The sequence below is a fragment of the Labeo rohita genome, unplaced genomic scaffold (assembly GCF_022985175.1).
Source record: "Labeo rohita strain BAU-BD-2019 unplaced genomic scaffold, IGBB_LRoh.1.0 scaffold_144, whole genome shotgun sequence".
NCBI lineage: Eukaryota > Metazoa > Chordata > Actinopteri > Cypriniformes > Cyprinidae > Labeo > Labeo rohita.
In genome coordinates, this window is record NW_026127604.1 from 98,448 (window position 1) to 170,536 (window position 72,089).

Here is a 72,089-nt window from a genome sequence, read left to right on the forward strand (position 1 = left end):
CACCATCTAGTGGATAAAGATGGAAAATGCAGTTAACATTCTATGTATTATGAGAAATATAAAACCCATGTACTAATTTTCTTGACTTATAATGCCTCAAATTCTGTTTAAAACAAGTGACATACTTTCAGGTTAATTCAGTGAATATCATTCAGTTCTCATCTCACAAATAATAATAATAATGCAATAATTTTTGCATTTTTTTGTGAATTTTAAATGTCAGAATTTCTAGCAATCAATCATCATCATCTTCTGCTGTAATGGACAGTGTTGTGTGTTTGTACAGTAGATGTACAGTGTAAAGTGCAGGATTGAGTGAGTCTTGAGCTCTTGTGTTTGTGTCATTAATGATCTGCTGATGTGAATCAGGTTTCATCACGCACATTTACATCTTCAGCTCTGTGTCGTGAATTTAACCTTTAGACTGAGATTTAAAACTCTGCAAACATATGACTGCGTCTGAAATCTGATATTCACTGAGTAGGTGCTACTTTTGAAAAAATATTTACTTTGCGAATATTAAACAGATATTCTATAAATGTTCTAACAAACACATCAGTACAAATAATTGCTTTATTTGACCCCTGTGGCTTTTAAATGAGGAAAACATTATGATGAAAACATGAAAACAGCAGAACTGATCGATTTTAGTTTAGTTTGACTCGCATTTATGTTTGACTTCAATAATATTGTGTCTGTGTTTAGTGATTTCTCAGAAACTCTTGTTATTTCATTAAATAAATACAGTCGATAACATTCAGTGTGTTTTCATTGCTGTTTCTGTCAAATACTTTCATATGTATATGCAGATGCTTTAACTCTACTGTAATTCTCATGATCACCTGTAGAGGTAATACATCATGTCACTGTATTACAGGGGTCAAAGGTCAAACCAGGCACTTTATCTGATTGCATAAAGAGGAATACTGAGTACATGTTTAATCTAAAGTTTGAATCTTGAAAACATATGACTACAATCAGACCTGTGTGGGATATTTCTACTTTTGTTCTCAATGAGAGGCGTGTGTAATCACGCTGTCGTCTCTCAGGTCAGAAATCTGACTAACGGCAAATCGACGGTTGATTGTGGTGCTGTTGAGTCACCAAACCAGTTCTGTGGATTTCCATTAGGAGAATCTCTGATCCCATTACATAACGGTGTCAGAGAGTCTGTGAGATGATGATCCTCATTCAGCTTCATGTCTGGTCTTTGATTTCTCATTTCTGTCATTTTCTTTCTCAAACTAAACACTAAACTAAAGGCTTTTGAGTTTCAAGTGATAATGTAGTTGTTAAATGTAATGGTCAAAGATGGTGACATTTCAACGCGTCACGATATTACAACTTGAAACACAGCAATATTATTGTGAGATTAGTTTGTGTTCATTTATTTTAGACAAGTTTGAATTCCATCACATGCAAGATACATGTCAATATTATGTCAAATAAATTTTATTTTATAGATATAAAATATATACATTTTCCCTTGCCAGACAACACATTTGAGCATTACTGTATACAAACAAGTCTTGCAAAACTGTACAGATGAAATATACTGAAGCATTATCATCTCCAGAGCTTGTTGCATAAATGTAGAATATGGTGAATAGAGGAATAATAAATGCATATAAAATAAATGGTATAGAAGAGTACAAATACTATAAAAAATTATACCCAATACATGAAATGTATGAGACAGTGCAAAATGGAAAATAAAAGTCTCTGTGTGATGCAGATGAAAATGTTGTCAGTAAAGTAGGCATCCGTGCAGAATTGAGACACATGTGAGAGACTGTCGTCTGGACGTATGTAGTCTGAGATGTTGTTGTTCTGGTTGTTTGTTCGTGAAGGGTTTTGATGTGAGAATCTCACCTCAGCTTTACAGTCAGACTGAAACTTTACTGGCCCGTCAGTGTGAGTAGAAAATATCGGTTTACATTTTCAAACATTCTGTTTGCCATTAACTGTAATAATCTAGTGAGATTTTTGTTTGCACAAGGAGTCTGACAACAGTCAGTGCTCCACACAAAAATCTCACTGGATTATTATGATTAATGGCAAAATAAATGTTTGGAAATGTAATCTGATATTTCCTACTGACACACTACGGCAAAAGACCGACTTTAACTGACTTTAAACCATTTTTTAGCTGATGAAAATACTAGTGGCCTAAGACTTTTGCACAGTACTGTATATAATATATAATCACAAAATGGTCACATATGAAAGTGTTTAATTACCTGTGATGAGCTGGAAAGAGAGAATCTCCACTTCTTGTTTGATTCTGAGGTTGAGATCTGAGTTACATAGGATACAAGGACATAAGTTTATCGTCTCAGTCTCCATAATCCACACCTTCTTCTGAAACTGGATTTAGTCAGACTGGTTGCATTGGCTGTGTTGTTTGCCCATTGATATCATGGGCTTATTTCACAAATAATTAAGTGATTACCTTACAGGTAGCCAGTGTAGAGATTATAGCATTGGGGTGATGTGAAGAACTCTAGCAGCCTTAAGATTGTCTCACGCAACCATCAGCGAATCGATCTCAAACTGAAAATTACATAGGTGTAGGTGTGAAAATAATGTGATTATGTGAGCAAGAGCAGCGGGGGCGGACATTTGGTGTGTCTGCATCTGGATCAAACTCATTACATTACATTAGTTATTTTGTAAACATAATCAGCTTCATGAGCATACAAATAATCCTCAATGAACAAACCCCAGTTTGTCCAAAACACAGCTGCTAGAGTTCTTCACATCACCCCAATGCTATAATCTCTACACTGGCTACCTGTAAGGTAATCACTTAATTATTTGTGAAATAAGCCCATGATATCAATGGGCAAACAACACAGCCAATGCAACCAGTCTGACTAAATCCAGTTTCAGAAGAAGGTGTGGATTATGGAGACTGAGACGATAAACTTATGTCCTTGTATCCTATGTAACTCAGATCTCAACCTCAGAATCAAACAAGAAGTGGAGATTCTCTCTTTCCAGCTCATCACAGGTAATTAAACACTTTCATATGTGACCATTTTGTGATTATATATTATATACAGTACTGTGCAAAAGTCTTAGGCCACTAGTATTTTCATCAGCTAAAAAATGGTTTAAAGTCAGTTAAAGTCGGTCTTTTGCCGTAGTGTGTCAGTAGGAAATATCAGATTACATTTCCAAACATTTATTTTGCCATTAATCGTAATAATCCAGTGAGATTTCTGTGTGGAGCACTGACTGTTGTCAGACTCCTTGTGCAAACAAAAATCTCACTAGATTATTACAGTTAATGGCAAACAGAATGTTTGAAAATGTAAACCGATATTTTCTACTCACACTGACGGGCCTGTAAAGTTTCAGTCTGACTGTAAAGCTGAGGTGAGATTCACACATCAAAACCCTTCACGAACAAACAACCAGAACAGCAACATCTCAGACTACATACGTCCAGACGACAGTCTCTCACATGTGTGTCTCAATTCTGCACGGATGCCTACTTTACTGGCAACGTTTTCATCTGCATCACACAGAGACTTTTATTTTCCATTTTGCACTGTCTCATACATTTCATGTATTGGGTATAATTTTTTATAGTATTTGTACTCTTCTATACCATTTATTTTATATGCATTTATTATTCCTCTATTCACCATATTCTACATTTATGCAACAAGCTCTGGAGATGATAATGCTTCAGTATATTTCATCTGTACAGTTTTGCAAGACTTGTTTGTATACAGTAATGCTCAAATGTGTTGTCTGGGAAGGGAAAATGTATATATTTTATATCTATAAAATAAAATTTATTTGACATAATATTGACATGTATCTTGCACGTGATGGAATTCAAACTTGTCTAAAATAAATAAACACAAACTAATCTCACAATAATATTGCTGTGTTTCAAGTTGTAATATCGTGACGCGTTGAAATGTGGAGGAAGGATTGAAAATGCCAGTACAATTAGTTTCTGGACACACGTTGTTTTGGCAGTTGTCACTATCTTTGACCATTACATTTAAAAAAACTACATTATCACTTGAAACTCAAAAGCCTTTAGTTTAGTGTTTAGTTTGAGAAAGAAAATGACAGAAATGAGAAATCAAAGACCAGACATGAAGCTGAATGAGGATCATCATCTCACAGACTCTCTGACACTGTTATGTAATGGGATCAGAGATTCTCCTAATGGAAATCCACAGAACTGGTTTGGTGACTCAACAGCACCACAATCAACCGTCGATTTGCCGTTAGTCAGATTTCTGACCTGAGAGACGACAGCGTAATTACACACGCCTCTCATTGAGAACAAAAGTAGAAATATCCCACACAGGTCTGATTGTAGTCATATGTTTTCAAGATTCAAACTTTAGATTAAACATGTACTCAGTATTCCTCTTTATGCAATCAGATAAAGTGCCTGGTTTGACCTTTGACCCCTGTAATACAGTGACATAATGTATTACCTCTACAGGCGATCATGAGAATTACAGTAGAGTTAAAGCATCTGCATGTACATATGACAGTATTTGACAGCAACAGCAATGAAAACACACTTAATGTTATCGACTGTATTTATTTAATGAAATAACAAGAGTTTCTGAGAAATCACTAAACACAGACACAATATTATTGAAGTCAAACATAAATGCGAGTCAAACTAAACTAAAATCGATCAGTTCGGCTGTTTTCATGTTTTCCTCATTTAAAAGCCACAGGGGTCAAATAAAGCAATTATTTGTACTGATGTGTTTGTTAGAACATTTATAGAATATCTGTTTAATAGTCGCAAAGTAAATATTTTTTCAAAAGTAGCACCTACTCAGTGTATATCAGATTTCAGACGCAGTCATATGTTTGTAGAGCTTTAAATCTCAGTCTAAAGGTTAAATTCACAACACAGAGCTGAAGATGTAAATGTGCGTGATGAAACCTGATTCACATCAGCAGATCATTAATGACACAAACACAAGAGCTCAAGACTCACTCAATCCTGCACTTTACACTGTACATCTACTGTACAAACACACAACACTGTCCATTACAGCAGAAGATGATGATGAAGATTGATTGCTAGAAATTCTGACATTTAAACTTAACAAAAAAATGCAAAAATTAGCATTATTATTATTATTTGTGAGATGAGAACTGAATGATATTCACTGAATTAACCTGAAAGTATGTCACTTGTATGAACCAGAATTTGAGTACATGGGTTTTATATTTCTCATAATACATAGAATGTTAACTGAATTTTCCATCTTTGTCCACTAGATGGTGGAATTTTTTAGTTTCAGGTTAAAGACTAAATGAGGATCATAATGTCGGACAGGAAGCATAAAGAGACTCTCATCATACACGCTATGATTGGGGATAAAATACATGAGACATTATGTGATCGTCTAAATCACTGATCATGTTCACATAAATATGATGTCACGGTTTATTTACTCCGGGTGAATGTAAATTTGAGCAGCAGGCATGACAAATGTTACTGCAGTTGCAGTTACGTGTGCAGATGCATGAAATCATGTGTGTGCTTTAAAATACCTTATTTATTTACCTCTCACTTACATTTTTTGCTTTTGCCTTTCTCAAAAACATTCACACAATTTTAATGTAACTGTCTGTATAAATAGAAATATAGTTCTTCCTTTCTGTCTATTTGGACCAATGTACAAATCAAAAGATCAATATATTTGACTATGGAGGTAATTACTGACGAATGACAGGACACCAGAATCAAGTATTTAGAATGGGTTGTTTTAATAATTGTTTCCTTAACTGTAGGCCTTCCCCCTTTAAAAAACAAAACTAAACACTTGCAATCAAATGAAATCTAACCAAACACTTCAAAGTAAAGTAATTCAGTAAAAAAATCACTGCAATCACTGTCAGTTTCACACAACAGAAAAATACATTTACCATGTAAGATATCAGATTTAACCAACTAAAATCACAGTCTTTAAATGCTGAATATGTTTGTGATGATATGTTTAATTTCCAGTTGTTCAATCACTGATATCAGTTTCTTCTTTACCTGTTTCAGTTCCATATGGAAAACAGTCTGTATGCAAGAAGTTTTATTATTTTGTTAGAAGCAAGAAGAGTTGCAAAAAGAATTTTAGGATTATTTAAAACAAACAAAATGATGCACTAGCAAACTTATCTGCACCATCAGCTCCCTCTTGTGGTCTCGAGCTGTGATTACAGATTGATCACATTTACCCTCTTCACCTGTAGATGGGGCACAAACATTTACCAAAATTAATGAGTTTTACTACTATTTCTGTATATTGAATATTTTATTTCTTATTGAAACTGACCACTTAAGTGGACAATGTGTCATTTTAATCACTTTTACACTTTCAGAAGGTCTCCAAAGTTTTGCTTTCAGTAAAATGTGGTGTGGCTGTATATTGGCACATTTCAAGTGTCATTGGTCTTTAGCTTTTCATAGTTGGCCAAATTTGTTTCTAAACATGTATGAACATTGCTTCAATAATAACTAATAATCCAGTAAGAAGCTTATCTATTGTATCTTTACTTATTTCTTTGGTACCACTTTACAGTAAGGTTCAGTTAGTAAACTACATTTGTTAACATGAATGTACAATGAAAAAGACTTTATTAATCTTATTGTTAATGTTAATTTTAGGATTTACTAATATTTTATTCAAATCTAAAGTTGTATGTGTTATTGGTATTTAACGTGAATTAATCGTTTGTATTTTTATTAACTGTCACACCCCTGTGGACTGTTTTGTTGGTTTCATCCTTCTGTGCCCTTATTTGGTCTTTACTGTTCTATTTTTTGTTATGTCGTAATTGGTTAATTATCTACACCTGTCTTTGTCTCGTTGGCTACCCTTTATAAGTTTGATTCAGTTACTTTGTCCCTGTCCGATCTTAATGTCGTGTGAGTGTGTGTTCCCTTGTTTGGATTATTTCATTAAAGCCCGTTTGTTATATTTCCTTGTCCTCGGCTCCTTCCTACACACAGCCTGACACTAACATTAACAAAGGTTAATCAATTCTGCAGCAAATTCATTGCCCAATTAATGCTGATTTAAAATAAATAAATAAATAAATAAAAAATCAGTTAATTGAATTACTCATTTTAATGGTTCACATGCAAACCACTAATCCATCAACACAAAAAGACCATGTTTACAAGATTTCACTAGAAAATCAGGTTATTTTCCATTAGTGATTTCAAAACATAGGCATCCACATATTCACTCGGACTATTATATTTATTATGTGATTTGTTATATTGAAATTGTACATAATTAGTTTGCATTTTTACCTGCATGAGATGAGAACAAATTTTTTATATTTCTTGGGTCAAGAAAGAATCAGAATATATGATATATTTCATATATTTCATCTCCTACGGCAAAACACTTGCTCTGGTTGGATGCACTTAAATATCCAGTAAGGACAAGTTCCTGTTATCACATGTGTACAATACTTTAGATGTTTACATACATACAGACTATGATTAGTGTATATATGAGAAGTCTGTCTGTTGTGCGAGTAAGAAAAATCTTTATTTTGTAAGTCATCTCAAGACAGTTGTCTCACTGAATGTTTAATGTCTTAAATGTAAATATTAGCAGTTGTGGGTTATAGTCATATATTCTCTCTAAGTAGTTCAAACCTTTGATTGGTTAACCTTACAAGTTATAATATTTAACATAAAAAATAGTTTTGAACAATGTGTATGAAATTGATTTCCAAAAATCACTTGTGTGTGTGTATATATACTATATAATATATATATACACGCAGTATATGTCTGGATAGTGTTGGCTCAATCTTTGGCCAACTGTCCCATAACTCTAGACACAAACCACACACACAAATCTAGCAAAAGCAAACAATGCATTTAAAACGGTTTTATTCCTTTCTAATTTTTTTCATGCACACAAAACAACTGACGATGGTAATATATTTTCTCGGTTTATCTTACTGCTTAAAATTTGCTTCTTTCTTCTTATTTTGTTATTGATTGTTTACTTAATTAAGTAAACAATCAATAACAACAAAAAGCTCTGGGTGATACGCTTAGCACTGTTACTACTTTGGGGGACCTTCTGGGTGACCTTCTCGGGGACATTTTGAGTGATGTTCTGGGTGACATTGACGATCTGGGTGACATTTTGAGTGATGTTTTGAGTGCCATTGATGATCTGAGTGACGTTTTGAGAGCCATTGATGATCTGGGTGATGTTTTGAATGAAGTTTTTAGTGACACTGAAGATCTGGGTTATGTTTTGAACGAAGTTTTGAGTGACAGCGGTGTATTGAGTGATGTTCTGGGTGACATCATTACACAAGTTCCCCTTACAACATGAAATGTTACTAAATGATGCTAAAAAATCACAAATGGATTGAGAGGCACAGCCTTTTAGAATCAGTGATTCATTTAAATACTCTGCTGAAAAGAAAGAAAGCAGATGTTAGTCTAAGATGGCAATTAGTATGTGATCTGTATCAGATGTTTAAAATGAATAATGGAGAAACAAAATAACTACTTTAATCTTGATCCTTACTTTTTGTAATGCAGTGGTCTTCACTCCCTGAACAGTTCACTGTGTTTGAGCAGTTGTGTTCATCACAATAATAACATTTATTTCCATTGGGACTGCTGAGATCTACTGGAGAAAAACAAGTGTTCTTTTATTTTTAGCTCAAAATATGACATCTAATGAAACTCCTTTAGCTGCTCTATCAGTTGGTAGAAAAACAAGCAAAATTTTGCATTTATTTCCTTACTAAGGTAAATTTCTTATGGAAGGAAAATAATTATTGACCTTAATGGCCTTGTCATTTTCTATGGTCAGTATAAAGCACAATACCTGGAGCTTGGTCATTACAAAGATCAGTGTCACAGCAGGAATAAAACATCTGTTTAATGCCGTAGTTTATGGACCCACTTGTACAGTTATCAATGCATTCTTTTCGATTCTCTATAATACCTAAAATATGTGAATAATACAGAAAAGAGCAGTTCAACAGTCTTATTATTTTGATAGAAATATGTACATATTTTTAATACTTAAAAGCAGAAAGCAGCAGTGAAAGTTAAAGGCAAACAATCTTTGATAATGTATCATCTTAAAGAAAAAGAGGAGAACAGAAATGAAAAAAAATCAGATTTTAGTTTTTTATAATAAAAATTAAATAGCAGGAATCTATATAGAATATTTTGTGATTAAATTCTGACAGAAAAATGATTAGTGGTTCTGTTACATTATCACTGTTTCAGCAGTGTTAAATAATATCAGCATCTCCATCAGTCAAATATAACAGCATTTCAGTAAATCATACCAGACTTACCAGCTCTCGATACTGTTGTTAAACTTCTGCAGTTGGAATATGCACTGGCACAACCTGTTACATTTGGAACTACACAAGAACCTGTATTATTCCAGCACTGATAGCAGCTGAGAGAGTGTCCTTTAGTAATACAACAGAAAGAGAGAGAGACATCAATGATCTGTATTTGTACTCAATAACAGTAAAAGCATGATTTGTATTTGTACCTGCAGTAAAAAGAATGAAGAGAAGAAAAGCTGAGATTTGCAGATCCATCTTCAATCAGGAGGTGAATGGAATATTTCAGTTTCAGTGCTTATTTTATATCTTATCAGAAGGGGAGGATCTTGAGAAAATGAAAGTTAAACAGAAGTAAACAGAGAATTAATAAACCAAAATAACCCAGACAGCAATAATGACAAGACATAACACAATTAATCAAATGAAGTTATTATATATTAATAAAAAACTATGTAATTTTTACACAACTTTTTTTCTATGGTTCTCAGGAGAATATCATTTTATTTTACAAGTTAATGTAAACGATGAACATGAACCCACCCTCCTAAAAAAGTTTCTAAAATTACTTCTAGGGATGTAATGGTATGAAAATTTCCTATCACGATTATAGTGACCAAAATGATCACGGTTATCAGTATTATCACAGTATTGTTAAAATGTGCTGGAAGTGTTCAAAAAGTACTACCAAGTTTTACATTAAAAATCAACAAACAACAAATAAAATGACTGTTTGTTTACCTAATCAGTAAAACAATAACAGTACCAGTGATGTCAGGAGTTAAGTCAAAATAATAACTGATTAATAAATGATTATATGTTTTGTTTTTTTATCTGCTCCATAAATCTAGATAACTTGTTTAAATGTGCAGAATTCACATAAGCTTGTTTTTCATCAACTGGTCAAAATATATAAGCTACAGCAAGGGCATGACAATTCAGTCTGTTTTTTGGCCAGACAAAATCTGCACACAAGCTGAATATAAATGTAAGTCCCTGTAAATCCACTGTATGTCACTAGATGGCGCTTATGGAAAAGCTGAATTACAGCTGTTTCCGTGAACTTTGTGGATAAAGCAGCACCGCGTCAAGATCACTTCTTTAGATATTACATGAGTGAAGATGAAAACAAAACGCCATCGAATCTTTTCTGAAGACAATTAGAACCTTTAGAGGTACATTCATATAATTAATTAATTAATATATTCTTTTTATTTGTATAATTCCCGATTTATGTTTCTGAAGCTCAACCCCCAATTGCGAAGTGAAACGCACGGACTGCAAATACATTAGTTACCAAATACAAACATTCTGTCTATGAGGTTTGCGCTTAACTAAATAAAATGATTTAATAAATACCTGTTTACAATAAGCACTTATTCGCGCGTACACAGGACAAAGTTTGAGGGCGCATATGTAATATCTAAGGGTGCGAAGAGCCATTATCACTATATATTTGGGAGAACAAACCCACTGCAATCCGAGAGATTCGTCCTGGCACCCTGTCATATTACAGTAATGCAGTCTTTGCATTTGCTAATAAAATAACGCCAAAACTGCTCCAAACGAATGATGAAAATGAGAATTGAGTCGTAAAAGCTGCAGTCCATTTTTTATTGTTTAAAATGAACGGAGACTATCTCGTGTTTTTCCGTGCGTGCTCGATCATTTCCGTGCGGTTCGGCGTCTACGCAATTAGCAGCCTTTTAAAACATCTCGGTTTTAATGATAATTAAAATATGAAACGGTAATACTGTAAGAGTTTAAATTGAGTTTAACAGAATTGTATAATTACAGAGTTTATGTTGGAAAAATAAATACTGATGTTATATTTGAATATTCAATGTTAATTCAGCAGTATCCATTTTGTGTTGTTGGATATTGTTGTGAGGACTTTTATTTTGAAGAGGGAGAGAGAAGTTGAGAGAGAACGGAATAAAGGAGTGATGGCGTTAAGAAGAGCTCGTTCGCGTCTGAGGGTTTTATTTTATTAATCTTCTAACTTCCTCAGTCTTAAAGCCCCGAAAACACCCACAAACAAGTATTACAATACTAACCATGGGGAATTTTATCATGATTTATCGTCAAACCGGTAATCGTTACATCCCTGACGGTGTGTTTACACGGGGCGTCAGCGTCAACGCTTGACGGAAGGCGTGGCTGAAGTTTGGCACTGACGCCATGGTCATAGCAGCGTCAGCCAATGAAATTAGATAGGAACTCAACAACAAAAACTCGGATTCAGCTCCATTGTCATTCAACATGGACGCCAATTTGGTTGCATTAGCTATTACTGTGAACGTTCAACGCAAGTTGAAACGACGTGGTACTCGGCGCTTCTGGGTACATTCTATTCTCAGAAAGCGAAAACAACGGGGAGATACAATACAATACAATACACTACAATACACACCAGATTCACCAACGGCATCTGCCACCTCCTTCCACGCCTGGTCTCTCCGGTACATAAAAAGTGATTGGTCATAAAGGACCGGGTGATTGCCCACCGCAATAATTAGTTTCTCCTCCATTTTAAAATTTATCCTCAGTTTGCTGCTCTTGAACAGGATCAACGTGATTGGCTGCCGCCTGGCTACTGTATTTGCATAGAGCGATCCTGATTGGCTGACGCTTCCGTCGACGGCGCTTCACTGGCGTTGAAAAATTCTCAACTTCTGCCGCAAACAACGCCAGTGAAGCGCCGCCGACGGATCCACAATTCTTTTCGGCAACACTTGATGTCACCCATTCAAAGTCAATGGGAAGTGTTGACGCTGACGCCCCGTGTGAACACACCGTAATTACTTCCTTTTGAACAGGTAACACTCTACTAAAAGAACATCATACATACTGATCTGGAATGACATAAGGGTGAATACATGAACCATATATCCCTTTGCGCATAACGCGATGCTCAAATTTGATAACCAGCTATACCACATTAGTTTGTTTTACATTAGAACATGTTTATAGTATAAACCTCTGATTTCATATAAATTGTTTACATATAAATGCTCAATATATGATCTGTTTTGGGTGATGTGACAAGGTTATTGAAAAAAAAAAAGACAAGACCAGTTTACATTAGCTTTTGACTTAAATATTTTTTTTTTTTCGGTATTGTTACAACCACGTGGGGCTGTCCATTAAACATCTCTTTTGTACCTTATTGGAATCTAAATTAGGAATTGATATGAGCTGAAATCATAAATTCAAATGTTGCCCAACCTTACACATCTTTCAATTCGCACTCATTTCTTTGATCCCCACACTCTAGCTCAAGTTTTGTGCAGGGAAGCTTACTCCTGTTCGTAGACCCTCGGTCCACCTATGTGTCAGCGCGTACCTGTCAAGCCCTTGGTCAGGAACAAGCCAGCAGTAGGAGGATTGGTGGATTGGATTCAGTGGAAGCAAACAGGTTCACCTGATTATCGCTGAATCGACTCCAGGTGAGCTGGGACCCAGGGTTGGAGTCGCCATTCTTTGGAAGAGTTGCTTTTTTTTTTTTTTTTGCAACTTGACTCTCCGAAAAATGAACAGCATGCAGCAATATTAGCCGCAAGACTCCGCAAGATGGTGGGCGAGTTGCAAATTTACAACATGCATAGACCACCGCAGAGGTAGGTGTAAACTACCATGGCTATGGTGTCCAATGGACTAGCGTGCGCTTGTCCCGCAGCATCGGTAGACACCGGCGGAGGGTAAGCACTGCTAGCAACTCGAATCGACTAGTGTCGCTGCAGTCGAGGTCCTTTCCAGGAGCCCGAGGCTGCCTGCCTGTTGCAAATGGCACCTCAGCTTGTGACGGAGGTTTCCAAAACAGCTGCCTTGAGCCTCGACACCTGGACTAAGAGCATAGCTGCCCATAGGACACAGGGTCTGACCAGTGGCTGAGAAGGTGACAACACTGAGAGGTTTCCAACCCAGAGTGTGCCATAGTGCCATGCCCATCTCAGGAACAGGTCATATAGTCCGTGCTGCAGCAATCTCACACGGAACAGCCGAGCGGACAAACACGGCTACGGCTGTCATGTGCCTCAGGCCTCTGAACGTTTAGAGGGACCGCTGTCCTGTGACTGTACAATCAGGCAGTTCAGCACCAACTGTTTCAGCTGACATGTCTCGACCGGTATCCATACCGAGAAAAGAGGGAGCTCAGGGACCCGAAGTCCCTGTGGCTGAGGGAAGACCTGTACTGATACATCTGACCCTGAAGCAGTCCGGAAAATGATCTGCATCAGGGCAATCAGCACATAACAGCACACGTCCTTCAGGTCGAAGCTGTAACCCAATCCTGGCACTGAAGAAAAGAAACATGCTTTTCTGTATCAACCACCCGAATGGTAGCCCGATGTTAGAGGGGACCGATTCGGAACTCAAGAACCAGGACAGGGCAAAGCCCGCCACTTTTCTCGGATGGACCGCCTAGGTGAACGTGATTTCGCCAAGTACACCATGTTCCTGGATCAAAATCCTTGTTGATCCTGGAACAACATTTCAATCAGCCAATCAGAATTGAGGGATAACTTTTCAGGAAATATCAGTTTTAGACTTACAATAACAGTTTGATGCTTCTACACCTTTCTTAATTAGCTATCATTTCCTTCTGATTTTAGGAATAAATTGTGGTTATGGTTAGGTTTAGGGGTAGGGATTGGGTTAAGTCTATATTTTTGTACAGTAATGTTGATCCAGGAACATGTCTTTCTTGGCAAAATCACGTTGACCGTTGAGCCTAGGTGTGAGGAAGACTTGTGTCACTCACAGACAAACTCAACATCTTTAATGAAACCTACAGGACATAGAGAAAATTGCTATTTTATTGAAGGGGTGATTGAAGGGCTTTTATTGAATCACAGGTTCAGCCAAGATAGCACTTTTAGGCCATAAAATGGACATCGCCTGACCGAGGGACTGCCCCGAAACTTTTCAGTCACAGAATGCAGTTCCTGCATAAACCTCAAGTCAGAACTTCCCTTGTGCACGATCTTAGGCCGGAGGTGGCATGGCCTATAGGGCTGTGAGCCCCGCTATCAGGGGCGTCGTAGTTGGGTGGGACTAAATTACCAGGGCCCCAAGTGGGGGGAGGGGCCCTGAGGAGTGAAATTTTATTTTCCTTTAAATATAATTTTAAGATCACAATAAATGTTGTTAACGAATATAAATGTTAATATTTTGGGTAAATGCATCAGTTGATTGATGTATTAAATGGTGTCCAAGTACATATAGTGTCTGAGGACAGGCACCCTCTCCCTTGCACGAAATGGTTTAGTCCACCTTCACCGGGCTTTTTGACTAGGCCCATTTAAAATAATGTTCATTCTGCTGAAGCGGCAGACGGCAGTGCATAACTGTGCTGTGGAAGATGATGTCTAAGAAAGCTAAATCCGGTTCTCAGAAAAGAAAAGAGAGGCAAGAAAGGGATATAAAAAAAAAGAAATGAGGGAAAGCAACTGCTAACAGACTTCTTTCCCAAGAAATTTGAGCCCAAAATGTGAGAGCAAATAGTCTAAAATGAACTCCTGCTGTGGTTACAAAAGACTTCAATACCACCGCGATTATCAGTGCTAATAACACAACGGCATAACACAAAATTACACATACATACACATACTAACCCCCTACCCCCCCTACGTGATTTTTAGTTTTTTGGGGGGGCCCTTAGCTGAGTCAGTGCAGAGGGCCCAGAGTTCCCAGCGACGCCCCTGCCCGCTATACAGCCGAAGCTGACAGACTAAGCATAAGCACGGACAAATCCACCAGGTGGCGGCGCACGTGAGCACGAATGCACCGCAATCGCACACTCCACCAAAGGGTGTCAACATGTTCCCAAGCCACCACCACTTAGAATTATGGCCTAATGTAATGCAGGAGGGCCATAGCGTGCAAAGTGGAGGTGGCACGGCCTGCAGCGCTGTGAGCCCTGCTTTACAGCCAGGGCTGGCAGACGCTTACAGGCTAGAGAGAGACGCACAGACAGTCCACCCAGGTGGCGGCGCTCGCGAGCACGAATGCACCGCAATCGCACACTCCACCGGAGGACGTGAACATGTTCTCAAGTCGCCACCACCCGCAAGGGAAGTACGAGGGGAAGAGCCCAACACGTAGCTGAGTTCTTTATGATCTGTAATGATTTGTCGCAGTATATCAAAAGGAAAAAAAAAATATAATACTTGAAACATTTTCAATAAAGACAATTGTTTTTCCATGTTCAAGATTGGGGAGAATTCCTACAAAACAATATTTTCTCCAGGCTTAAAAAGATAAATAAAAAAACATTTTTTTTTTTGGTTTTCATAATTCACAATTTATGTATACAGTGCAACAGCAAACACTGTGAGGGAAAAAAAAAATTACATTTGTTTAGACCATTTTCTATACATGCATAAATAACTACAAGTAAAGTTGCAATACCACACAGAACCACAAGGAGATGCCAGGGACCACTATACCATTCACCTGAAAGGAGACGTCCAGAATAGGACACATGCTTTTTTGATAACAAATAAACACATGCTTATTTGTTAACCTCACAGTGATCTCAAAGTAAATAAGAGCTGTTAAGTCTGAATTTGGGGCGTTGGTGCCAATAGCCTTGTGGTTAGTTTTGAATCCCGTCTCGAGGTCCTTTGCTGATCCCGCTCCCCTCTCTCCTCCAGCTCTTTCCTGTCGTCTCTCTGCAGTCCTATCACAATAAAAGGCATAAAAAATAAGTAAAAAAAAAGTCTGAACTTGTGGTGTCTGTGCTTTAAGTTAAATTATTACACAGCTTTGTAGAATGCTTGATTCTGATTCAGTCATGACATTCCAAGGTATGTTATTCCCTGATAACTAGTAAAAACTCAGACTCATTCGGGGCAACTTAAGTCAGTGCTATATGCTTGATAGTTTTTCTTGGAGGAAGCTTTACGTTTGGGTTAGCTAATAAAATATTGAAGCTTAATTCAGTATTATGTAGACAATTTCTTAATTCTGTCATCCTGGTATTGTGGACTTGCTCTATTGTTTAATACAAACGCAGCTGCTGCCATTTGTTTTTGTTTTTTTTGTAATGGATTATAAGATAACTAACAAACTAGTACTACTACTTAATTATGTGGTGAAATGTTGTGCAAGAAAACTGGTGTGACTGCACTGTGTCCCTAAAATGTCTAGTTTGAATTTGCCATTTGCTAGCAACTGATTTCTTTATGGAAGCTTTGCGTTTAAATATTTCAACTCATATCAGTGTTTCATGTCTAATTATTTTGACACAAAACATCTAAATAATTTATCAAGCAGCTGTGTAATAAGTGAGATAATGTACATTTAGCCAGTTGTTATCACAAAATAAATATGTATATTATCCCTTACTTATTATAATGTGTAAGTAAGTGATGAAGGATGTTGAGAGTCTGACAGTAGTCAGTCTTGAGTGCTACTGTAAGGTTCACTCTGCCTTTAATTGTTTCAAAATGATTAACAGTTGAAAATATTAGAAATTTAGAAAAGTAATCAAAAAGTAATTAAAAGTAATGTTACATTACTATAATAAAGTAATTTAAAAGTTACACTACTTATTACATTTTAAATCAAGTAACTTATAATCTGTAACCTATTACATTTCCAATAGGTTTCATAGGTTTTCCATAGGTTATAGGTTTTGTCTGTATATTTGTGACCCTGGACCACAAAATCAGTCTAAAGGAGCACAGGTGTATTTGTACAATACAACAATACATTGTTTTGGTCAAAATTATAAATTTCTCATAAAATGATGCCAAAAATGATTAGGATATCAAGTAAAGATCATGTTCCATAAAGATGTTTTGTAAATTTTCTACAGTAAATATATCAAAACTTCATTTTTTTTTTCATTTTGATTTGACAACTTTAAAAGCAATTTTCTCAATATTCAAATATTTTTTTAATCTTTTTGTTGTTGTTGTTGTTGTTGCACTCTCAGATTCCAGATTTTCAAAGAGCTGTATCTCGAACAAATATTGTCCTATCCTATCCAAAACATACATCAATAAAAAGCTTAATTATTTAGCTTTCAGGTGATGTATGAATTTTGTGATTGGTTTTGTGGTCCAGGGTCACATTTATTTACATGCAAAACAAAATGCTGATCTAAAAAAATTAATTAATTAAATTAAAAATTAAAATAAATAAAAAAATCTGTTTTAACAGTTCACGTGCAAACCACTAAGCCAGCACGCAAAACGAAAAAAAGAAAAAACACATTTTTGTCATTTCTTGGGTCCAGAAAGAATCATGATATATTACATCTCTTACAGTGAAACACTTGCTCAGGTTGGATGCACTTAAATATGAAGTATGGATGAGTTCCTGTTATCTAACATGAAATACTTCAATAAGTCAGAGAATGCCCGTTGAGGTGTTTACATACATACAGACTATGTTTAGTCTATATATGTGAAGTCTGTCTGTATGTGGGTATCACTGAGTAAGAAAATTAGCCTTTATTTTCTGAGTCATCTCAGGACAGTTGTTTCACTGAATGCTTAATGTTTTATAAATATTGTAACGTAAATATTAGCAGTTGTGGGTTATAGTCAAATTGTCTCTAATCAATTTAAACCTTTCATTGTTTGACCTTACTAGATAAACAACCAAAAGCATATTTACATTATTAATGGATTGGCAGATTACCAAGTGGATTGGCAGATTATCTCAAGCAGAAGCAAACACTGCATTCAAAACTATTTGCATTCAAAGCTTACTCTTTCTAATATGTTTTGCACACACATCATGTAAAGTGGTGTGTCTGCTAACCAACAACAAATAATAATAATCTATTTATTCTACTGCTTGAAATGTGCTTCTTCATTCTTATTTTATTACTGATTGTTTGCTTAATTGCTTAAGACGTTATTTCTTGTATGAGGCTGTGCTATTGAAATGGGTTAGAAACTGTCTAGTCATTTATGCAGCACTTCATACAACACAGATTGTTTCAAGACAGCTTCATAGTGAACAGAAAAACAACAGGATTAATGTTGTAGAATTCTTCAATTATAAAGCAAGGTCGATTTCCGCAGTAAAACCGCTTAACAGAAGATTTCATATATATTTAATACAGCGTGTTTGATTGTAGAATGTGAAGAGCTGCTGGATTCAATGCAGCAGGATGAAGGAGAGCAGAGAACAGCAGAGGAACAGGAAGCTGTGAGTGACACTCTGAGCACCGTTAGGACTCTGAGTGATGTTCTGTGTGATACTATTATCACTGTTACACAGGTTTCCTGAACAACATGAGACATTCTTAATTTTAGAAACTTTTGATGCTGCGGCGTCACAAACAGATTTAGAGACACAGCCTTTTAGGAAAACTGATTCGTTGAAATCCACTGATAAAAAGAAAGAAACAGATGTTAGTGTAAGACGGCAATTGGTATGGAATGATGGAGCAACAAGATATCTCGAATGTTCTTCCTTAGATTCTCACTTATTATTGTAATGCAGTGGTCTTCCTTTCCTGAACAGTTCACTGTGTTTGAGCAGTTCTTTCCAACACAATAGTAACATTTCTTTCCATTGGAAGTGTCAGCGCTGGCATCTACAAGAGAAAAACAAGAGTTTTTTTTTTTTTCCTTTTTTTTTCATGCTAAATATGCCATCTAATGAAACATCACTACTTTATCTGCTCTATTAGTTCCTGGTAGAAAATCAAGCTGCACCCCACATTCCTTACTAAATATCATATGGAAGTAAAATAAGTGTTGACCTGCGACGTTACAAAAGTCAGTGTCACAGCAGGAATAAGATGCCTTTTCAGTGCCGAAGTTCATGAAGTCATTTTGACAGTCAACAGCACAATCTTTATCAGTCATTTTGGTTTCTCTAGATTGACCTAAAAATAAAACATGAATAATATGGAAAAGTTCAACTGCTCATTAATTTGATGGAAATATGTGCATATTATGTATGTACACATATATGTGTATTATATGTAAAGGTAGAAAGCAGCAGTGAGAGTTAAAAGCAAACAATCTTTATGATAATTTATCATCTCACAAAAAAAAGAGATAAACAGAAAAGGAAAATTTTTCTGATTATATTTTTTATAATAAGTAAAAAAACTAACTAGCATAAATCTATAAAGAATATTGTTACTGAAATTGTGATGAGGGGTTCTGTGAGGTTACATTTTCACTTTCAGCACCAATAAATAATACCAGCACTCCAGCAGTATTTCAATAAATCATACCAGACTTACCAAGATTTGATACTTTTGTTGTAAGCATGCACTTGGAATATCCAATGGGACATGTTTTTATCGCAGGATACAGACAGGAACCTGCCATATCATAGCACTGAAAACATCTGAGAGAGTGTCCTTTAGTAATACAACAGAAAGAGAGAGAGACATCAATGATCTGTATTTGTACTCAATAACAGTAAAAGCATGATTTGTATTTGTACCTGCAGCAAAAAGAATGAAGAGAAGAAAAGCTGAGATTTGCAGATCCATCTTCGACCGGGAGCTGAATGGAATATTTCAGTTTCAGTGCTCATTTTATATCTTATCAGAAGGGGAGGATCTTGAGAAAATGAAAGTTTAACAGAAGTAAACAGAGAATTAATAAACCAAAATAACCCAGACAGCAATAATGACAAGACATAACACAATTAATCAAATGAAGTTACTTCCAATCAGTTTAATATCTCACGAATAATCAATATTATTTTCTCTTAAAGGTCGCCAAGTAAGGTTTTGCCAAGTAAGAAATGTTCCTGGATCAACATTACTGTCCAAAAACATAAACTTAAAATATAAACTTAACCCAATCCCTACCCCTAAACAAGGTGTTTTTCCTATTTACATTTATTTGTATGAAAATACACCTTGTTTCAAACATCCATATGCAAAAATATACAGTTAGTTAACATCACATGATAAACACATTAAAGATCTGATTATATGACGTGATTCTGATGATGACAATATGAAGTGTATTGGTCAGTTTTATGCTGATTGAGACCTCTCAGGAGTCAGCATCATGTCTCAGTGTTGTGTTCATCTGAAGTGTTCATAAGAGGCTGATTCAATCTTTAGTCTGGTGTAATGTCTGGTTACTGATTCTGAACATGCAGATGAACATTCAGCAGCGCTTCAGTGTCATTGAGTTCATCAGCCTGCGGGTGGCGCTATCTGCTTAATTTTAATACTGGATATTCCATTCACTTAATAATCAGAAACACCTTAAAATATCTGTTGAGTTGCTGAACACATTTATGATTACTGATTGAGTTTATAGAGCTCTGTGTTTTATAATGGATGAATATTTTGACATCTGTCCAGATGAGCCGTGGTTGTTGTCCAGTGAACTGAAGACACTGAACTGCTTTATTATTGTACAAATGTTCACTTTCAGATGCAGGGAAACTGTGATGTGCAGAATGTATTGAGACACAGATCTGAGAAACAAACTGTTCAAGTCTGTTTGTTTGTGATCAGATGAGTCTGTAAAATCTGAACAGACTGTAGTCTGGATGATGATGATGATGATGATGATGATGATGTTTAGTCCGTATCTGAACGTCACTGATGTTGTGTGTTTTTGAGAACATCAGAATTCAACTTTACATGTCTGTCTGGATCACCTGAAACTACAAATCACAAAAAATCTGATTATTCTCATTGTTTTGGATTTTAATCTTTTCAGTTTGTATTACATTCTGTCAACACAAAATCACACGTGTAAACATTTATCTGTGACTGCAGAAAGTCTTGAATCTTAATGTGACACTTTATGACAGGAGTAAATAAACAGAAAATAACAGTAAATCTATAGCAAGACTAGAAGTTCCACAAGGAGCAAACACTCAAGGTTTGGCTTTTTCTCCATACTCTCTCGTCTAACAAGTCTCTGTCTGCTTTTCTCTTGTGATCCACTGGTTTGTGTTTCCTTTCTATCCTCCATTTTTCTCTCTGTCCTGCTTTTCTGTGGATTCTGATGCTCCAGCAGTTTACTGTGTGCATCCTTTCATTTCATTCTTTTATTTTTCATTTGTATCTGTTGAATCACACAAACAAAAAGAACAGTTTAGTTACAGCTAGTCATTTTAGTTCAAGGACAAGTTCAGAGAACAGCGTCAGTAACTGTTAAGAGTCCGTGTCATTAATCTGCAACCATTTCAACTAATTCAAGCCACATTTAGTATCACAGCACATCAAAATGCTCAGATGAATCAATGGCAGTACAGAGGACAATGAAAGTGCAGTAAACATTAAACCAAGCATCGGCTGCTCCTCGTGTCCTAGTTCATCCTCCAGAATTTGAACATTCAAAATGCAGTTTCAATGCAGTTTCAAAGGGCTCTAAACAATCTTATCTTAACAGTCATTTTCTGAAATGGCTTGCTCTAGTTCTGCGACGTGTCTCTTTATCGGGTGATGTTGAAAAAGTCACACGTGGTTCGTTCTTTGTCTTTGTACTCTGGTTAAAAACTCATAAAATCAAATTTTCTCCTCCAACTTTAAAATCACCGACATCATTTTTTTAACCTTTTTTGTAAATGGCATTTGACTTTTCTTGCATGTTTGCTTTTTAAACACTGGGTTGGTACTCCTGCCTACATCATGAGTGACCTTTCCAACAACACATACACTCCTGAACAAAATCTTAAGACCAGGGGAAACATTGCAAGTATTCGCATTTTGCGCTGGTGGATCGTAACCAGGTTGTAAGTACTGCTTTAAAATGGCAAAAGAAGAAACAGGAGCAGGCGCCAAAAAATAGAGAGCAGGCATTTTATAGAAAACTGAAGAAAACAGGCTGTTCATGAGCTGATCAAAAGTTTAAGACCATTGCCTAAAAAACCCCACAACAAAGCTAAAAGTTTTAAAAAAGGGCTCAGTAGTGAGTAGCTCCACCATTCTTGTTGATTACTTAAAACCTTTTCCTTTGGCATGCTTCAACTGTTGCCAGGAGGCTGGTGGGAATGTGTGCCCATGTGGTGAAGATGGCAGCCTCACAGTCTGGAACTGATGTAATTTTTTGTAAACTTTGCCAGTTTAGATCAGGGGAACACACAGAAAGGTCCAAAAGAGCGACGTTATTCTCCTTCATCAGGTGGGCGTTGTGAACTGCAGCATTGTCCTGTGGAAAGACCCAGTTATTACCTCAGTCAAGAGGGATGCCCACTGCAACACGTCCACATAGCCAGCGTTTCTGAAGACGTTTTTTGTTCTTGAAGCCCTTCTCATGCAGATGGTGTCTTGTGGTTATTGGGCTGCTGTCAGCATCAATAAGGGCCTTAATTTGGGTCGAGGATCGGTCTGTGTCTTCATGGACAGCCCGTCGGATCCTCCGGCTCAATACAGGTACATTTTCTTTGGGTCTACCACTTGACTTTTGTCTCATAACTCTTTTAGGATCTTTTGAGAAATGTAAAATGGCTGTCTTACTGCATCCAATCTCGGCAGCCATGGCGGTTTGTGCGAGGCGTTGGGCATGCAGATCAACAATCCTGCCACGTTCAAAGACAGAAAGCCTTTTTGCTTGTGCCATCAGGAGGTCATGACAGTGTGACTGCCTGAAGAACAATGACATAAAAGCCATATTTTGCACAGATTTTAACTTTTTAAGGCTATGGTCTTAAACTTTTGATCAGCTGATGAACAACCTGTTTGAGTTTTCTTCAGTTTTCTATAAAATGCCTGCTCTCTAGTTTTGGCGCCTTTTTTTTTTTTTTAACAAGGTCTGTTTATTTAAGCTTTACAATATGCAGAACAAAAAAAAAAAAAAAACATACCCCAACCCAGCCCTTTACCCATCAGACATAAAATATCAGTTACTTAAGAAATACATTAAATACATAAAGACACAATTAAAAGAAAAAAAGAAAAAAACTAACAAAAAACACATATTTTGGGATTTCATTCCTTACTTGAATTTTTCAACAAATGACAAGAAAGGTTGCCAGATTGCATAGAATTTCTGGATAGACCCTTGAAGAGAGTACCTAATTTTTTCCAGTTTAAGATATTGCATGATCTCTTTAATCCAATGAAGAAAAGTAGGGGGGAAGGGGTCTTTCCATTTGAGCAGTATTAATCTTCTGGCAAGATATGAAGGAAAGCAATCAGTATGCGAAACCAAAAAATTTCTGATTTGCAGATATCTAAAGAAATGGGACCTGGGAATCTTACTACTTTTGCCATTTTGAAGCAGTACTTACAACCTGGTTACGATCCACCATCGCAAAATGTGAATATTTGTAATGTTTCCCCTGGTCTTAAGATTTTGTTCAGGAGTGTAATAAAGATGTGCATCATAAAGCTTGCGCAAGCTAAGCATGTGTGGTTAAAAAGTGTATTAATATTTTTTTTTTTTTTTTCAGAAAAATGACCAATCCAGCTGGGATTGTGTTAGAGCCCTTTGAAGCTGTGTCCATGCCTTGTTGCTGAGGGTTAGAAATTTGTATTTTGAGATTTCAGCTTCATAGTATAATACACACCTCCTCAATGAATTAATGATTAAAAAAACTCACCAAAAAAAAAAAATCACCTTATGATGAGCTGAACCAATAATAATCCACTGCAGATCTGATATCTTTCAGGAAATTCCCATACACTAACAAAACAACACACCAGCAGTGGTTGATCAGTGCCAGGAAGCCGTGGGAAGGAAATGAGCTTAAAATACGTCACGTAAATATGCTTGTTACCTCATGACATAAGAAACGCTGTTTCCAGGTTCAAGCTTCTCCTCGTCTCGCTTGAATACGGTCTCAACAGATGTTTATAAGCACTGTTTATTCATATTCCACATTTAAGCTAAACATTTAAAAACCCTACAGTCTCTGTGCTCACAGCCTCCCAGACACAAACACAGGGCTCTCAAGTCCAGGGTCTCAATTTCTATCAAATGTGTGGAGTGAGATTAAAATAATTGAACACTTTTTCAATGTTTATATAGTTCTACACTAAAGAGACTTAAACTAACACTTTAAATAGTGTTACTTTTTTGACACTTGCATAGAGTTAAAACAAAACTGTTGTTCACCAATAACACTGTTACGGTGTTTTCCCCTCTCATTTACACCATTAATGTTGAAACTACACTGTGTCAAACAGCTTAACACCAAGGGATTTATTTTCACACTAATGTAGTGTTCATACAAACCCTGACTTGTCATTAAATGTAATCTGCATTCAGTTTAACTAAAATACATATTGTGTGCATTCAATAACAGCAAACACATTGCATCAGTTTAAACCTTTATTTTCAAGAATGAAGTGTTGTTAGAACACAAAAAAAAAGACACAAATTCACCATCATAACAACAATGTAAACTCTACAAATGAAAAGACATGTAGGGACTTCAAACTGTTGGCTGTTAGATGTACTCTCAACTTAAAATATCTTTGTACTTTAAATACTTGATGCTTTGAAAAATAATTTGTCAAAATATCGTCAATGCTTTGCGTGCAATTCCTTTACTCTTGGTAACTCACTGGTATGACCAACATCAGTGTAAACATAAAGACATTGACAAGGACCTGATATAACAGGTTGAGCACGTTCGATAGCACTCAGGGTGGTTGTTCCGTCAGAAGGAATGAGGTGCTTGTCCGACCACATAGAATAAGGTGATCGTGCCCTTGATCCTTCTCAGTACCAGTAGGTGTGGCTGGTGGTCCTTCATCTGACTGAGATGGCCTTTAATACTGGTACAGGTACAGAACCGTAAACAGCAAAAACAAAAATTAGATTAAATAAAGGAAAGAGAGGGGAAAAAATATTTACTATGTGCCTTGATGAACGCATAAAATCAGGCACTAGTAACTTTTGATGATGAAATGTGCTTTAGAGGGTTAATTCACCCAAAATTAAAATTCTGATATTTACTGACCCTCATGTTGTTCCATGTGCACTCAGAAGTCTGTTATCTTTGAAACACAAGTGAATATACTTTAATAAAAACGGAGAGATTTTTGTCCGTGCATTGAGTCCACACACCTACCACTTAAATGCTTAAAAAGTTTTCAAAGAGATTGTAAAACTAATTTAAATGAATTGAGCAGTTTAGTCCAGTTTTTTTGATGAGGCTTTTATTAAGGGAATCTGGTCAGGGGGACCCGGCAAGAGCCTTTGACACGATTCAAACACTGCTCATAACACATGTAATAACTAAACGTACTGTAATACCCCCCAAAGTCTAATAAGTATTTCATTCATTGTAATCATTTTCTCAAAACATAATATAATGTTGCTGGGCTCATAATGTAGTAAATGATGAAAACACTGTGGCAACTTACAATGTATTCAGAGTTCATAATGTCTACAATTTAATTATCTTTCGATATAATACATTTGAGAACAAAATGTGAGAACATTTTTATAAAAATCATACTGATTTTATGCTGATGTGCTCCATCATTTTGAGTCACTTTAACCCAAAAACTTATTTTAAGTTTTATGTGCTAAATAAAAAAAAATCTACTTCCTAATTAGTTAATTGTGTGTGGGTTTTTTTTTTTTTTTTTGATTTTTATTTAAATTGTTGTTATATAAACTGGTTAATATTCTAAGAGAAACCAAGACTGGCTTTTAGAAGAAAAACGTAAAGTTACAATGTAGTCATAAATGCAGTTGCATTGAATGTATTAGTGAATAATACATTTTGTAGGTACTGTAAGTAAACTATAGATAATGTGTGTAAATGCTACTGAATGAGCTGTGCAGACAATATTTTAATAAGTTGTTTGTAATACACATACACCGAGACATCTGATCATTTTATGGATTTTATTAAAAATGGCATGTCTGTATCTCCAGGATGCAGATTCACTTGTCTCAATATGTTCAGTTCAGTTCAGTTTTTAGTCCAGTTCTGTTACAGTAAATATTTCAAAGAAATGTAAAAACCAGGTAAACAAACAACCTTGGAAAGCAAAATCACAAATACTGAGAATAATTACAAAAAAATAGCAGGTACAAAATTCTACATCTTTAATTACAAACATCTTTCAAAGATGTTTGCTTCAAATCATGATATAAAGCAAACTGACATAAATAGAATGAGCAGAATATTACATTTACAACAGAAACTCATATAATAGAATGAAATGAGTGACTTGGTGTGACGCTATTTACATTTTATTCTCGTTCTTTTCACAAAGCCTAATACTGACAGTTTATTCAGCATTTTTCTTTTTCTCATAAGATTATTTATGGTCTGGTAAACCTAATAATGCATCCCACTTTGTGAGTGATGTTGTCGTCAGGTGTTGGAGAGTTCAGAAGAGACTTGTGTTCTGTAATTTGCAAAAGAGACAATGTAAAGAGTTTGAAGTAAAAGTATTTGATGGACGTATAATATGTGTCAGGAGCATTCACTCACTATCATTATCTCATTTTTGACCGAAATGGCTTTTAGCTGGTTTTGCATCTGAACTCTTTATATATTTTCTTGAAAATAAACTTGCTGATAAAAATTACTTGCTGACTACTGTATACTCAAATTCTCTGCCCAAACATTCTTACATTGAATTGATTATTTCAATCATCCACACATCATTTATTTTCATGTTGAAATCTCACCTCATGCTGATTCTGATAATTCAGACACTTCACGTCTCTGTCTGGATCACGAGAGACTGTAAATAAAGAAACACACATCTGATCATCTTCACAGTTTAATTAAGGATCAGATGATACAGATCAAATAAATGGGAAAATAACTAAATCAATAGTGTGAATTTCATCAAAAATGAAAAATTGTTTTCGTGGCTGTTGTTGTTGTTTTAACAGTAAATGCACTGCTATGTAGAATATGAGATTGTGTCTAGTGAAGGATCTGATGATCCTCAAATGCAAACTGTGTGTGTTTTGCCTCAGAGTAACCATACATTTGTGTTGTGTTTTGCTTTCTTTTATATATTCTTCATTCATTTATTATTTTATAATCATTAATCATTTAATCATTTTATTATTCCATTTAATCATTTAATAATTTATAATAATCATTATAGTCATTTATATATTCATTTTATTGATTCATTAATTGATTAGACATTTATATTATATTATAGTTTTTTATTTATTTTTTTTTTTTTCATTGTTGTTTAGATTTATGACTGTGTGGTTTCAAGGGCTGTTTGTCTTCATGAATAAGAGATACAAGGGAATGTTTATAGAAACTCAAGGTTTATGGGATGTTTGGTATAACAATACTTGTTGGATTTGTGTTCTCCAGACAAAGTCTGAGCATTGAGACATACGCAACTAAGACTATTCAATAAACTCTGCTCCTTTTAACCATCATTACTTCGTCTCCTGCTTCTGTTCTTCACTTTTACTGGCTTTTTCTTCAGTCAACTGATATTGGCTGATAGAAGCCAATGGGTATTTGGGTATTTTTGGGTACAAGACTACTCTATTTTCTGACAGGATCTGATGACTGGGGCTGGATCTTGATTGGCATGGAGACAGTGATATGAAAGTGAAAGTGAAAGTGACAATGTACTGTCAACTATGGTGAACCATAGTCGAAATTGGTCCTCTGCATTTAACCCATTCACTCCCCCCACCTTCAATCCCTGCCGGACCTGGGACCTTTCGGTTACAAGCCCGACTCCCTAACCATTAGGCCACGGCTGCCCCACTAGTTTTAACACTAGTTAAAAAGTGTTTTAACTAGTATTTAACACTAGTATGAGATTGTCATGAGTAGGAAATACCGTAGTAGTCATATAAAGGAAGCAGAAAGTGCAAAGATGAAAATGACATTTTGAGAACTGTAATGTCACACGGGAATGCACACCAGTACACCGCCTTGCAGTATTAGTAATGGACTGATTTACATGTTTCATTTATTTGAGTTGTTTAAATATATGTGGAGATCACACAGTTGAATCAGAGCTATGAACTGACTGTCCTAAACTCAGTGTTTTTTCCCCTCACTGCACCTGCACAAAAATAAAACTTTAACCATTTAATCATTTATTCACACTAGGACAATGTTTTTGCCCAGAGAAAACTTATGGTTGTTCCAGCACTGTTGTTTTATATTATGACAGAAATTGTATTTGCAATTTCTGTCATTATGGCAATTATGTATTAGACCCACATGGGGATATTTAAGTTTATTTTTAATATCATTTTTTATTTAATATTTATTGTTTTTCGTTATTTATATCTTATCTTATGACACTCAACATAACCCTAACAAAAACCGCTGCAGACCACTAGATTGAAATAGAAACATGATTTGGAGGCTCAGACACTTTGATCTTCTGAGACGGACAAAACAAACACCATGTATTAAGATCCAGACATTTGTTTCTACATCTCACTGAGAGAAGATGTGAGGAAAGTCCCTTTTCACTTATTACTTTCCTTCCACTTCCTCTCACTCAGCTCACTTAGAATGGTCAATAACATAATATAATGTTCTACATGAATACAAGTGATATCCATAGTCATGTTTGGTATCATTTGTCTGTCACTGTGTGTCTGGTACAATGGTCTCATTCTCACAAGAAGTAACTAAAAGGTAAACAGATCCTAAGAGTTCAGAGATATTTTACACACTATTTCCCAGTGTCTTTCATGCAAATCACCATCTGTCCCCAAAAGGTGTAAATGATCAAGTCTAGGACAAATTGTTAGGTCAACTGAAAGTTGTTCAACCAACCTAAATAGGGTAAACCTAAGCTCTGTTTATTGTAATATTACTCTAGCTAAGTGAACATGGGAGACCATGGCATGACCAAACCAAAGCTACAACAGGGAAGTAATGTTGGTCAGCTTATAAATATAGCAGTGGTCATGACGTCTGACTGAAGATAATGTTGCTTTATTTAAGTGTATACAGAGCCAAGGGGACTAAACAAAGGCATAGGGGCTGCTCTCTAAAGCAGTGGTTTTCAAACAGGTCCTGTGAGCACCGCCAACGCTACACATTGTCTGTGTCTCCCTCATCCATCACACCTGATTCAACTCATCAGCTCATTCGTAAAGACACTAAGACCTGAAATGGTGTGTCAGATATGAGAGACCAACAAAAAATCGTGGCATTGGAGGCGTTTACACGACCAATTTGAAAACCACTGGTTTGAAAGTATTAGTCATTTACCTCTGATAACCAAAGTAACAATGCAGGTTTGTCAGAACTTAAAGCTATGACAGCACATTCAGCATGCAACACTTGTCTGAGCTGAGAAACTTCATATGAGATTCCCGCGGTTAAGTACAATTTATTGGAAAGTAAAATTATGGAAGTAAAATTATGGAAACTGTAATTTTTTTTGTTCAAATTAGTTGTGTTGTGTTTCTCGTTTCTTGTGTCTTACATCATTTATATAACATGTTTAGGTCGTATTATATCAAAAGAATATGCCAAGAGTTCACATTCCTAGAGCCACATGTTCATGAGAGGGCGTTTCTGTCAGGAACATCGGTCATATTTAGGTTTTAGCCATACCTCAGCTTTTCCACCTCCACTTATGAATCTGCAGTGTTTCCAGATGTTTTTATTCACATTTTGAATTTATGCATACAAACAATTGGTTGGAAATAGGTCTACTGTTATATTATTAAGAATTTATATTATGCTGGTTTAATTTTCATATTGTTCATTCTGTTAAAAATGTTACATAAAATACATTGAATAAATAAATAAAAAAAAATTAAGTTTGTACACTTGGGTTTTGAAAGATTTGATGAAACAAGTTTAAAATGAAAAGGTAATATTTTTTCGAAAAAATAAAGGACAGTTACATATTAACACGGTCGTAGTCAGGTATATTTAATAAAAACAAGAGCAACACAATAAAATCTAGCTTGTATTGTTGTGTTACTTCCGTCCCAACTAACGGGGTTGAAAGTAACAATGTGCCTCTCATGTTCAAACTTAAATTATACTCAAGTCTTTCTACATTTGTTAAAAATACCACCTGGTATTGACGGACCAGACTTCTGAGTTATAGGCCACAGCAAAAAAAAAAAAAAAAAAATGCTGTCTACAACAATAAGTTTTTATATTATGTTTTTCTGAAAAAATGGTACTTTCATACCCCGCTCTTCTCTACGCTGACGACCGAAGCGTTATATTTGAACGACATGAGCACCCGAATGAACGAGTACAATAATTTTAACTAAATAGAATCATGTCGAGATAAACTGTTCAATGAAGGATCTATAATGATTGGTATTCTAACCTATATTCGAGTTCAAGATAACAATGGATTCAGATTTGAATTTGACCGAAATTAAATACTGCGATGGCTTTACATCTCATCTCGTACAGTGAAATTGGTACTTTTATGAAATCGCAGTGCATATGCCCGGTTTAACACAGCCAGAACATTGCAAAACACCGACTCTTTGAATTACGAGTGACAGATTGTTGTCTACTCACAGTCTGCTCTTAAATCATCGAAACTACGCCATCGGAAAATCCGCCCAAGATTCATGTTCTCACTTGTTTGCGTCTTCACCTTTCTCTCTCTCATGTTCTTGTGTTTCCAATATGAAGAAAAACAATAAATATAAATGTCGTATGTCTTTGTAGAAAGACAACAGCGCAGTGAGTTTCGTTTGGCTGTTTGCTAATTCCGTGTTTATCAAGTCTGCTATTGGATTTACGCATATGCCTTCTAGCAGTGGCCCGCCCACCCCCGGATCTCTGTGTACGTCAGTGGTTCTGTATCACCTTTAAAGTAGTCCAAATTAGGTTCTTAGCAATGCATATTCCTAATCAAAAATTAAGTTTTGATGTATTTACAGTAGGAAATGTACTAAATTTCTACTTGAAACATGATCTTTTCTTAATTTCCTAATGATTTTTGCCATAAAAGAAAAATATTTTTGACCCATACAATGTATTTTTGGCTATTGCTACAAATATACCGGTGTTATTTAAGACTGGTTTTGTGGTCCAGGGTCACATATAATACTCTTCTTATACTATGGGCTATCTAAAAACCCAAGAAGACACTTAAGCAAATAAATATAACACACAATGGGTAAAAAATAAAAACTATTTCCATGTTTTCCACCTTTTCCACCTGTACATTTTTATATACAGAAATCACGCTTTCTTTCTCCCATTCTCTCTCACAGACACACACACGGCACACACTCGCACACACATGCGGAGACCCGAGCAATTATTGTGAAATCTGCACCTGCATGTACCAGCTTAAGCAGTTCATCGAGGTGGGTTTTATGTCAGCTAATAGCACAACTTCATGGGTTTCACATCTCTGGCCATAAAATTGTTTTGTGCTTTGCTCCTTATATTTAATTTAATTGTATTTGTACATTTTGTAATTTATAAATTTAGATGCCTTCTAAAGCAGAAGAGTCTTAACACATGCAGTGAGTGAAATACTTTTGAGGTCTGGTTTTGTCCAGAATCTTTACAGCTCATGAATTCTTTTTTTCCACGTGGGTTAGAGACCAAAACCAAGAGATCTGTTCAAATCGTTTAACTGAATAAACACTTCCTCCTTAAGCCACGTGGTTTCAGACATGCTGCCTGTAAAAGGCGTTTGTGGGTTGGAAATTCACAATCAAAGAAAATAATGTAAAAATACTTGCATTAATCACAGTTGTTTCATTCTATTGACAATTTATGGAAGCATCATATTTGAGGTCTGTTATGTTTGATAGTCTTTGATCTGTTGTTATACATCAAATGATTTTCAGCTCAATACTTTTAAAGTTTTTTGAGTGTCCAAGTTAATATGCTGCAGCAGAAAACATACCACACTTCATATGGTTTTTCTCCTTTGTTCTTTGTCCTCTCCATCTATAGATGCAGTGATTGCTGTAATGTCTCTTGAAAGTGGACACCTTACAATTTCATATTTATATTTTAAAACTGCCATAATCTAAATTAGTCTCACATGCATGTGTCTGTAAAGTTGTGAGTTCATAATGTTTCCTCCTGCTGCTTTCAGAGTAAAAGAATGTAGCATTGATGCTTTGACATCTGAACTGAAAGTGTTTATTTAGAAATCTTTTCAATCGTGCTGTGGTTAAAAGTCAGTCCTGGCTTTGAACACACATGGCAATGACAGGAAAACTGCTGTTTAAATTTCACTTATTCACTTAGGATTGTAGGCAAAAATAAAATTGTTACTGGACATTACCTGTTTCACATGAAAGCAGCAGCCAAGTTTAACCCGGGTCAGAGGTTTAGAAAAACACTCCAAGTAAATGTCATTTAATGTCAAGAATATGATCACAGAAGTGGCACAATTACTGCACACAGTCTGTGTCCGTTTGTTTCACACACTCATAATGTCAGTTGGTTTTGGTGTTTTCCATGAATCGATAGTAAGCTTGCATCTGCCCACGTCAAAAAATCTTGTTCTGGTTACTTACTATCTTAGAGAAATATATATATATATATTAATGTACAGTCTGTTGTTCCATTCAGTCTATTTTTAAAGGCTCTGATAATATTTCCTTTTAGCACTGAGAATGATGGAAGTGATTGTAACCTTCTTTATCTAAATGTTTGGGTTAAATCCTGCATTTAAAAAAAAGACTTGCTTTCAAAGAATAAAAGGTTAAATTTACAGCAACAGCTGCTTTTTGTTCTGCTTATTGATTGAAAATAACTGTCAATCAACATTTTCCACTCAGTTGAGAATAACAGATGATCAGAGTCACTTGATGATTTGTGTGACATGATGATTAACATCCATCTTCATATCAGATCTCTTGAACGGGTCTCTAAACTGAAGGCTTTTGCAGTGATAATCTGCTTTCACCATCTGGTGGTCAATTGCATGAAAAATTATGTTTTCAGTACATGGACACTTTATTAACACAATATTGTGTTAAGACTTTCTCTTAACACAATATTGCATTTTATTTTATTGTTTTTGATTAACTACCTTTACCTATAATGTGAGTGTTTAATGTTGCCTTTGGCATTGTTGATGTACTGTTTCCTATTTAATACTGTACATCCGCCTTGTCACAATTCTGTATTGTTAAAGGCGGTATATAAATAAAGGTGACTTGACTATTGTATTATTTTTATTTATAGTTTTTTTTTATATGCATTTTATTTTATTTTCACCACTGTAATGTGTTTTTTATTTATTTTAAATGTAATGGGGTTTGAATCATCTCTGTATTAGTTCTAATTAATCTAAAGTTTTTTTTTCAGGCTGATCAAAATGTTACTTGACTACATTTCATTTAAATGACTCTTGGGGAAAAATATTATCTGAAGTCTGATAGATTTGAGGGGGGGGGGGTGTGTGTGTGTGTGTGTGTGTTTATATATATTACAATTTGGTTAAGAGTTTCCTGCTGGTTTAGATGAAAAAAAAAGCAGCTTTCTAAAGAGAAAACAGACACAGCTCTCAATATGACATCAGATTTCTGCATCAGTTCTACAGTTCTACATTCTCTTATCTGCAAATGATCAGTAAATATCTCACCTCATCTGTGAGCACCTCTGCTGAATCATCTCTGTCTGAACCATGACAAACTATGAAACCACAAACAGACATTGATAAACCTTCATTTTGTTGACAGAAAAATGGTACATTGCTTTTAAGATGGAACAGAGAAAAGTAATGTGTTGCTTTACTTTTGCATTACTTTTTAAATCTGTTCTGGGCTTGCTTGTTTGTTTTTAATATAAAAAAAGTTCTGTTTGTGGCAAATGTAAAAGCCTTTTCACACCAAAAGCTTCAGGCTTTGAGAAAAGTAAATTCACATCTAGACTGCAGAAGAAAAAAGGGTTAACTGTTCAGCAATAAAAAAGGAAAACAAATGTTAGATTATCTTAAGTAATTTCTGCTTATTAGTATGGTTGAATTGGATCATTGAAGGTCGGCAGCAAAGACTCTGGTTAATAATGCATAAAGGATTGAGTTAAATTTCGCTGTTTTTATTCATTTTGAGGAATACTGAATTCGTTTTTTGTGAGTGAGACGAATTAATGCATGTTCACATTTATTCTAGAACTAACATCTTACTCCCGATTTCTCTCACATGGGGACAGGAGAACTTTTAATCAATAATTGGGGGGAAAAGTAACTGGCATTACTTATTTGAAAAGTAATTTAGATATTTTCTTGTCAATCAAAAATTGATGCCTTATTTTACTAGTTACTCGGAAAACGTAATATTATTACGTAACTCGTGTTACTTGTAATGCGTTACCTCCAACACTGACAGAGCTGATGATGAAATATTATGTTGAACCTTATAAAGACTCACAGTTTGGTTTTCCACTATTAATGCTGTTCCGTCTGACTTGTCTTAGTGTTTGTTTCTCTCTCGATTCATTAGATTGACTCTCATCTTCTTCCTTTGTCATTTAACAGTTTTAACAGTTAATTCTCCTGCGGTTTGTGACACTCCACAGCTCATCTGCCATGCATTTAGTTTTCTTCATTCTGCTTCTGCCAAAAATGTACAAATGCAATTTTGAATTAAAGTTTGTCATTAGCTAATAATTGCTGTGCATACATATTTACATTTTGGTTTTATTTTAATAAAATATTATAATAATAACATATTTTTGTTCAGGTTTTAAAAGAGAAGATCTTGACAACACAAAAATATGAGGTTTTTTTAACCTTGCGATGAGCTGAAGAGGGTCGATGTTCATTCCAGCACTGAACGAGTGGAAACAGCGTCTCTTCTGTACTGAGCTCATACTGTGGTTTTTTTACTTCTAGTGGTTGACCTAGGTGTGTTTTTTAATAACTGATACAAGAAACTGATATATTAGCCAGTGACTGATATAATGCTGATAATATAGTCATTTAATGCTGCATCAATACACAAATCACTGAAATTAAATTCACACTTATGTTGCACAATTTATACTCCGTTTTAAACATCACATGCTACATTAAAACATTGCATGTTTAATTCAGTGAGTGGTGTTCAGCTATCAACTCACACATAAAATAGTGATTTTGCATTTGCATACAACTTTTTTTTTTTTTTTTTACAGAATAGTGCATACTGTGCTAGTTGTTTTTTATTCTTCTTCCTTAATTAGCCTCAGTTTAGGTCTGCAGTGCTGCTGGGCTCTGATATCAAAATAAACTGTGCATCAAAACCACAGACTGAGGGAGAAATCTAGAAGACAACCAACAAAGTCAAAACCATTTTGATAATAATAATGACAATAATGATAAGAACAGTCGATCTTCAATTACAATAAATATGAAACACATTTTTTTTGTCTTAACTAAAATAAATCGCAAAAAATTGCAAATCTCTTTGTTCCTTTATAAAATACATTAATTATTAGGATTTTAATCTATTGTGTATATATAATCAATAAACAGAGTTTTTTTATTTGTCAAAAAATTTTATATATTATATAAAATAATATTTTTGTGTGTATTGAAAGGTGTTGGGTTATGCTGTAACCACAAAGCGGTTATATATCATTTCAGTGTTAAGTGTGTAGAAAGGAAAATAAGGACATAATAATAATAATAAAAAATGCACTATTCGGAAGAATACAGATTTAATTACAGATCCTTTTTTTTTTTTTTTTTTTTTTTTTTTTTTAAATACTGTTGTCAAGTTTGTCATCAGCAGGTTTTCTCCTCTTTAAAACAGTTTGATGAAGCTGATTCTATAACGCTGATCCTGTGATATGATTCAGACACATCAGATGTGTGTGGTGAGAGTCTCTTTATGCTTCATGTGTGATATTATGATCCTCATTCAGCTGCAGATCTCTGATTTCTCTTCTGGAACCTCAAATTAAGAGATGTGGAGTTCGAGCCTTTGAAAATCCAGTTCTGCCATCTAGTAGACAAATGATAATAACTGCAGTTAAAAATGCTTATCAGCATATAAAACGTGTTCTGAGACATTTGATTTAGGGCATAAAGACTAAACTTTTGTTTAATACAAGTGACATACTTTCAGATTAATTCAGTGAATATTCAGTTATCATCTCACAAATTATAATAATGCTGATTTTTGCATTTTGTGTAAATTTTAAATGTCAGAATTTCTAGAAATCAGTCTTTCATCATCTTCTGCTGTAATGGACAGTGTTGTGTGTTTGTACAGTAGATGTACAGTGTAAAGTGCAGGATTGAGTGAGTCTTGAGCTCTTGTGTTTGTGTCATTAATGATCTGCTGATGTGAATCAGGTTTCAACACACACATTTACATCTTCAGCTCTGTGTCGTGAATTTAACCTTTAGACTGAGATTTGAAACTCTACAAACAATATGACTGCGTCTGAAATCTGATATTCACTGAGTAGGTGCTACTTTTAAATAATGAATCACTTTGTAGTTGTTAAAAGGTGTTCTACATATTATAGAATTTTCAAAGACAATCACAGAAATAATTGCCTTATTGAACCTGTAGTTTTTTTTGTTGTTTTTTTTAAGGAGAACATAATGAGACTTCTTGTAAAACATTCATGACTGATCCATGATTTTATTCTTCACTCAGGTGTTTTTAAAGATTTGCTGGATATGAAACACCACCACCATCATCATCATCATCATCATCATCTGAATCCAGAAAGAGTGTCTGGTAAGAACAGAAATCATTCTCTTTATTTACAGTAAATCTGAAGAAATGGAGATGTTGTGTGTGAATTCAGAGATGAAGCACATGAGATTTTGTCAGAAACATGATCAGTACACAAAAGCAAAATCACAGGCTGTTTCAGGAGATGAAATACTGAGTTTGCAGTGAATCATGAACAGAACTGACTGAAAATTAAAGAGATCTGGATTCTGATTAAACCATTCAAACCTTCAGAAAACATGAAAACAGCAGAACTGATCGATTAGAGTCACATTTCACATCTTTGTGTTTCTTTTCAGTAATGTTGTGTTTGTGTTTAGTGATTTCAGAAACTCTCGTTACTTTATTAAATGAATCAGTCGATAACATCCATATCAGCTGATGAAGTGAAATCTGGACGTGTGTTTTCATTGCAGTTGTTGTAAAATACTTTCATATGTATTTGTTTATCTTTAACTCTGTTGCGATTCTGATGATCACACGTCACTGTATTACAGGAGTCAAAGATCAACACAGCCACTTTATCTGATTGATAAATATAATAATATAAATCTGGATTTGGTTTATTTTTGCGAATTTATTTATTGTCCCCATTTACATTTATTTGTATGATAATACACATTGTTTCAAAGCAGCTTCACAAAAAATGTACATTTCTATATCTGTTATCAGAAGTGACTGAGTCAAAGTTATGTCCACATGGCAGAAATATACAGTTAGTTAATATCACATGATAAACACATTAAAGATCTGATTATATGATGTGATTCTGATGATGACAATATGAAGTATATTGGTCAGTTTTATGCTGATTGAGACCTCTCAGGAGTCAGCATCATGTCTCAGTGTTGTGTTCATCTGAAGTGTTCATAAGAGGCTGATTCAATCTTTAGTCTGGTGTAATGTCTGGTTACTGATTCTGAACATGCAGATGAAGATTCAGCAGCGCTTCAGTGTCATTGAGTTCATCAGCCTGAGGGTGGCGCTATCTGCTTAATTTTAATACTGGATATTCCATTCACTTCATGAGCAGAAACACCTTAAAATATCTGTTGAGTTGCTGAACACATTTATGATTATTGATTGAGTTTATAGAGCTCTGTGTTTTATAATGGATGAATATTTTGACATCTGTCCAGATGAGCCGTGGTTGTTGTCCAGTGAACTGAAGACACTGAACTGCTTTATTATTGTACAAATGTTCACTTTCAGATGCAGGGAAACTGTGATGTGCAGAATGTATTGAGACACAGATCTGAGAAACAAACTGTTCAAGTCTGTTTGTTTGTGATCAGATGAGTCTGTAAAATCTGAACAGACTGTAGTCTGGATGATGATGATGATGATGATGATGATGATGTTTAGTCCGTATCTGAACGTCACTGATGTTGTGTGTTTTTGAGAACATCAGAATTCAACTTTACATGTCTGTCTGGATCACCTGAAACTACAAATCACAAAAAAATCTGATTATTCTCATTGTTCTGGATTTTAATCTTTTCAGTTTGTATTACATTCTGTCTGCACAAAATCACACGTGTAAACATTTATCTGTGACTGCAGAAAGTCTTGAATCTGTTTTAATGTGACACTTTATGACAGGAGTAAATAAACAGAAAATAACAGTAAATCTATAGCAAGACTAGAAGTTCCACAAGGAGCAAACACTCACAGTTTGGCTTTATCTTCATACTATTTCGTCTAAGTCTCTGTCTGCTTTTCTCTTGTGATCCTCTGGTTTGTGTTTCCTTTCTATCCTCCATTTTTCTCTCTGTCCTGTTGGTTTCTGCTCTTCTGTGCATTCTGATGTTCCAGAAGTTTACTGTGTGCTTCCTTTCATTGCATTCTTTTAATTTTCACTTGTATGTTGCTCTGTTTCTGTCCTGGTTCAGTAGATTGGCTCTTGTTCTCTTTGCTGATCATTCTGTGGTTTTCCCATGATGCTCCATTGAAGTTCTGCCACACATGTCTGTTGCAAAAACAATTCAGAGTTAAAATGAAGTTTGACATTTATCAGTGATTTATTGTGTAATACAGGTTTACATTTCAATTTCACTTTGGGGGTCATCTGCTGTTATGTCCTCACAATGTCAAACCTACACCCTTATTTAACTTTCATCTTAGCACAGCAGTGAATTTCACCTTCAGAATCCATTAAAACTACTAAAACACTTCCTACAGTCTCAACTCACCTCATTCTTTTATCAAACTAGTAAAGGTTTTCACCCAACAACCACTCACTCATAAAACAATGACCTGAAAACACTAACAACAGTTAGCATTGTACACTGTTTTCATTTGCAAAATGTTTTTACAAAACAAGAATGAGAGACTAGAGCTTAGAGTTCTAGAGTTTGTGTTTAGCTTTGTTTTAATAGCATTTTATTTTAGACAGTAATTTTCTGCTAACCTTAGTTATAACAACTTAAAAATCCAGCTTAAGTAAACTAAACTGACATTATCTCAATAGAGTTCAAGTCAAGCATGAACACGTACTTTTACGCTGAAACAACACATTATTTGAATTTTAAGCTGTGAGCAATGTTTACTATAACCTGATACAATTTAGAGTTTAATTTCTTTTCATTATAATACAAACCGAATATGCCCAGAATTCATGATAAAAAGCTCTTTACAACACAATTAAAGATTAAGACTGTCATTTACCTTGTGATGAGCTGAAATGTTGGATCCCCGGTGCTCTGAGGTCTCTGCTGCTGGTCTGTTTGAAGTTGAGAGCATTTTTTTTTAGAAGCTGATGTGCACTATATCCTGTGTGGTGTTTTTCCTGTATATTTTTTTTATGACGAGACACTGATATCTAGAGAACCAGTGGCTGATGTAATTCTGATATACAGTATAGTAATTTAATTTGTGGCAAATGATACACAAATTACTGCAAATCAATTCATACTTATTTTAAACAAGATTTACTTAATGAACAAATTTTATTTGTTCACTGAGGAGTTTTAATGTCACACATCACTATTTATGTTAAATGCAAATTTCTCTGTGATGCTGCAAAAGCGTGTCCTAATAATATGATATACAATTGACTTTTTGAGTGAAACTCATTTCAACAGCCAGGTTAAACTTGATTAATCACGGTAACTGAATCTTTTGTCTGTGATGGTCTTGCTGTTCTGCTCCATGACCACAGCAGTAACAGTTTATTGACCGAATCCTGCTGAAGAAGAGTCTCCTTTCTGTACACTCTTCAGTTTCCCTCATGCTCTGTATTTTCTGACTGTTTTGTGTTTTTATTTGTATTTTATATTATATCATGGTGTTCAGTGTACATGCATGATATTTCACATACAAAATTTCCTTTTCTGTAAAATAATGAAATATTTTACTCCTTTGTTGGTGTTCAATCGATTCATTTGACCCTGAAATACCATCCACTTGAACAACGCAATACAGGACTCACTCATGCCAACTCATTTTTTAATTTTTTTTATAATTTTTTTTTTTTAATCAGCCATGGCCATTTTTCCAAAGGTGATTTAAAAAATGTTCACTAATGAATATGATTAGATGGATAAAGATTCAATGATGGAATCTGATACTAGGTCAGTCGTCTGATCCACATATGATCTCTAAATATGAATATTTATAACATGATAAATGACTGCATATAAGGATCTCTCCTTTACGGAGCAGCTCTGTCTGGATCACATTTAGTTCTGGTTACCATTGATCTCTGAATTCATTTTTTTAATTTACAGCATCTGCTGTTTGATTAGACTGTTAGTAAGGTACTCTTTTCATCATATTTGATTTTCTTTTTCTTCCTTTTTTTGGCAAATGGATTTAATTTAACAGGAGTTTCTCCTAAGTTGACAAGTTAGCAGCTACTTTTATTCATAGGGTGTTTTGTGAATAAAAGCTTTGTGGTTTGAAAAAAAAGGAAATGACAGTTACAAGTGTTGGTTTTGTGGGCGTTTAAAAAAAACAAACAAACAAACAAACAAAAAAAAACATGTATACATTCTCAAACTGACATGAAAAGCTTACAGTGGTTTTACAGTGGTTTTTTAAACTGGTAAAGAAATGACAGGCACAAAAGCCCCCAATAGTGTCTGGCTGCAGACATGCACCTGCTCTCTCAGACGCCTGCACTTCCGCAAGTGACGTCATTTGCAGTCTATTTTATTTTTTACTTTATATATATATATATATATATATATATATATATATATATATATATATATATTATTATTATTATTATTATATATATATATATATATATATATATATATATATATTATTATTATTATTATATATATATATATATATATATATATATATATATATATTTTTTTTTTTTTTTTTTTTTTTTTTTATTGAATTTCTCAACATTTTACAACAGTAGCCAGGTTGTGAAGACAAGAAAAAAGAAACTAAATTACAGCGTCACTCGCAATCGCCACCTGCACTCTCTGCTACCTGCGACATCACACACAATCCACACAAATGGTGCGTGTTGCCAGTGGAGACAAGAAGCTGTGGTGGTTAAAAGATCAAAACTAATTTAGCAAAACAGACAGGGTCCTGCAAGTCATCTGTAGGAGATAAAAACATAAAAACAAGACCCGCAAATCCGTGGCCACAGAATATCATTTTTTGGAAACTGAACTTTTTTTTTTTTTTTCAGGCTTTTTTTATTCTGAATACCTACTTTCAGTTACTGCCTGCTGCTTCTTGTTTGTTTGTGTCATTATGCCTGTTTGATCTGTGCAAACAATAATAAAAATCTGCTTTTGAGTTTCGTCTGTTCTGAGTCTGAAACAACTGCCAGATAATTTTTTTTTTTTTTTTTCCTTTACTGTTCTGCAGGTCCTGTCAGGAATTGCTTCTGGCTGTAAAGATCCCTGTAAATTAACTTTAGTGTTGTAAAATAAATGTAAAATAACATGATTTCCCCTCCAGTGAGAATAGCCTTCCATAGCCACATTTTCGTGAACCTGGTTAGGTATACACAAAGACTGGTCCTGTGATAAATAAGATCCAGAGACGCATCACATGCAGTGTGTGGTGAGAGTCACTTTATGCTTCGTGTGTGACATTATGATCCTCATTCAGCTTCAGATCTCTGGTACCTAAAACTAACAACCTTTGAGTTTGAGAATCCAGTTGCGTCATCTAGTGGACAAAGGTAGAACCAACAGCTCTGCCGATACATATTTAAATTATATTGTATATAATTATAAATTTAATACAAGTGACTTTCTTTTAACTCAACTCTGTGAATGTCATTTACTCATTAATAGTGATTTTTGCATTTTGTCTAAAATATCAGAACCTTTAACAAGTTATGCTATAATGTATACTGTATGTACATATTCATTTAATACACAAGTAGTAGATATATGGTATAAAGTGCAGGATTGAGTGAGTCTTGAGCTCTTGTGTTTCTGTTAAAGCTATTCATGAGCTGCTGATGTTGATGTTGTGTTTCATCAAACACATGAGTAGCTGCTGCTGGAGTCTGAAAGGGTTAAACACTGAAAATTTGAAATTTCTGATTTTGAAAATCCTTTTTCAATTAGTAGCTTACAGAGATATGAACGTCTCTGGTAAGAACATAAATTATTCACTTCATTTACAGTATTGCTATTTCTAAATTTAAAGGAACGGAGAGATCCTGTGTGTGAAATGAAAAATAAAGCACACAAAAAATGAGATTAAAACCTGAAACTATAAATAAATCAAAATATGTTTAGATCATCAATACACAAAAAACACAACAAAAACAGAGCATGTACTTTAAATACTGTATTAAATACTGACCAAACTAAAACTAAAAAGATCTTGCGTCTGATATAGAAAATGGCTGAAACCTTCTCAAAAACAGCAGAACTGATTGAACATAGACAGCTGTTTGACTTCCCATTTAATAACTTCCACTGTATTTATTTCTATGAAACTCTTGTTTCGTTCTTAAATGACATTGCACTGGCTGATAAACTGAAAGCTGTAAGTGTATTTCACTGACGCTGCTGTAAAATACTTTCATTTATATTTTCGTTGCCTTATATCCTGTAGAGGGCGACACCTTACTATTTTACTACGAAGTAGAAAAAACAGCATTATTGTGAAATTATCTAATTTATTACTTGTACTTCAAGTACATGCAACATGCAAATATTATGACAAATAGCATTTCATTTTTGCATAGTATATTTTATATATTTTGCAGCTGATTGTGGTCCGCATAAGCTTTTGAGCTGATCATCTGTGCTTCAAATGCCAGAAACAGGTTTTACACAATATATTATTTTATTGTATAAATTGGAGAAGCTCAGTGGGTAGGAAGAAGAGTCCTGGTTGAGTTGGGTGGCATCTTTGGGTGGTTTGAGAATGAATACAAAATATTCAAATGAGCTCTGCATATGTCAATTATACAGATAAAATGTACTAAAGTTTTATTATCCTTCATTGGCTGTTGCATCCATTTAGAATGGGGTGAAATGATGAGCAATTCGTGCATATAAAATATAAATGCTACAGTGATATAAGTATGTTTATACAAAAATATACAGATAAATAAACAACCCCAGAGATATATCACAATATACAGAAATGCAAAAATGTATTAAATGAAAATGAAGATGCATGATATGTACAAACATTGAACTAAGATTAAAAACTCTAAATTTTCAAAAGAATCAAAGAAGAAAATATTCACAAGAATTTATCATCAGGACAGTGTGGAATATACAAGACCAAACTGTGAGTGTTTTAACATCACAGACTGTATCCTGATGCATTGAGTCCATCCAGATGATGTTCAAGTCTTTAATTAGCTTGTATGTAGAGGAGTCTGAAAAGCAGACCAACACTTCTTAGATTTAACAGTATGGAGAGAGAAAAACCATTGTGTAAGTGTTTGTTCATTATGAAACACAAAATGTCACATTCAGACAGATTCATTAGACTCACTTTCTGCAGTCAAGATGAATGACACAAATGTGTGTTTGTTTAACTGACGTGTATTATTGATCAAGAAGATAAACTGTTAAATTCAAACAATGTATATGAGGATAATCTGAAATCTATATTGTGATTTCTAGTGCTTTTTTTATATATATATATATATATTTTTTTTTTTTTTTTTTTTTTTTTTTTTATTGAATTTCTCAACATTTTACAACAGTAGCCAGGTTGTGAAGACAAGAAAAAAGAAACTAAATTACAGCGTCACTCGCAATCGCCACCTGCACTCTCTGCTACCTGCGACATCACACACAATCCACACAAATGGTGCGTGTTGCCAGTGGAGACAAGAAGCTGTGGTGGTTAAAAGATCAAAACTAATTTAGCAAAACAGACAGGGTCCTGCAAGTCATCTGTAGGAGATAAAAACATAAAAACAAGACCCGCAAATCCGTGGCCACAGAATATCATTTTTTGGAAACTGAACTTTTTTTTTTTTTTTCAGGCTTTTTTTATTCTGAATACCTACTTTCAGTTACTGCCTGCTGCTTCTTGTTTGTTTGTGTCATTATGCCTGTTTGATCTGTGCAAACAATAATAAAAATCTGCTTTTGAGTTTCGTCTGTTCTGAGTCTGAAACAACTGCCAGATAATTTTTTTTTTTTTTTTTCCTTTACTGTTCTGCAGGTCCTGTCAGGAATTGCTTCTGGCTGTAAAGATCCCTGTAAATTAACTTTAGTGTTGTAAAATAAATGTAAAATAACATGATTTCCCCTCCAGTGAGAATAGCCTTCCATAGCCACATTTTCGTGAACCTGGTTAGGTATACACAAAGACTGGTCCTGTGATAAATAAGATCCAGAGACGCATCACATGCAGTGTGTGGTGAGAGTCACTTTATGCTTCGTGTGTGACATTATGATCCTCATTCAGCTTCAGATCTCTGGTACCTAAAACTAACAACCTTTGAGTTTGAGAATCCAGTTGCGTCATCTAGTGGACAAAGGTAGAACCAACAGCTCTGCCGATACATATTTAAATTATATTGTATATAATTATAAATTTAATACAAGTGACTTTCTTTTAACTCAACTCTGTGAATGTCATTTACTCATTAATAGTGATTTTTGCATTTTGTCTAAAATATCAGAACCTTTAACAAGTTATGCTATAATGTATACTGTATGTACATATTCATTTAATACACAAGTAGTAGATATATGGTATAAAGTGCAGGATTGAGTGAGTCTTGAGCTCTTGTGTTTCTGTTAAAGCTATTCATGAGCTGCTGATGTTGATGTTGTGTTTCATCAAACACATGAGTAGCTGCTGCTGGAGTCTGAAAGGGTTAAACACTGAAAATTTGAAATTTCTGATTTTGAAAATCCTTTTTCAATTAGTAGCTTACAGAGATATGAACGTCTCTGGTAAGAACATAAATTATTCACTTCATTTACAGTATTGCTATTTCTAAATTTAAAGGAACGGAGAGATCCTGTGTGTGAAATGAAAAATAAAGCACACAAAAAATGAGATTAAAACCTGAAACTATAAATAAATCAAAATATGTTTAGATCATCAATACACAAAAAACACAACAAAAACAGAGCATGTACTTTAAATACTGTATTAAATACTGACCAAACTAAAACTAAAAAGATCTTGCGTCTGATATAGAAAATGGCTGAAACCTTCTCAAAAACAGCAGAACTGATTGAACATAGACAGCTGTTTGACTTCCCATTTAATAACTTCCACTGTATTTATTTCTATGAAACTCTTGTTTCGTTCTTAAATGACATTGCACTGGCTGATAAACTGAAAGCTGTAAGTGTATTTCACTGACGCTGCTGTAAAATACTTTCATTTATATTTTCGTTGCCTTATATCCTGTAGAGGGCGACACCTTACTATTTTACTACGAAGTAGAAAAAACAGCATTATTGTGAAATTATCTAATTTATTACTTGTACTTCAAGTACATGCAACATGCAAATATTATGACAAATAGCATTTCATTTTTGCATAGTATATTTTATATATTTTGCAGCTGATTGTGGTCCGCATAAGCTTTTGAGCTGATCATCTGTGCTTCAAATGCCAGAAACAGGTTTTACACAATATATTATTTTATTGTATAAATTGGAGAAGCTCAGTGGGTAGGAAGAAGAGTCCTGGTTGAGTTGGGTGGCATCTTTGGGTGGTTTGAGAATGAATACAAAATATTCAAATGAGCTCTGCATATGTCAATTATACAGATAAAATGTACTAAAGTTTTATTATCCTTCATTGGCTGTTGCATCCATTTAGAATGGGGTGAAATGATGAGCAATTCGTGCATATAAAATATAAATGCTACAGTGATATAAGTATGTTTATACAAAAATATACAGATAAATAAACAACCCCAGAGATATATCACAATATACAGAAATGCAAAAATGTATTAAATGAAAATGAAGATGCATGATATGTACAAACATTGAACTAAGATTAAAAACTCTAAATTTTCAAAAGAATCAAAGAAGAAAATATTCACAAGAATTTATCATCAGGACAGTGTGGAATATACAAGACCAAACTGTGAGTGTTTTAACATCACAGACTGTATCCTGATGCATTGAGTCCATCCAGATGATGTTCAAGTCTTTAATTAGCTTGTATGTAGAGGAGTCTGTAAAACCTGAAAGGATCAAGGAGCTGAACAGGCTGTAGTCTGAAGTGATGGGGTCTCTTGTTGTTGTTCAGATCTTCAGCCGCTGGTGTCTCAGTGATGTTGTTTGTTCTTGAGAACATGTTGATGGGTTTTGATGCGAGAATCTTACCTCAGATTTTATGTCGGAATCAAACTTTACAGGCTCGTCTGGAACGTCTGAGACTAGAAATCACAATATAGATTTCAGATTATCCTCATATACATTGTTTGAATTTAACAGTTTATCTTCTTGATCAATAATACACGTCAGTTAAACAAACACACATTTGTGTCATTCATCTTGACTGCAGAAAGTGAGTCTAATGAATCTGTCTGAATGTGACATTTTGTGTTTCATAATGAACAAACACTTACACAATGGTTTTTCTCTCTCCATACTGTTAAATCTAAGAAGTGTTGGTCTGCTTTTCTCTTGTGATTCACTGGTTTGTGTCTCATTTCTGGCCTCCATTTCTGGTCTGTAGTTTCTGATGCTCCAGCAGTTTTCTGTATGCATTAATTTCTACAGTCAGTCTGCATCTGTTAATTCACACAGTTTAATTAGTCATCTAAGTCAATGTACAGCAATTTCAGATCATATTATGTGACCTCAAATCTGTTCTTGATGAAGCAGCTGTTTGACCTCAGTGCAATTAGAAGAAACCCTAAATTTGACTGTATTTTGTCTGATGTTTATTTATTCACTCTTAATTCACTGCAGCACCATTAAATAATAAATCAAATAAATAACATTGTAGGCTTTTTTAATGTACTGAACCCAAGATTTAATGACATTTGTTTTAAGATATATGAGAACATTTTAACAAGGTTGCTACTTGTGCTTTCAGTTGATCAGCCGTTTCCAGCCATGCAGCCTTTCTCTTGGGTTTTTGTTGTTGTTGTTATTGTTATTGTTATTATTATTATTATTATTATTATTTATTATAACATTAAAACATTACAATCTAAAATTGCTCTGTAAAGCAGTAAACTAAAACTCTAAATTACAAGTTAAAATCCCCAAATTAAAAATGAAAATAAATAGTACAAAACAGACTACATTTTAACTGGCAGAAATACACAAAACATATTTTAGCAGATGTAAATTTCACTGATTTAAGAATCAATAACACAATCCTCCACTCTTACATCACTATTTCCTTCTACCTCTATGATTAACTTTAAGTAGACTTGATGGGCCACAAAATACAAATATAAAAACTAATATAAAAACCAGTATATATGCAGTTTGACAAATAAATCAAATCAACCGGACCGTAATGATGTCATAACAGCCTTTTCGTCAGCCAATGAGAGCACTGAAACTGGATCTCAACATATATTTGTATAAAATAAAATATTTATTATATTTTATGTAAAGCACTTTGAATTACCTTTGTGTATGAAATGTGCTATATAAATAAACTTGCCTTGCCTATATATATATATATGTGTGTGTGTGTGTGTGTGTGTACATGTTTTTTTTTTTTTTTTTTTTGATATATCAAAAATTATATGTGGTGTCTAAATATTTTTTTGGTTTCACTGTATGTCAACATAAGATAATGTAAAAAAAAAAAGTATATAAAATGATAAAAAAAATACAAATGTTATACGCCTTAAAGTTGTTGCTCTTGCTCTATGATCGGCCAAAAATAAATGATGTCTTGATGTAAATAAATGTTGTGATGTACAGTGATGCCATAAACTACATTCCTTCGGTTAAGAGGTGTAAAAGCACGCAAACCTTTTCATACCTGAGTAATACATTCATACATCATAACACTTATCTGATGATTCATTATATACATGAGTCTTTATCTAAATCAACTCGATGTGCATCAGAGACAATAAACACTCACCTAATTCTTCCAAACTGACGCCGCTGATTCAGTCAGACTCGTTGCTGAACATCCCATTTAAAATGGTAAAATGTATTATAAAAGAGCTCGACAAACCCAATACAGAGCAATGATTCGGTCTGGAACAGCGTTTATTGTGCTCAATGTTTGCGAGCTCCTTGCGAGCAAACCTAAAAAATAAAAGCTCTAGGTATTAGGTATTATAAAGGTATTAGAAGGCGGTCTCGAGCAGCATTTATTATGGCTCAACCTGGCTCAACCTATGAGCGCTTCTTCGTAGCTCAAATGACACCCGGACGGTGCTACAGTACTGGGCATGCGCACATCAGGGAGATGGTTATCAGTCACGCTCGGTTTACCAGTCGTTCTCGATTTGATTTGATAGTCACTTAACATTCTAGTCGGTTAAAACTTTTTTATTAATATGAAGAAAAAGTGCAATTATAATTACAAACATAAACATAAACACAAAGACAAAGCAAAACAGAAAGGAAAAAATAATAATAAAAGAATAATTGGCTAGACACAGAGACAGACAAATTATCAGGGTAGCAAAAGAAAAAAAAAAACACTATACTTTAAAAAGACACACAGGAAGAATAAAAAGATACAGTTTTATTGCTTTTGGATCAATAGAATTTTGCATAGCCTACTTTACACATATTTGTCAAGGTTAATTCTGAATAAAGAAAAGAGAGGTAGACTTTTTTATGAATATGAAAGTTAGCATAACATAAACTATATTAAGTCAAACCACCCAAAGATAACGGCTTTAAAACAAAATAAGTCACTTATAATAAATATTAATAGCTATATAATAAGATTGGATAAACACCAAGGTGTTTCACCCAAATCTCTCTGAGTGCATTGCCAAAACAAATGGAGGACGTCTTCCTCATAAGAAAGACAAAAGCAGTGTACAGAAGGCCCTCAATTAATCTAGTATGTATGAAGTTGGTATAGTAGCATTACCTACTTTGTCCAGTGTGTGGCAGTATACCCTCACTTAACTTAGTCACAAGTGTTGCAGTAGCTGTAGCTGCGATTGTGTTATGAAGAAATGACCATAAGCTCCGGTCAGGTGTGGACTGTTAGCGCTTGGTTCCCGCTAAATTTCACCTGTTCTGAATCATTCTCTCCATATGTCAACAACACAAAAACGCAACATAAAATTATTCATAACTGAAGCAGCTCTAGGGGGAAACCTGTCCAAATCACTGTTTAAAACCATATTGAAATCCCCACCTAAAATAAGAACAGCACAGGTATTTATTTAACCAGTACTGTATATTTTCACTGATCACATCCATTAAAGTGATATTTTCTTTAGAGGAACTGTACCCATACACGTTTAAAAAACTTAGATGGTCTGACCAAATGAAATAACTAACAAAATAAAATTGGATCACTTCGGATCACTGACAAGGTGTAGTATCTCTCCAGCAAACTTGTTTTTTTAAAATGGCTACACCTGCTGATCGCTCTGTGCCGTGCAACATCCATACATCGCTGCCCCACTGGGATCTCCAAAGTTCATCTTGTGTGGAATGGGTTTCTTGCAAAAATCTGAACCACGGTTTTTAACAAACAAAAAGAGGGCTTTGCCCTTTACATTGTTTCTTAGACCCTTCTTAGACCATTTTAAATGACCAAATTAAAGGTCCAGTGGTGACGGCTCAAATGCCATAGTGACAGGTAACAGTCACCATCTTTGAAGAAGTACACAATCCTCAGATGGAACTCATCGTTCATACACGCTCAGATGTAATAGGCTGTTTTTCCAGCAGTCTTCACCTTTCTTACTTTCGGCCACAAACTCTTCCGTCTCTCCCGGTCTAGTGCAGTTTGTTCCTCTGCGAAGCACAGGTTGTTGTCCTTGAGAAACTGGGACTTCTTGGCAGCTTTCCATAAGGCATTGCAGATAACCTGTGCGGTAAACTGCATGATGACGCGAGGTTTTGTGTTGTCACCTCTCCTCCCTAGCCGATGCACAGTGTCAACAACGTCAGAATACTTGTTCTTGGCTTCAGAATAAGTCTCGCTGCAGATTCAAATGACCTGATGTCTTCCTTAAAAGTCTCAGTGATTAAACTCGTTTACAGCAGGAGAAGCATAATCGTGGACATCCATACTGGTGTCGATAATGTCTGATCGCTCTTTGCGTTTGTCAAACGGCATGTTTGCACTCTTAATTGAGTACTGATACCTGGTCCAGCAAATATAACAAAAAAATTAGTTGATACAGCTAGCTTTTCAAAAGCAGTAAAGTCTGGTCAGGAGCTCTGAAAACTTTGTCTTAACAAGTGCCATCTTGGACCTCCATTCCGAAATAGGCCTATTCTGATGATCGCCTGTAAAGGGCGACACATCACTGTATTACAGGGGTCAAAGGTCAATCCAAGAACTTTATCTGATTGATAAATATATGATAAATATTGTCATTATTTTGTATATTTATCATACTCAATTGTTCGTTTTAGAAATGTTTGAGTTCCTTCACATAAATATGGGTTTGGTTTCTTTTTGAGATTTTATTTATTTATTTTCCCCATTTACATTTATTTGTATTGTTTCAAAGCAGCTTCACAAAAATATTATATTTCTATATTTGAAATAAGAGTGATCTGTTATCAGAAGTGACTGAGTCAAAGTAACGTCCATATGCAGAAATATACATTTAGTTAACGTCACATGATAAACACATTAAAGATCTGATTATATGACATGATTCTGATGATGACAATATGAAGTGTATTGGTCAGTTTTATGCTGATTGAGACCTCTCAGGAGTCAGCATCATGTCTCAGTGTTGTGTTCATCTGAAGTGTTCATAAGAGGCTGATTCAATCTTTAGTCTGGTGTAATGTCTGGTTACTGATTCTGAACATGCAGATGAACATTCAGCAGCGCTTCAGTGTCATTGAGTTCATCAGCCTGAGGGTGGCGCTATCTGCTTTATTTTAATACTGGATATTCCATTCACTTAATAATCAGAAACACCTTAAAATATTTGTTGAGGAATGCTGAATGCATTTATAATTATTATTGATTGAGTTTGTGTCCAGAGTGTTTTCCCTGTATTATTTAAACTGAAAGAATGTGCAAATGTTCACTTTCAGATGCAGGGAAACTGTGATGTGCAGAATGTATTGAGACACAGATCTGAGAAACAAACTGTTCATTAGTCTGTTTGTTTGTGATCAGATGAGTCTGTAAAATCTGAACAGACTGTAGTCTGGATGATGATGATGATGATGATGATGATGATGATGTTTAGTCCGTATCTGAACGTCACTGATGTTGTGTGTTTTTGAGAACATCAGAATTCAACTTTACATGTCTGTCTGGATCACCTGAAACTACAAATCACAAAAAATCTGATTATTCTCATTGTTTTAGATTTGATTTTAATCTTTTCAGTTTGTATTACATTCTGTCTTCACAAAATCACACGTGTAAACATTTATCTGTGACTGCAGAAAGTCTTGAATCTTAATGTGACACTTTATGACAGGAGTAAATAAACAGAAAATAACAGTAAATCTGTAGCAAGACTAGAAGTTCCACAAGGAGCAAACACTCACAGTTTGGCTTTTTCTCCATACTCTCTCGTCTAACAAGTCTCTGTCTGCTTTTCTCTTGTGATCCACTGGTTTGTGTTTTCTTTCTATCCTCCATTTTTCTCTCTGTCCTGTTGGTTTTTGCTCTTCTGTGGATTCAGATGCTCCAGAGGTTTACTGTGCATCCTTTCATTGCATTCTTATATTTTTCGTTTGTATCTGTTGAATCACACAAACAAAAAGAACCGTTTAGTTACAGCTAGTCATTTTAGTTCAAGGACAAGTTCAGAGAACAGCGTCAGTAACCGATAAGAGTCAGTGTCAGTAACGTGCAACCATTTCAACTAATTCAAGCCACTTTTAGTATCACAGCACATCAAAATGCTCAGATGAGATAATGGGAGTACAGAGTACAGTTCACCTCTCCCAAATGAAGCGGACAAGGAGGTGGGCTAAACTATATCAGTGACACCTGACTTTATTACAAATAACGCACATTTCATTCAAAATATTACTTTGGAAAAAAAAGAGAAGAAAATTATAAACACAGACCAATAAGTTGCACTTTTTTATTTATTTAGTTGTGTGAAATTGCTAATGAAAATAGGTAATAAAAAACGATTATGATGTGGAGGTGAATTGGTTTAGTCTTGACTTCTGGTTGTGAGTGACAGCGCTGGGTGATGGGAAATCTGTTGATTGTCGATTACAAAGTAAACACAGCGATGGAGAGAAAAAGGTCAAAGCTGTCAGGTGCCCAATTTAGGAAAAAAAAAGAAGATGAGGAGAAACGGGCAAAAGATAAAGGTATGCAACAATGTTCTCTCTGTATGATTAAGGTATTCATGTCATAATGTTAATTAGTGGTATAACGTTAACTCTTAGGTTTGTTAGCCTTCTTGCTTATGATGCTTGCTATGCTTACCTTGCTATGCTTACCTTGGGGCGCCGGGAGGGAGTCTCGCCCGGGAAGCAATTCAGTGTAGAACCGCCACTGGCTAAACAGATGAGTTTTGAGTCTAGATTTAAATGTAGTTAATGTTTTAGCACATTTGATCTCTTCTGGAAGCTGATTCCAATTTGTATTTAGGTCCTAGGCCATTGAGTGATTTATAAATGAGTAAAAGTACTTTAAAATCAATTCTAAATGTAACTGGAAGCCAGTGTGGGGACCTGAGGAAAATGAAAGTGCAGTAAACATTAAACCAAGCATCGGCTGCTCCTCGTGTCCTAGTTCATCCTCTTAAGATGTGGAGAAAGGAGATGGAGGAAACAAAGAAAGGATTTTGTAAATATTTTTGGTAAAGTTATCAGTGCAGCATCACTTTAAAGCACATCTTTGCTCAGCAATTTATTTTGCATTTATTTTGCTCTAAAAGGATAAGTTCACTTCTATAATGAAAAATTTCCTGCTAATTTACTCACCCCTATATGATCCAATTCATGTCTTTATTTCTTCAGTCAAAAAGAAGTTAAGGTTTTTGAGGAAAACATCCTGGGATTTTTCCACATATAGTGGACTCCAGTAGTGGCCAAGAATTTGAACATCCAAAATGCAGTTTCAATGCAGCTTCAAAGGGCTCTAAACAATCCCACCCAAGAAAGTATGGTGTTATCTTAAGTCATTTTCTGAAATGCATGGCTTGCTCTAGTTCTGTGATGCGTATCTTTATTGGGTGATGTTGGAAGTATCACGTGTGGTTCGTTCTTCGTCTTTTTTTCAGAATGACGAATGAATAGAAGGATTTAAATCTTTATAAAAGCCCACACTAACAACACCATGGTTGATCAGTGCCAGGAAGGCGTGGGAAGGAAGTGTGTCTGTTACGTCACAACATAAGAAACACTTTCTGGGTTCAAGCTTCTGCTCATCTCACTTGAGAATACTATCTCAGCAAATGTTTGTAAGCACTCTTTATTCATATTACACATTTAAACTAAACATTTAAAAACCCTACAGTCTCTGTGCTCACAGCCTCCCAGACACAAACACAGGGCTCTCAGGGTCTCAATTTTTATCAAATGTGTGGAGTGAGATTAAAATAAATATTTGCAGCAGCCAACTCAGCAAATTTGAAAGTGTTAAATAAACGCTTTTTTCAATGTTTATATAGGTCTACACTAAAGAAAGTTAAACTAACACTTTAAATAGTGTTACTTTTTAAAATAACACTGTAAGTGTTCATCAATGACACTGTTACTTTGTTTTCCTCTCTCATTTACACCGTTAGTGTTGAAACTAGGTGTGTCAAACAGCTTTACACCAAGGGATTTATTTCCACACTAACGTAGTGTTCATACAAACCCTGACTTGTCATTAAATGTAATCTGCATTCAGTTCAACTAAAATACATATTCCGTGCATTCAATAACAGCAAACACATTGTATCAGTTTAAACCTTTATTTTTAAGAATGAAGTGTTGTTAGAACACAAAAAAAGACAAAAATTCACCATCATAACACCAATGTAAACTCTACAGATGAAAAGACATGTAGGGACTTCAAACTGTTGGCTGTTAGATGTACTCTCAACTTAAAATATCTATATTTTAAATACTTAATGCTTTAAAAAAAAAATAATTTGTCAAAAGATCGTCAATGCTTTGCCTGCAATTCCTTTACACTTGGTAACTCACTGGTATGACCAACATCAGTGTAAAGATAAAGACATTGACAAGGACCTGATATAACAGGTTGAGCACGTTCGATAGCACTCAGGGTGGTTGTTCCGTCAGAAGGAATGAGGTGCTTGTCCGACCACATAGAATAAGGTGATCGTGCCCTTGATCCTTCTCAGTACCAGTAGGTGTGGCTGGTGGTCCTTCATCTGACTGAGATGGCCTTTAATACTGGTACAGGTACAGAACCGTAAACAGCAAAAACAAAAATTAGATTAAATAAAGGAAAGAGAGGAGAAAAAGATATTTACTATGTGCCTTGATGAACGCATAAAATTGGGCACTAGTAACTTTTAATGATGAAATGTGCTTTAGAGGGTTAGTTCACCCAAAATGAAAATTCTGATATTTACTGACCCTCATGTTTTTCCATGTGCACTCAGAAGTCTGTTATCTGTTAGTCCACATAGCTACCACTTAAATGCTTTTGTACAATTGTACAACTAATTTACATGATTTGAGCAGTTTAGTCATTTTTTTTTTTTTTGATGAGACAGTCACCTTATGATGAACAGATTGAAATCAGGCTTTTATTAAGGGAATCTGGTCAGGGGGACCCGGCAAGAGCTTTTGACACGATTCGAACACTGCTCATAACACATGTAATAACTGAACATACTGTAATAACGCCACAAAGTCTAATAAGTATTGCATTCATTGTAATCATTTTCTCAAAACATAATATAATGTTGCTGGGCTCATAATGTAGTAAATGATGAAAACACTGTGGCAACTTACAATGTATTCAGAGTTCATAATGTCTACAATTTAATTATCTTTCGATATAATACATTTGAGAACAAAATGTGAGAACATTTTTATAAAAATCATACTGATTTTATGCTGATTTGCTCCATCATTTTGAGTCACTTTAACCCAAAAACTTTTTTTTTAAGTTTTATGTGCTAAATAAAAAAAAATCCACGTCCTAATTAGTTAATTGTGTTTTTTAAATTTATTTATTATTATTATTTATTTTTATTTATTTTATTTTATTTTTTTTAAATTGTTGTTATAAAAAGTGGTTAATATTCTAAGAGAAACCAACACTGGCTTTTAGTCTCAGTTTCTCTTTAAAAATGCTTTAAAGAAAAACGTAAAGTTACAATGTAGTCATAAATGCAGTTGCATTGAATGTATTAGTGAATAATACATTTTGTAGGTACTGTAAGTAAACTATAGATAATGTGTGTAAATGCTACTGAATGAGCTGTGCAGACAATATTTTAATAAGTTGTTTGTAATACACATACACCGAGACATCTGATCATTTTATGGATTTTATTAAAAATGGCATGTCTGTATCTCCAGGATGAAGATGCACTTGTCTTGATATGTTCAGTTCAGTTCAGTTTTTAGTCCAGTTCTGTTACAGTAAATATTTCAAAGAAATGTAAAAACCAGATTCAGAACCTTGAATGAAAAACAAAATGACAAATACTGAGAATAATTATAATAAAAAAATAGCAGCTACAAAATTCTACATCTCTAATTACAAACATCTTTCAAAGATGTTTGCTTCAAATCATGATATGAAGCAAACTGACATAAATAGAATGAGCAGAATATTACGTTTACAACAGAAACTTGTATAACAGCATGAAATGAGTGACTTGGTGTGACACTATTTACATTTATTCCTGTTCTTTCACAAAGTCTAATACTGACACAGTTCACCCAGCACTTTTTTTGTTCTCTGAGGAAGATTTATGGTCTGGTAAACCTAATAATGCATCCCACGTTATGAGTGATGGCGTCGTCAGGTGTTGGAGAGTTCAGAAGAGACTTGTGTTCTGTGCAAAAGAGACAAATAAATGATGCATGCTGTTTCACTCACAGAAGTTTATATTCAAGAAAATATATGCTGACAATACTGTACACTATATAGTAGTCAACATTTGACGTGGATCAAAAAAGATCATCAAGGTTGTCCTAAGACAAGAACAGATATTCTTTTTGGTTTTAGAACAAATTTGATGAAAGGTTTTGATCCACTTCAAATGTTGACTGCTGTGTACTCTCAGAAATTCTCTGCCCAAACATTCTTACACTGAATTGATTATTTCAATCATCCACACATCATTTATTTTCATGTTCACAATCTCACCTCATGTTGATTCTGATAATTCAGACACTTCACAGCTCTGTCTGGATCACGAGAGACTGTAAATAAAGAAACACACATCTGATCATCTTCACAGTTTAATTATGGATCAGTTGATACAGATCAAATAAACGGGAAAAAAACAAAAACAATAATGTAAATTGTATCAAAAATTAAAATTAGCTTTGGCGGCTGTTGTGGTTTTTTTTTCGTAGTCATATAAAGGAGGTGTGGGAAGGTGTGGGTGAAAAATGACACTTGTAATGACAGCTGTGAGCGTTACGCCGTCATGAGGGTTTAAACTTCGTTTAGCTACACAAAATAAGGGTAGAAACTGACCGAGATTTCCGAGCTAGACTATAGTATGATATATCACAGATAGTTGATGCTATTTATTTATGTATTTATTTTTAAGCCATCTCTGGCTATCGTCCATATACACGCTGCCTATTTCACACCTATAGTGTGAGCACGTAAATCGTGAGCATTGGCTTTTCATCGCGTGTGCTCTGCTCAGTGAGAGTTGAACGGTAATCGCAGTGGAAATTGAACGACTGTTCTACTCACAGTCTGGTTTTAAATCATCGGAACTTCCCCACCTAACAATCCGCACAAAATTAATGTTCTCGCTTGTTGGCTTCTTCTTTCTCTCTCTCATCTTCTTGTGTTTCCAATATGAGGAAAGCCCATTCTAGGTCTGACACTAGAGTGCACTTGAGGTCCGCCCTTTCAGAGGTATGTGCACGTCATCTGAGGGTGCAAAAAAAAAAAAAAAGAAAAATTGAGAAAATCATCTTTAAAGTTTTCCAAATTAGGTTTTTGGCAATGCATATTACAATTCAAAAAATAAAGTTTTGATGTTTTTACGATAGGAAGTCTTCATGGAACATGATCTTTAATATCCTAATAATGATTTTTTTTTGCATAAAAGAAAAATCTATAATTTTGACCCATACAGTGTGTTTTTTGGCTATTGCTGCAAATTAGAGATGCGCGGATAAGCTCGATCGTCACCCGAATCCGCAGCTTCAAATAAATTTTCCAGCCGCACCTACATGTATTTTTGTCTGATTTAGAGATCCGCACCTGATCATCCTTTACAATTATTCTAATTCTTAGTTTTGCATGATGATATGATGAATGGATGGTTAATTTTAACAGCCAGATCCACGCTAAAAAAAGAAGAAGAACGTTAACTGACATCTGGACGTGACTCTCCGCAATGAAATCGGCTGGGTGTTTGAAGGCCTATACGGGATCCTTGGACAAAAGTTTACGGGGGTTCACTCAGTTTAAGAAATTTCTGACAGTAAAAATCTATTTTTCAAGGTATTGTTTTCGTTATAATGTACTGATTCAAGTTAGTAATGAATAATAATTGCTATCTTACTGCTCGGCGTGCCTCCCTTGACATTCTCTGGCGCATGAACAGGCAGCAAATCCTGTGCGGAGTGGACGCATAAAGCGCAATCATCAAACATATTTCAAAGGAAGCGGGCGCCACGGTGCTTACTGTCTTTACTGGGTGTATTGAGCGAATATTTGCATTTATTCACATACGAGCTGCGTTCACCCCTTGTCACACCACAGCTGTTTCCCCCAGCGAAAATGAAGCACATATAAACGCATACTTTAAATACGTCTTTAAAATAAAACAACAGACCGTAAACTACACTCCCATGCAGAAGAGACAGGATGCAGCAGAGTACGAGTTTGTGTTATGAGCAGGTAAAAAAAAACCTGTATTAATCAGCAAGTTCACACCTCTGTGCAGAATGAGAGAGAGAGAGAGTGTGCATATTAAATATAAATAAAAAGTCTTTCACTAAGATTCAGATTTGTACTATTTTAAAATGATTTGATCAATTTTGTGGTTGTTCATTTGATCTGAGTGATGCATGTTCTGGTAATCAAAGGATGCATTTGTGTTTGGGATTGTAAATATTCTGCTCATCTAATCAGTACAGTCATGTTGTGATTGTGATATCAGCCTTAAAAATGTTATGAAATAGGATTTAGATTTTGCCTGTTACCAGTTTACAAAAATAGCCACTCTTTGATGTTTAAACAAATTGCACTTACAGTATAAAGACTTTTCAAATGTTATTGCCATAAATTTGTATTGTGTTTTGCTCTTTGCAAATGTATCAGATTTTTAATTTTGTCAAATATATTTAATATGATTGTAGCCTCTAAATAACAAAAAATTGTAGCCTGTAAAAAAAAATATAGAGGCCTATAACAGTTTCTGCACAGCAGATTTTCAGATGATATTGTCTCTTATCTTGCTAATGCAGGAATTTGATTGGAATAAAATACGTGGTTTTCACACCATTTTCATATTATAAAAATATTCTAAAAACTGCTCAAAAATAGTGCAAAATCTGGTAATTCTAAGGTTAAAATGTCAGCTTAATAGACAGTAATTATTATTGCCAGATCATATTTTACAGATATTTATATATAAAAAAAAATCCTGTGCGGAGTGGACGCATCAGGCGCAATCATCAAACATATTTCAAAGAAAGCGGGCGCCACGGTGCTTACTGTCTTCACTGGGTGTATTGAGCGAATATTTGCATTTATTCACATAGGAGCTGCGTTCACCCCTTGTCACACCACAGCTATTTCCTCCGGAAAAGACCAACGGTACACTACACTCCCACGCAGAAGAGAGAGGATGCAGCAGGGAACGAGTTTGTGTTATGAGCAGGTAAAAAAAAAACCTGTATTAGTCAGCAAGTCAGTCACACCTCTGTGCAGAATGAGAGAGAGAGTGTTTGACCTGGGATCGCTAAGATTCTGAGTCACTTGATAATTCCTGTGCGGAGCGGGCGCATTATACAATCATCTGTCATCATCAAACAAAGAAAGCGGGCGCCACGGTGCTTACTGTCTTCACTGGGTGTTTTTGCATTTATTCAGATACGATTGAATTAGAAATGGTGGCCTGTCATGATTTTGGCTAATGCAGGACACTACTGAATGATGTGCATCAGAGGGGATTTAGAAGTGGGTATAAGCAAAGCCGACTGATAAAGAAATGGGTATACACTGTTAGACATTTCAAAGGGTTTTTGATAGATTTTACAGTAGCAAACCGTATTTCATTTACAGTTTATAATTTTATATTAAATTCATTTAAATTTAATTTTTTTTTTACTCTACATAATTTTTTTTTACTCTACATAAGTACTGTTGACATTCAATTAAAACAAACACAATAATTACAAAATATCAAACACTTTATTTAAAACAATGCATGTATAACACTTAAAAATACAGTCTTAAACTGCTGGAACAGTGCATCTTCACCATTTCCGCTGTCTTAGGATGTTTTGCAGTGCATTATGTTGTATCCTCACAAATAATCTATGGGTAAAAGAAACATAATGGAGAAAAAGACATGCAGCCAAAGAAAACACAGCCATCTGCAAAACCCAGGTCTGCTCCAAAACGTGGCCACCACCTTTGCTCACCATCCACTTTATATGTGACAGAAACGTCTTCTCTGAAAAGGCACAAGAAGAAGAAATGGCACACTTTTAAAAGGCAAACCCCACACAGAATACACAAACATCTCAAAACCATAGTTGTTCTCTTACCATAAACAATCAGTCTCAGTGTGGTTGGGATGCTTGTCTTTCTTGATGCTTCACTGCAGTTGCCTTTAAAACACAAACACAAAAATGCAGTAAATCTTAAATTCCATTAATAATTATAACAAACTTATTCTAAAACTAGAAAGGCATTAGCTATATAACTTGTCTAGTATAGCTAACATACAATTTTATTTTCTCAATTGGCTACTGGCCAACATTATACTAACACCTGAACAAAATTTCACATTAGTTAACCTAATGTTAATATAAGATAAGCGTTGCTCGTTGAAAATTATTTTAATTCAGTGACCTAATTTAACAAGCTGACAAACGCCGTTCGAACAGCGCAGTTTACTATAGTAAAGTTTGCCATGTGGACGGGTAAATATTACTAGGTTAAAATTGTGTGCAAAAATCTGGCAAACACTCAGACAAACGTTTATATATATATATATATATATATATATATATTACCTTACTTGCTGGTCTTTATCTCTCGTAAGTTGCATCGACACACAGAGCGTACGTCCTCCGGAACTCTTCCGCTCTCGCGGGTTCATCCCCGGGCAAACGCCGCGACGCTGTCCGCTGAATCAGCGTCTTCCTCGGACACAAGTGGCGCGGCGCAGCGCGACTCGACAAAAGACAATATAGAACCCATTAAATATGCAATATACAGTGGGTGCTTACAGTAAAGTAATGCCCCGGTATATTTCTGACTTACAGATGTACTTCAAGCGCTCGTGCTGTGTCTGACATGAAGGACAAACGGATTTTCCAGTCATTAAACGCGATGCAACACATCCGGCGTAGTCGTCCCAAGCTGTTGCGGCGTTGTAGACACGGTGTAGGGCAAATCTTGTCAATCCAAATATAATAAATGATGAAAATAACACGAACTCAATAGAATGCCGCCAATGAGGCAATTACAGCAAATACAGTAGTATACTGCAATTTTGAAAAATACAGTAAGTCTCTGTATTTGGGGTCTGACGTCACAGAAAATTCCCATAATGCAATGGTTATTACAGTTATTTACTGCAAAGGGAATTTGCAGTATTATACTGGGTGATATACAGTTAATAACTGTAGAAATTACAGAGATGTGTAACAGTGTACGCAGGTTCTGCACTACAGCACTGCACCCTACTCAATAGCATTAACCATGGGCGTCGCTAGGCCATTTTTAGGGAGGGCTATAGCAGAGGGAAAAACAAAGGACAAGGCGTGTGTTTATTGATAGATTATTATAATATCCGCATCTGTGCAGTTTAAATACAGTTTACAAAATATCATGGCAGAGCAATCGCTTCCCCATCTACTGTAAGTTTTCGCTGCTTTCACCCCTTGTCACACCACAGCTGTTTCCTCCAGCGAAAATAAAGCACATATAAACGCATACTTTATAAAACGATCATGTTGCCATTTTAATTTGAAAATGTAACGTTTAATATAATACATTCCAGTCCATGTAGGTTTGCACACTTGCGGTAAGGAAAGAGGGTTCTACTAGAAACACTGTGCAGAAACTGCCTATAACAGTTTCTGCACAGCAGAATGTGTTGATTTTCAGATGATCTTGTCTCTTATCTTCCTACTAATGCAGGAATTTGATTGGAATAAAATACATGTTTTTCACATCATTTTCATATTATAAAAATATTCTAAAAACTGCTCAGAAATAATGCAAAATCTGGTAATTCTAAGGTTAAAATGTCAGCTTAATAGACAGTAATTATTAGCCAGATCATATTTTACAGATATTTATATTATGAATAAGACATTGTACATGAAAACATGTTTTAGGAAGGGATTCCCTCACAAGGAGATCATCATATTTAAGGATCAATGGCGTTGAGAAGTTTGATAAACCAAGTCTTCAACAGCTGCATACAATGATACAGGAACATACACGCAGTAATAACAGTGATTACATCAGTGATTACTGTGAAACTGAAGCGACACCAACTGCTGCTTCTAAAAAGAGAAAACATTCTGTCAGAACTGTCGGTATAACATCAGATTTCTACATCAGTTTGAACTATTTATTCTCTGTATGTGATGCGTATCTCACCTCATCTGTGAATGTCTCTGTGAATCATTAGAATGAATATCTGCAGGTCTGTCTGAATCATGACAAACTATAGAAATCACAAACATCTGATTATTTTCTTTCACAATGAATGAAAGTTAAAGTTCAGGATGGATTTTATGCATTCAGAGAACAGTTGAGGATGAAATCAAGACATGTAACAGTGTTTTATCATAAAGATCATGAACACTCACAGTTTGGTGTGTCTTTATGAATGCTGCACCGTCTGACTCGTCTCTTGATCTGTGTCTCTCCTGCTTCAGTAGATTGTCTCTTGTCCTCTTCCCTCCTCATTTCCTTGATTCCAGCAGTTTCCACTGATGCTCTGCCTTTCATTTCTATTGCAAAATCTACAATTTAGAGTTAAAGTAAAGTTTGATATGTATCAGTGATTTTTGTGATTTACATTAGTTCACTAATACAAAAATCTATTTAAAAAGGAGTAAAAACAATTAGCTAAACAATTAAAGATAAAAGATGCTTTAATAACTGTGTGATGAGCTGAAAAGAGTCTGAGATCTACTGATGGTGTTACTGATGCAAATTATTACATCTGAATGCTAATTATTGCATCTGAAAATGCAAATTATTGCATCTGAAAATAATTAGCATAATCATTTGCATGATGTGATGTGATGATTGTCATACATGTTCACATCAGATCTCCTAAGGTGTGTTTCCCGTACAACAATGTAACTCGCTGATTAACCTCCACAATACGATTCATTGTTGTCGTGACTGTTTCCCGAACACGGTCACATCTCCGTTGTTTGAACCACAATAGTTCAACAATGTAGGGCCATTGTTAATGACTTCACGGTGTAATAACTTATGTTATTTAACTGATTAGAGATTAGAGATCTCTAGAGATCCTCTCAGCTGTTGATCTGCTGTAACACTGATGTGCTCCAGTAAAGTGAAACAGAGTATATTATTACTACTAAACCAAGTGTTCATAATCTCATGCAAATTTATAGAGAAACAGCCTCGACTTTACAGTGACAGTAAATGTTTGGGAGTTTGACTATGAAAACTTTGCAAATAAAATATAAAGTGTAAAGATGAACAACATTTGTATTATTTTGAAATGATCTGATAGATTTTGTGGTTGTTCATTTTGTGGTAATCAAAGGATGCATTTGTGTAAATATTCTGCTCGTCTAATCAGTCTAGGCATGTTGTGATTGTGATATCAGCCTTAAAAAAATGTTATGAAACAGGAGTTTGATTTCCAGAACTGTTACATTTTCAGTAGGAGACAGATCTGTTGCCAACTTAGCAATTTTGTTGCCAAATTTAGCAACTTCTTAAACTACCCTTCCAACTTTTTCTTCCAAAAGCACCTAGCAACATATTTAGCAATTTTTAACACTAATTTGCCAACTCTAGGCAGCTTTTGATGAGTGACTCAAAAAAAGGCACACATTTTCCATCCAAATTACACAAACAGAGGAAATCAAAGATGCCTGGCAGTACACACATTATGTGAATTGAGTTAGCTATTTACAATTGTTCAATTTAATAATAAAAAAATAATTGTTCATTTATTATACCCTTTATTAGTAGCTTCTAGCTTGTACTTGTAATTGTTAATCAGTTAGTACACTGTGAGAAAACAAGGAAGAGATACTAGTAATTTATCAGGACGTTATCCATTATTCATTGTAACCCTGTAACTCGAAAAACAAAATGCGTAATATAAATGCAGGTACAAAACCAATACATAAAATTCTTCCATATTAACATATTAAATTGTGCCATATTTTTACAGACATTTCTTAAGAGTGTAGCATACAAACCAACTACTAATGCACTGCTTAAAGCATAATTGTTGAGAATGTGCAGTATACTAGCTATTAAAAAAATAATTTGTAATTATTCAAAAATGTGTAAGTATTCAGTAATACAATGCATTTAAAAATAGTTATTTATATTTTATTATTATGTTATGCATTTTATTTTACAAACAAATCTAAATTAATACACGATTTTGCACAATGACATCACAACATCATTTAGCAACTTTTAGCAACAAATTGACCTTCCTTTAGCAACTTTCTCTGAAAACACCCCTATACCATGACAGTATGCCCTTTGGTCTTCGGTACTAAGAAGTCAATATCTATTTTTCCCGGAAACAAGCTGAAACGTGGAAACGTCTGGCCACAGCACACATTTCTGAAATGAGCTCTAGTCTAGAGAACCCCATGGCATCACTGCATAGAATTGATGTGTAGCTTCAGTAACAGAAAAGTTGCATTTATTGATGCGTCTGCAGAATGTGTTAAGTGACGGCAGTTTTTCTGAAGTACTCCTGAGCTGATTGTGGCTATATTTAACACCGCAGCATGACGGTTTCATACGCAATGTGATCTGAGGGCTCAAAGGTCATGCACATTCACCTGAGGTGTCTTGCCTTGCCCTACACACACTGACATTTCTCTGGATTCCCTGAATCTTTTCACAATATTATGTGAGATATTTGGTGAAAGACCTAAATTCTTTGTGATTTTTCTATTAAGAAATGCGATTTTTGTTTTTTTTTGTCACACTTTTATCATAAAATTTGATCCAACTTCGCTTGCAAAGACTGAAATGCTGAATTTTTTTACCCAAACACGATATCCTCACCTACTTCTATTTTACCTGTTTACTGCTTACTTAATCTCTTTAATTTGGGTATTCTGTAACCTTTTTACTTTTATTTTGCATCTGTCACACCTTTTTTTGGAGCGTGTTACAGCCATGAAAATCAAAATTCAGATATATTTACAAAATAAAATTAAAAGTTGGCCAGTGAAAACATTGGACATTTGTTTTTCTTTGTACTTTAGTCAGTTAAACAAATGTTAAAGAGAATGAACAGATAACATATTGATAGAATATTGGTGTTATATAGTTGTTCATGGTTGCTTTTATTATCTTAATAGTTTTTATTTATTTGTTGTTGGTTTTTAAATTGTACAGCTCTTTGGTTCAACGCTTGTTGTTTTTAAATGTGCTTCATAAATAAATGTGAAATGAGACCACAAAATGAGACCGCAAAACACTTTCAGCGTGCACAAGAAAGTGCAGTAATCATGTGACGTGAATTCCAGGAAAGGTTAGGGTTAGGGTTAGAGGGTTGATTGTTTCAACAGTTCTTTATAAGCTCTTTGGCTGAACACTGATCCTGTGATATGACTCAGACACATCAGCCGTGCGTGATGAGTTATGTCTCTTTATGCTTAATGTGTGACATTATGATTCAGTTTCAGATCCCTGATTCTCTTCACTGTCTTTAACATCAAACTAAAGACACTTGAGTTCTAGTCCTGCAATCTAGTGGACAAAGATGATAATTGTGGTTAATATTTTATGTATTATGTTAAATACAAATCATATTTACTATTAATATTGTATTTATAATGCATTAAATTCTATTTAAATAAGTCAAAGACGCCATTTGAAGCTAAACACAGATGTTTAAATGCACATAGATGAAAACTGCTGTGATTACTCTACATTTAAAGCATAAATTTGATTTAAACAATAGTAACATTCACATATGTTGTTCATAGGGGACATGTTATATTAGCCCTACATTTACAGCATGCAATAATTAAACCTCTTACTATTAACATTTTTACATACCATTTATATATTTTTATTTATACATTTTTATAACTTGATTTAACTCAAAAATAGTTTGGGATATTAACTCCTATAGAGAATGGGAATCTACGTCACTGCGCATTGCATTCTAGGAAGTCGCCACCATGTTTTAAGACACACTAAATAGTGAACAATGACAACAAATACAAATCACAAACTTCAAATATTCCGCCCTGATTACAGTTCGAAGACAGCATAACTTTTGTTCCATTCAACGAGCATTAAAATGTGCGAGACATGAATTTAAATTGCATTTATATACAGAGGTACATTATGTCACACTTCTCTAGTAAGTTTCATCTGTGTGTGAAGACGATGCAGGTGGTGGCGTCATGCAAATCCATGAATGAATATTCCTAAATAAACTTAAACTGATTTCCACTGCTCAGGGAGTAGGGCGCAATGAACATTGTGTAGGGACTATGAACACAGTTCAGTCATGGAGCTCTCTTTGAACTAGCTGGTTATATGAATCAGGTTAAATAAGAGAGACATGCAATATATGCAGAGCGACTGTATGTGAGGACTGGAATTGAGAAACGCTTATGTATTTATTCATATTGCCCTAATTTCATCAAGATATAAAGTGCATTATATTGTGAAAGCACTACACTAAATAAGTTTTACTGGACTTAGATTGAACAAATACATGATTCCTTACAAAGAGTTGCTAAAGAGAAAATCAGATGAATTGTTTTATGAACAAGGAGAGTGATTGCAACGGGTCATATCACAAATTAAATTACATTTCCAAACATGTTATTCATAGCGTGAGCACTTACAAATTCAAGTGGATGGGACATTATGAATCTAATACATAATAAATACAAACGACAAAGCCAAACTTTTAAGTTCTTTTCATTGAGCTGCTTTCACCATTGTGTTGTTTCAAGCCTAAAAGCATAGAATTGCACTTCATTTTAGATCCGTTCTGCACTCCGGTCATGACAGCAGATATGACAGTTCATGTCACAGCAAGCGTTCTCCATTCTCCATATATTGTGTTTTTAAATGTACAATATAAATTTTAATATCTATCTCCACTGTTACCCAGTCTATACTATAGTGTCCATGTCCAAAGGTCTCTTAAGAAAACATCTGACATGTGACACTACAAATCACAAACATAGATCAGATTATCCTTATTGTTTTGGATTTATAGCTTTTTAATATTATCAGAATTATACATCAATTAAACAATCACACATCTGTAAATATCTGTGATTTCAGAAAGTCTTGAATCTGCTGTGTCACTTTATAACAGGAGTGTTATAGTAAGATAATAATAAATCTAGCAAGATAAGTTTAATAATGAACAAACACTTTCACAATGGTTTTATTTTCTCCATACTGTTCTGTCTAACAAGTTTTGGTCTTCTTTTGTGATTCACTGCTCTGGTTTCTGTCCTCCATTTTGCTCTCTGTCCTGTTGCTTTTTGCTCTTTTACGGTTTCTGATGCTCCACCAGGTTTTGTATATATATATGTTTTTTTTTTCATTTCTACACCCCCTTTATACCTATTGAATTAGGAAAAAACATAAATAGTTCAGTTACAACTGGTGGCATTAATCAGATTTCAGTGCGTCAAATTTAGATGAAGTGAATGCCCTTTAGTGTTATCATGTATTTCAGAGATGTATGTCATTATAAATTAAACAGGTTAAACATAACAAATTCTAAAAACTTGTAATACAAAAAAATGTTTGCAACCCTTAATGTAATCAATCAACTGGTGAAGTGTGGTGTAGTGCCTTCCATTAAAGATGAGTATTTCCAATGTACCTGCCATGACTAAAAAGTGCATAAGTAGTCTTTGTATTTATGAACTAACTGTGGAAATGTAGTGTGTAAAATGTGATTAGAACTATTCATAATTCCTAGTAGAGAAATAAATATCACATGAAATATTAAAATGACAGATTACTAGTTTTTGTGTGGTAATGTAAAAAGTGCTGTAACTGTGCTCGTACAGATTTACATTTCAGTATCATTTAATACATAGAGCAATGTTCAGATGTAAATAAAACAATTAAATGCTACTAACAATAAATTACGAAATGTTTTTAATTACCTTGAGACCTATGATGATGAGAGGAAGTATCCACTGCAGATCTCTGCTGTACTCTGTTGTAGCAGCTTCTATATATGTGTGAGTCATCACAACCACATCTGATGTTCAACCGTTAGACCCAACCAAAAATATGGTTAATCTATTTTTAGATGTATGAAATGCTAAATAGGTAAAGAGATAAAAACCCATCATTCCTTATGTGTTTCATTGTTGCATCTAAAGCTTTTGATTGGGTCAACCATGTATAGTTGTTTTTTAAAAGTGAGACAAAGAGAGGTGCCAGAATACATTGTGAGAATCCTGGCTTATTGGTTTGGTCACCGGATTATGTGAGATAAGGAGGGATTTTGTTTCTATTTAATCTTTACGTGGGCGATCCATCTGAATGTTTGAATGCCTGTAAAACTGGGTGTATAATTGGGAATATTTTAGTGAATCATATTATGTATGCAGATGATCTTGAGCTGTTTTGTCTTAGTAGTGATGGTCTTCAACCGCTTCTAACTATGTGTTCTGGTTATGGTCTTGAACTTGACATTTTATGTAATCCTAGTAAGAGTGTTATGATTTGCAGAACTAAGAAGGATAAATGTATACACTACCGTTCAAAAGTTTGGGGTCAGTAAGGCTTGTAATAGTCTTTAAAGAAGTCTCTTATGCTCATCAAGGCTGCATTTATTTGATTAAAAATATAGAAAAAAAACAGTAATATTGCAAAATGTTTTTACAATATAAAATAATGTTTTTTATTTTAACATACTTTAAAATAGAATTTATTCCTGTGATGAAAAGCTGAATTTTTATCAGCTGTTACCCCAGTCTTAAGTGTCACATGATCCTTCAGAAATCATTCTAATATGCGGATTTATTATTAGAATGATCAATGTTGGATAATATCAACAGTTGTGCTGACAAATATTTTTTGGAACCTGTAAATTTCTTTCATGAATAACAAGTTTAAAAAGTACAGTGTTTATTCAAAATATAAACATTTTATAACAATGTAAATTATTTATTATTAACTTTTAATAAACTTTTAATTATTAAATAAATACATCCTTGGTGAATAAAAGTATTAATTTCTTAAAAAAAAAAAAAAAAAAAAAAGAAAGAAAGAAACAATAAAAATGTACTGACCCCAAACTTTTGAACGGTAGTGTACATTTTTCAGTGTTTAAATGATCTGATAAGATTCTTACTGTGTGTGTGTAAGTAAAATACCTTGGACATAAAAAATAAAATTAGATTTTCAAAATGACACCATTCCCCCCTAATTTTACTTTTAATGCCAAAAAGAAACTTGTAGAAGCTACATTTCTAACTGTGCTTGATTATGGTTATATATAATACATGCACGTGGCCTCCTCCATCCTAAAATATAAACAAAAGAGATCTGCTGTGATTTAAGAAATTCTACTTTGTTTCTATTTCTAGGCCTGTTTCACTGTTATTTCTCTATTTATCATGTGCTTGGTTCATCTTTATTCACCAGATCTTTTACATTAAATCCAATAGTATGTTACTTTAACTCAGTGGTTCCCAAACTTTTTCTGCCGGGCCCCCCTTTTGAAAAAAAAGAAAAAAAATTCAAGCCCCCACCCCCCCCGCCCCCCCCCACCATTCATTTGCACATAAACATAAAAACAATTTTAGAAACCTAATAATTATTACAATTATTATAATTCAGTGTGTGACAATTTACTGAAAAAAACTACAAGGAACTAGTCACTTTTAGAGTAGAAACATTAAAAGTAAAGCATGAAGCTTCACTATGTACTGTTTTTTTTTTTTTTTTTTTGTACTATGTAACAGCATTCATTGTTTTTAAAACAGATTTTCTCAGTTTTCTCATATTTTTATCTCTTTGTTGTAGTTGCGATCTCTGAAGTAGATTCATCATCTGCCTCATCTACCATCTATCTACCTTTACCTGGCACTTGATGTCTTTTCAAAAACGTGTCCATGCTTAGATCAGAACTACTATGTGTCATTCATTCATAATTTTACTCGGCAAACCGCAGTTCTTATTTCTAATATCAATTGCACCATCTAGTGGTTTGTTACGACAAAAATCACTACAACTGATTACAGACAGCTGCAGCGGGTACTGCGAGTCGTCTTGAGGTAATAAAATATGATGAAATTCATATTGTGTGTTAAATTATTTACATGTCAAGTAGCCGTATAATAAGCAAGATAATTTAACAGTGGGGTCTTGTATCACCCTAAAAACGTCTATTTTTACATAAAAATCTAGGGATGTACCGAAATGAAAATTCTTGGCCGAAAATAAAACTGCTTTGTAATAATTATTTATTATTTTATTAAATAATATAGTCATTTTGTAAGGCTTTTTAATGTAACTCAGTAATTTGAATGATACTGAATACAAAATAATCACAAGCCAATAAAATAACCACGTTATTATCGAAAGTAACAATAACATTGGACAGAAAATATATAAATATAAAATCTTAATATATTATTTTTTATTCAGTTCAGAACTTTTTTGGACTAATTATCAAAATAATGTATAGTCCTACAAAGCTATTATTATCAGAGTATGTGATCAGAGCATACCGTCACGAGAGAATAGCGTCATTTTACCAGTGTTGTCCAGTGCAGCAGAACTACAGCATGTTACAGCACAGTATGCGACGCTGTTGCAAACAGGAACAAGTATACATTGACATTTTCTGTCGGCGCATTATTTGAGCGGACTTTGCTTTTCATATGGGTCGTGATCAGCTCAACGGAACACACATTCATAGAGCGGAATATTGAGCGGAGCGCGCTGAACACTACCGGACAGTGCGGCAGATATTTTCGGCCGTTGTTTCTTTCGAATCTATACAAAAATCGGCCGACTGTACACTAGCATTGCCGCGCCCCCCAGTTTAGGAACCACTGCTTTAACTATACATGTTAAAACTCTCTTAATTGTCATACATGACCTTTTCAGTCATTTTACTGTACAAAGACATTAGATATTACAGGTTTTCTTTTAAAATATTATCAAGTTTGTGACATCAACTCTAAAGCAGTTTCATGAAGTTGATTCTATAACACTGGTCTTATAATATGATTCAGACACATCAGATGTGTGTGATGAGAGTCTGTTTATGCTTCATGTGTGACATTATGATCCTCATTCAGCTGCAGATCTGATTGCTCTTTTCACACTGTAACCTGAAACTAAAGATCTTTGAGTTTGAAAATCTATTTGCGACAAATAGTGGACAAACATGATGACTGCAGTTAATTTCTACTGACACATGCTGTATTTGATTTATAAAGCCTTAAGTTCTATTTGATACAAGTGACATTCTTTCAGGTTAATTCAGGATATTAGTTCAGTGAATGTCATTGAGTTATCAACTCATAAATAATAACTATGCTGATTTTTGCATTTTGTTGAATTTTAAACTTTGCATTTTGTTGAATTTTCCAGCAAACAATCTTCATCATCATCTTCTGCTGTAATGGACGGTGTTGTGTGTTTGTACAGTAGATGTACAGTGTAAAGTGCAGGATTGAGTGAGTCTTGAGCTCTTGTGTTTGTGTCATTAATGATCTGCTGATGTGAATCAGGTGTGTTTCATCACACACATTTACATCTTCAGCTCTGTGTCGTGAATTTAACCTTTAGACTGAGATTTGAAACTCTACAAACAATATGACTGCATCTGAAATCTGATATTCACTGAGTAGGTGCTACTTTTAATAATGAATCACTCTGTAGTTGTTAAAAGGTAGGATTTGCTGGATATGAAACACCACCATCATCATCAACACCATCAACACCATCTGAATCTAGAAAAAGTCTCTGGTAAGAACAGAATCATTCTCTTCATTTACTGTAAATCTGGAGAAACAGATGTTGTGTGTGAAATGAGAGATGAAGCACATGAGAAAGATGAGAATCAAAGTGGTTGTTGTGTCAGAAACAGCATCAATACACAAAAGCAAAAGC

General features: G+C 34.7%; 1 protein-coding gene and 3 long non-coding RNA genes across 4 annotated transcripts; all 4 read right to left on the reverse strand.

Annotated features, from left to right (window-relative positions):
* Positions 1 to 7,305: 7,305 nt before the first annotated feature.
* LOC127158298 (uncharacterized) lies at positions 7,306 to 9,604 on the reverse strand. Its single transcript, XM_051101468.1, has 5 exons — positions 9,555 to 9,604; positions 9,349 to 9,468; positions 8,868 to 8,987; positions 8,562 to 8,663; positions 7,306 to 8,446 (listed from the first exon to the last, which is right to left on the reverse strand). The coding sequence occupies exons 1-5, from the start codon at positions 9,601 to 9,603 to the stop codon at positions 8,022 to 8,024; spliced, it is 816 nt and encodes a 271-aa protein (XP_050957425.1). The 5' UTR covers position 9,604; the 3' UTR covers positions 7,306 to 8,021.
* A 16,490-nt stretch (positions 9,605 to 26,094) lies between these two features.
* LOC127158301 (uncharacterized) lies at positions 26,095 to 30,969 on the reverse strand. Its single transcript, XR_007826115.1, has 3 exons — positions 30,724 to 30,969; positions 26,904 to 26,959; positions 26,095 to 26,617 (listed from the first exon to the last, which is right to left on the reverse strand). It is a non-coding gene; the product is annotated as an uncharacterized LOC127158301 (long non-coding RNA).
* A 3,707-nt stretch (positions 30,970 to 34,676) lies between these two features.
* On the reverse strand, positions 34,677 to 34,980 carry LOC127158306 (uncharacterized). The gene is made up of 2 exons (XR_007826121.1): positions 34,919 to 34,980; positions 34,677 to 34,735 (listed from the first exon to the last, which is right to left on the reverse strand). It is a non-coding gene; the product is annotated as an uncharacterized LOC127158306 (long non-coding RNA).
* A 10,870-nt stretch (positions 34,981 to 45,850) lies between these two features.
* LOC127158304 (uncharacterized) lies at positions 45,851 to 48,624 on the reverse strand. Its single transcript, XR_007826118.1, has 3 exons — positions 48,354 to 48,624; positions 46,867 to 47,031; positions 45,851 to 46,674 (listed from the first exon to the last, which is right to left on the reverse strand). It is a non-coding gene; the product is annotated as an uncharacterized LOC127158304 (long non-coding RNA).
* Positions 48,625 to 72,089: the final 23,465 nt, after the last annotated feature.

Bases quoted from the DNA above. Each gene is read 5' to 3' on its own strand.
- LOC127158298 (XM_051101468.1), bottom strand. From the start codon at position 9,603: ATGGATCTGCAAATCTCAGCTTTTCTTCTCTTCATTCTTTTTACTGCA. The intron at 8,988-9,348 runs GTAAGTCTGGTA...CACATATTTTAG, and splicing joins AACAACAGTATCGAGAGCTG to GTATTATAGAGAATCGAAAA. The intron at 8,447-8,561 runs GTAAGGATCAAG...CTTTCTTTTCAG, and splicing joins AGACCACTGCATTACAAAAA to CAGAGTATTTAAATGAATCA.